Source organism: Dendropsophus ebraccatus, chromosome 13, assembly GCF_027789765.1.
Source record: "Dendropsophus ebraccatus isolate aDenEbr1 chromosome 13, aDenEbr1.pat, whole genome shotgun sequence".
Classification (NCBI taxonomy): Eukaryota; Metazoa; Chordata; class Amphibia; order Anura; family Hylidae; genus Dendropsophus; species Dendropsophus ebraccatus.
The window spans coordinates 78,419,037-78,491,125 of record NC_091466.1 but is presented as its reverse complement, the minus strand read 5'-3'; the positions used below and the strand labels follow the sequence as shown (position 1 = coordinate 78,491,125).

At 47.4% G+C, this 72,089-nt stretch overlaps 3 protein-coding genes across 4 annotated transcripts; 2 read left to right on the top strand and 1 right to left on the bottom strand.

Moving 5' to 3' along the window:
• Nucleotides 1–15,335: 15,335 nt before the first annotated feature.
• NRDE2 (NRDE-2, necessary for RNA interference, domain containing) lies at nt 15,336–34,920 on the top strand. The gene is made up of 14 exons (XM_069949302.1): nt 15,336–15,564; nt 18,724–18,832; nt 20,218–20,388; nt 20,754–20,900; nt 22,668–23,115; nt 23,271–23,676; nt 26,475–26,608; nt 28,206–28,329; nt 29,131–29,306; nt 29,501–29,887; nt 30,092–30,972; nt 31,408–31,546; nt 34,221–34,292; nt 34,476–34,920. Exons 1-14 carry the CDS (start codon nt 15,504–15,506, stop codon nt 34,599–34,601), a joined length of 3,381 nt encoding a protein of 1,126 aa, XP_069805403.1. The 5' UTR covers nt 15,336–15,503; the 3' UTR covers nt 34,602–34,920.
• A 720-nt stretch (nt 34,921–35,640) lies between these two features.
• On the top strand, nt 35,641–50,271 carry LOC138771025 (epithelial cell adhesion molecule-like). 2 transcript variants are annotated; one of them, XM_069950443.1, is made up of 9 exons: nt 35,641–36,655; nt 38,791–38,961; nt 40,303–40,549; nt 41,368–41,439; nt 42,308–42,362; nt 43,745–43,846; nt 44,261–44,443; nt 44,759–44,812; nt 50,186–50,271. In XM_069950443.1, exons 1-9 carry the CDS (start codon nt 36,319–36,321, stop codon nt 50,246–50,248), a joined length of 1,284 nt encoding a protein of 427 aa, XP_069806544.1. In that variant the 5' UTR covers nt 35,641–36,318; the 3' UTR covers nt 50,249–50,271. The 2 variants fall into 2 exon arrangements, with proteins under 2 accessions (XP_069806544.1, XP_069806542.1); XM_069950441.1 differs by having other exon boundaries at nt 42,308–42,368.
• A 228-nt stretch (nt 50,272–50,499) lies between these two features.
• PSMC1 (proteasome 26S subunit, ATPase 1) lies at nt 50,500–58,101 on the bottom strand. Its single transcript, XM_069949864.1, has 11 exons — nt 58,048–58,101; nt 55,957–56,010; nt 55,552–55,648; nt 54,655–54,779; nt 54,387–54,572; nt 53,409–53,537; nt 53,159–53,255; nt 52,887–53,076; nt 52,263–52,414; nt 51,820–51,974; nt 50,500–50,909 (listed from the first exon to the last, which is right to left on the bottom strand). Exons 1-11 carry the CDS (start codon nt 58,048–58,050, stop codon nt 50,775–50,777), a joined length of 1,323 nt encoding a protein of 440 aa, XP_069805965.1. The 5' UTR covers nt 58,051–58,101; the 3' UTR covers nt 50,500–50,774.
• Nucleotides 58,102–72,089: the final 13,988 nt, after the last annotated feature.

The window sequence follows — 72,089 nt, the reverse complement described above, 5'->3', positions numbered from 1 at the left end:
GACATCACTGTGTGTATTATCCCCCCTGTACTGTGAGATCACTGTGTATTATCCCCCCTGTACTGTGACATCACTGTGTATATTATCCTTGTACTGTGACATCACTGTGTGTATTATCCCTGTACTGTGACATCACTGTGTGTATTATCCCTGTACTGTGACATCACTGTGTATTACCCCTGTACTGTGACATCACTGTGTATTATCCCCCCTGTACTGTGACATCACTGTGTATATTATCCCTGTACTGTGACATCACTGTGTATTATCCCTGTACTGTGACATCACTGTGTATATTATCCCTGTACTGTGACATCACTGTGTATATTATCCCTGTACTGTGACATCACTGTGTATTACCCCTGTACTGTGACATCACTGTGTATTATCCCCCCTGTACTGTGACATCACTGTGTGTATTATCCCTGTACTGTGACATCACTGTGTGTATTTTCCCTGTACTGTGACATCACTGTGTGTATTATCCCTGTACTGTGACATCACTGTGTATTATCCCCCTGTACTGTGACATCACTGTGTGTATTATCCCCCGTGTACTGTGACAACACTGTGTGTATTATCCCCCCTGTACTGTAACATCACTGTGTGTATTATCCCCCCTGTACTGTGACATCACTGTGTGTATTATCCCCCCCTGTACTGTGACATCACTGTGTGTATTATCCCTGTACTGTGACATCACTGTGTATTATCCCTGTACTGTGACATCACTGTGTGTATTTTCCCTGTACTGTGACATCACTGTGTGTATTATCCCTGTACTGTGACATCACGGTGTATTATCCCCCTGTACTGTGACATCACTGTGTGTATTATCCCCCGTGTACTGTGACAACACTGTGTGTATTATCCCCCCTGTACTGTGACATCACTGTGTATTATCCTTGTACTGTGACATCACTGTGTATTATCCCCCTGTACTGTGACATCACTGTGTGTATTATCCCCCCTGTACTGTGACATCACTGTGTATTATCCTTGTACTGTGACATCACTGTGTATTATCCCCCCTGTACTGTGACATCACTGTGTGTATTATCCCTGTACTGTGACATCACTGTGTGTATTATCCCTGTACTGTGACATCACTGTGTATTATCCCTGTACTGTGACATCACTGTGTATATTATCCCTGTACTGTGACATCACTGTGTGTATTATCCCCCCTGTACTGTGACATCACTGTGTGTATTATCCCTGTACTTTGACATCACTGTTTATTATCCCTGTAGTGTGACATCACTGTGTGTATTATCCTTGTACTGTGACATCACTGTGTGTATTATCCCTGTACTGTGACATCACTGTGTGTATTTTATTCCTGTACTGTGTGTAACACCTGGAGTAGTGGATCCACTGGACCGTCACCAGCGATGGCACTAACCTCACCAGGGAGCGGAGTCTAAGGGGCCGCTTGTTTTCACTAGAGCCCGCCGCAAGGCGGGATGGACTTGCTGCGGCAGGCGACCCCCAGGTCGCTACCCCTGGCTTGGTTGCTAGTGACAGCAGGCGAGGCGTGGCAGGAGCAGTAGGCAGGAGATAGTGCAGGCAGAGGATAGTATACGTGCTCGCAGGTGGCGGACAGGACTCAGGAACAAAGGGAAGGCAGCGGGCAAGGACTAGGGACTAGGACTGAAGACAGGAACAAGGGACAAGGACTAAGGTCAAGGACAACAGGGAGCTGGGCCAAACGCTATGGGAAGCATATAGAGGCTCCAACACGAGGGGCAGGGCACGCTGGGATTTATAGGGAGTGATTGGGTGCAACTACCAATTAGGGACGGACTGGCCCTTTAAATCTGAGACAGCCGGCGCGCGCACGCCCTAGGAGGCACAGACGGAGACCGGAGCGTGACGAGGTGAGGCGCCCCCCGGGGCCGAACAGACCGCAGCGCCGGGTCCCTGCACAAGGACCCCGGCAGCTGCGTGGGACAGAGGGAGGTCGCGGCGGTGGCCCGGAGCACGGGACGCCGCCGCGGCCATGACACTGTGACATCACTGTGTGTATTATTCCCCCCCTGTACTGTGACATCACTGTGTGTATTTCCCCCCCTGTACTGTGACATCACTGTGTGTATTATCCCTGTACTGTGACATCACTGTGTGTATTATCCCTGTACTGTGACATCACTGTGTATTATCCCCCTGTACTGTGACATCACTGTGTGTATTATTCCTGTACTGTGACATCACTGTGTGTATTATCCCTGTACTGTGACATCACTGTGTATTATCCCTGTACTGTGACATCACTGTGTGTATTATCCCTGTACTGTGACATCACTGTGTATTATTCCTGTACTGTGACATCACTGTGTCTATTATCCCTGTACTGTGACATCACTGTGTGTATTATCCCCCTGTACTGTGACATCACTGTGTGTACTATCCCTGTACTGTGACATCACTGTGTGTACTATCCCTGTACTGTGACATCACTGTGTGTATTATCCCCCCTGTACTGTGACATCACTGTGTGTACTATCCCTGTACTGTGACATCACTGTGTGTACTATCCCTGTACTGTGACATCACTGTGTGTATTATCCCCCCTGTACTGTGACATCACTGTGTGTATTATCCCTGTACTGTGACATCACTGTGTGTATTATCCCTGTACTGTGACATCACTGTATGTATTATCCCCCCTGTACTGTGACATCACTGTGTGTATTATCCCCTCTGTACTGTGACATCACTGTGTGTATTATCCCTGTACTGTGACATCACAGTGTGTATTATCCCTGTACTGTGACATCACTGTGTGTATTATCCCTGTACTGTGACATCACTGTGTGTATTATCCCCCCTGTACTGTGACATCACTGTGTGTATTATCCCTGTACTGTGACATCACTGTGTGTATTATCCCTGTACTGTGCAGAATACTATACAGGTTACTATAGGAGATATGGAGTAGGGAGATAGTTAAAGGGCAGCATGATAACTGCTTTGGCTCCCAGCTCCATCCTACAGATCTACTGGGTTCACACTACATATATTTCAGTCAGTATTGTGGTCCTCATATAGCAACCAAAACCAGGAGTGGATTAAAAACACAGAAAGGCTCTGTCCACACACTGATGAAATTGAGTGGATGGCCGCCATATAACAGTAAATAACGGCCATTATTTCAATATAACAGCCGTTGTTTAAAGATAACAGCAAATATTTGCCATTATATGGCGGCCATCCACTCAATTACACCATTATGTGGACAGAGCCTTTCTGTGTTTTTAATCCACTCCTGGTTTTGGTTGCAATATGAGGACCACAATAATGACTTAAATATACGTAGTGTGAACCCAGCCTAGGCTAGGGTGTAAAGTGTTATACTGTGGGGCCGGGAAAGAGGCGACAACTGGTGATCTGGGCAGGCATGATTGACAGGCAGAGAGTGCTGATTGATTCCCTGTAAGGGTGCGTGCACACTACGGAATCCACACGGAAAAACCATTGCGGATTCTGCCGTTCATCACCGCTCGTGTCGCCGCACATTTCTGTCTGTGCCATAGACTCCATTCTATGGCCTGGATGATTCCGCGCACTGCCGCGAGCAGTGATGAGCGACGGAATCCGCAATGGGTTTTCCGTATGGATTCCGTAGTGTGCACGCACCCTTAGTCCCAAATGGAAGCCTCTCTTTTCAAGGGGAAACGCAGTATAAGCACAAGGTGCTGCCCCCCATAGGCAGGCAGTGGATGGCACATGGGTCATGCCATGGATGATGGAGCGCTTAGATGTTTGCTATGGATCTGCTTTGTCCCTGCATCTTGGAGAGTCCATTGTCTGTTACCTATGGCAACCAGAATACACATGTATCAGACTCACCCGTCTATGATATGTATGTATATAGCATATAATGTGCGATGCTCTGCAGGCATGTCGTGGGGCGGATTCCTTCACCATGAGAGCCGAACATGTGGTCACTGTGCAGACACCATCGCAGCCCTCTATTTGTTTCTGTGCTACTTGGCAACAGGTCACATTAGAGATAGTGCGGCTGTGTGTATGTTAGGGTAAGGATTAACCCCCGGTATGCCGGACACCAAACCAAAGAAATACAGTACTGGAGAATCATGAACCTGTATATACACATGTGATGGGGGGCAGGGTAGTGATGCTCTTCTCGCTCTGTTAGGCTATGTTCACACTACGTATATTTCAGTCAGTATTGCAACCAAAACCAGGAGTGGATTAAAAACACAGAAAGGCTCTGTTCACACAATGATGAAATTGAGTGGATGGCCGCCATATAGTAGTAAATAACGGCCATTATTTCAATATAACAGCCGTTGTCTAAAATAACAGCACATATTTACCGTTATATGACGGCCATCCACTCAATTACAACATTGTGTGAACAGAGCCTTTCTGTGGTTTTAATCCACTCCTGGTTTTGGCTGCAATATGAGGACCACAATACTGACTGAAATATACAAATACTGACTGAAATATACGTAGTGTGAACGCAGCCCTACAGTGTATTTGGACCCTGTATAGCATCCTAGACATTACTAGTCCATCGCTCTGGACATCCGAATATTATTTTATTTTATAGGTGCCAGATGCCAACACATGGTATCCATCACTGTGAGAGTCCATGCACTCCTCAGGGTCCGCTGCACAATAGACACCAATGACTTGAATGGGTTCTCTCCAGTTCCGTCTGCAGTCGGGCGGCCACAGGTTGGGGAACACCAATCACTATTATCACTGCGTTTTACCGCACAAAGTCTTCAGATGTAAGATGTATTCATCAGGTGTCAGTCTTTACAGGAGTCTTGCCATTTTATTCCTGAAACAGGAAGCTCTGGATGAAGTCCTAACTGAATTTATGTTAATATGTTCTCCAAATAGTCAGATCAAGATCCGCCCCGCAGGAATAACCCCGTGCTCTATGATTTAAAGGGCTAGTTCACCAAATATTTTTTTTTTTCTTTCAAATTAACTGATTTGTAATTTACAAATGTCCTGCAGGAAGTGGTATATTCTCTCCAGTCTGACACAGTGCTCTCTGCTGCCACCTCTGTCCATGTCAGGAACTGTCCAGAGCAGCAGCAAATCCCCATAGAAAACCTCTCCTGCTCTCCTGACTGGATAGTCTACCACATCCTGCAGGACATACAGCAGCTGATAAGTACTGAAAAACTGAAGATTTTTAAATAGAAGTCATTTACAAATCACTGGCACTTTCTGGCACCAGTTGATTTCAAAGATTTTTTGTTGTTGTCAACTACCCCTTTAAGGAACCGTCATTCTGTGACTGCGGCCACAATCCCGGCCGTCAGCTGGCCGCTGCTCACAATGTCACATTTACCCCTGAGAAGCCTATAAGAGACTCCAGGCTTCACCGGCACACAGCGATCAATAGAGAAGCTGCAGAGCGGCAGGATGAGGCGACTGGGCTGATCCACGGCCATTAACCTTTTCCTGCGGGAATTCTGATTGATCACGTTCTGATATAAAAACCCAATCAGTCCTAGGGTGACGACCAATACAATATATACAATATATGGCTGCCAATACAGCTGTCACGTGGCTTGTCATCCAGCTTTCCCAGGATACTGAATGTAACATGTTCCCTGTTTGTATCCTTCTGAATATCTGTATAGATTTGTATTTTGGGGGTCTAGGAAAGCTGGGTGACAAGCTCCTGTGGGAGCTGAAATAGTGGCCTTGGTGGTCTGGTTGTCACCCAGCTATACTGGACTAGACATATCTGTAAGAAGCAAGGTATTAATGCACGGTTAGGTATCTATACCATTCAGGGGTCTGGAAAAGCTGGATGAATACCAGTTTAGATATTGGCTGTCATCCAGCTCTACTGGACTATGCATTTCTGTAAGGATCAGGATATCACTCCGTGGTTAGCTAGCCGTACCATCCAGGGGTCCGGGAGAGCTGGATGACAGACTACAGCTACAATGCTGTAATGTTATAGCAGTGGGGGACATATTATTATGATACTTTGGCAGATTTGCATTCAGGGGTCTTGGAGAGCTGAGAGCTCATGACAGTGACAGGGGATGTGCTGCACCTTTAAATGAGCGGCCTCCCTGCAGAGTGGTCTCCCCCTCCTGACCGCCCTGGCACGGGCAACAACAGCCATAAAGGAGAGAGTAGGAGGACATAAATAATTCACCGCATGATTTACACTGCAGCGACCTGAATTATTTATCTCCTAGCATTTGCCCTTTTTTATAGATATATTGACACCTTAATACTTTGATCTGCAGCGTGAACCTGCAGCGTTAACAGCCGCCATAAACCACCGTGCCCCCACCTGTAGCTGTTAGGAAACGACGGCAGCTGGAATGCCCCAGGCTGTCAGGGCATGATGGGAGTTGTAGTTTTCCAACAGCTAACGACTTGAAGAGAACTACCATGGCATGATGGGAGTTGTAGTTTTTCAGAAGCTGGGGAGCCCCATGCTGGAGATCACCAGTCTATGAGATTGCTGCCGCTCTCCAGCAATAAAACAGTATGACAAATAATGGAGGACAAGGACACTCAACAGCATTTCATTAAAAAATAAAATCTTCATTTTCAATATACAGTGGTACCTCGGTTTAACAGTAACTTGGATTGAGAGCGCTTTGCAAGAAGAGGTCACAGTTTTTTAAAACTGTAACTTGGTGTAAGAGCATTGCTTTGGTTTAAGAGCTCCCTGTACTGGGTGGGAGGGGGGGGGGTAAGGGATGGGCATGGTCTGCATAGCGGGGTCTACAGCACTGTACTTTCACCCCCTATAATGTGTCTGAAATTAACACTCAGCTATAAACACTGCTGCTATAATGTGCCTGCACTCACACTCAGCTACACACACTGCTGCTATAATGTGCCTGCACTCACTCAGCTATACACACTGCTGCTATATGTGCCTGCACTCACTCAGCTATACACACTGCTGCTATATGTGCCTGCACTCACTCAGCTATACACACTGCTGCTATATGTGCCTGCACTTACACTCAGCTATACACACTGCTGCTATACTGTACAGTAACTTATATATCACATACCCAGCTGCTGTGTTATCAGGGTTATACAGTTACTATACATTATACACCACATGCTGCTATACTGTACAGTAACTTATATATCACATATCCAGCTGCTGTGTTATCAGGGTTATACAGTTACTATACATTATATACCACATGCTGCTATACTGTACAGTAACTTATATATCACATATCCAGCTGCTGTGTTATCAGGGTTATACAGTTACTATACATTATACACCACATGCTGCTATACTGTACAGTAACTTATGTATCACATATCCAGCTGCTGTGTTATCAGGGTTATACAGTTACTATACATTATACACCACATGCTGCTATACTGTACAGTAACTTATACATCACATATCCAGCTGCTGTGTTATCAGGGTTATACAGTTACTATACATTATACACCACATGCTGCTATACTGTACAGTAACTTATACATCACATATCCAGCTGCTGTGTTATCAGGGTTATACAGTTACTATACATTATATACCACATGCTGCTATACTGTACAGTAACTTATATATCACATATCCAGCTGCTGTGTTATCAGGGTTATACAGTTACTATACATTATATACCACATGCTGCTATACTGTACAGTAACTTATATATCACATATCCAGCTGCTGTGTTATCAGGGTTATACAGTTACTATACATTATATACCACATGCTGCTATACTGTACAGTAACTTATGTATCACATATCCAGCTGCTGTGTTATCAGGGTTATACAGTTACTATACATTATACACCACATGCTGCTATACTGTACAGTAACTTATATATCACATATCCAGCTGCTGTGTTATCAGGGTTATACAGTTACTATACATTATATACCACATGCTGCTATACTGTACAGTAACTTATATATCACATATCCAGCTGCTGTGTTATCAGGGTTATACAGTTACTATACATTATACACCACATGCTGCTATACTGTACAGTAACTTATGTATCACATATCCAGCTGCTGTGTTATCAGGGTTATACAGTTACTATACATTATACACCACATGCTGCTATACTGTACAGTAACTTATACATCACATATCCAGCTGCTGTGTTATCAGGGTTATACAGTTACTATACATTATACACCACATGCTGATATACTGTACAGTAACTTATATATCACATATCCAGCTGCTGTGTTATCAGGGTTATACAGTTACTATACATTATATACCACATGCTGCTATACTGTACAGTAACTTATATATCACATATCCAGCTGCTGTGTTATCAGGGTTATACAGTTACTATACATTATATACCACATGCTGCTATACTGTACAGTAACTTATATATCACATATCCAGCTGCTGTGTTATCAGGGTTATACAGTTACTATACATTATATACCACATGCTGCTATACTGTACAGTAACTTATGTATCACATATCCAGCTGCTGTGTTATCAGGGTTATACAGTTACTATACATTATACACCACATGCTGCTATACTGTACAGTAACTTATATATCACATATCCAGCTGCTGTGTTATCAGGGTTATACAGTTACTATACATTATATACCACATGCTGCTATACTGTACAGCAGGGGTGGGGAACCTCCGGCCCGCGGGCCGCATCCGGCCCCTGAGACCTCCCGATGCGGCCCGCGGCCCGCAGCTCCCCTGTGATGCTCGCCGCTCTGCTGGGGAAGAAGCCGGCATACACCGCATCCTCCGGTGTCTGTGACAGCTGGCGGACACCGGAGGATGCTGTCTGTGCCGGCTCCTTCCCCAGCAGAGCGGCGCGTGTCTTTAGTCTCCTGCGGGCCGCGCGCGATGACGTCATTTCATCACGCGCCGCCTGCAGGAGAAGACCGGCACAGAGGACCTGGGAGAGAAGAGGACCTGGACTGCGTGGGAGCGGAGGTAAGGTGAGTGGGATGTTTATTTTTTTATTTGGGGGTTAACTAGGATCCCAGGGACATGACTGATGGGGGGGGGGACAACTAGGCTACCAGGGACATGACTGATGGGGGGACAACTAGGCTACCAGGGACATGACTGATGGGGGGACAACTAGGCTACCAGGGACATGACTGATGGGGGGACAACTAGGCTACCAGGGACATGACTGATGGGGGGGGCAACTAGGCTACCAGTGACATGACTGATGGGGGGGGGGACAACTAGGCTACCAGGGACATGACTGATGGGGGGGGACAACTAGGCTACCAGGGACATGACTGATGGGGGGGGACAACTAGGCTACCAGGGACATGACTGATGGGGGGGGGACAACTAGGCTACCAGGGACATGACTGATGGGGGGGACAACTAGGCTACCAGGGACATGCCTGATGGGGGGGGGGGGGAATAACTAGGCTACCAGAGACATGACTGATGGGGGGGGGGGAATAACTAGGCTACCAGAGACATGACTGATGGGGGGGGGAATAACTAGGCTACCAGGGACATAACTGATGGGGGGGGGGGGACAACTAGGCTACCAGGGACATGCCTGATGGGGGTTAACTAGGCTACCAGGGACATGCCTGATGGGGGGGGGGGGGGGGAATAACTAGGCTACCAGGGACATGCCTGATGGGGGGGGGGGGGACAACTAGGCCACCAGGGACATGACTGATGGGGGGGACAACTAGGCTACCAGGGACATGACTGATGGGGGGGACAACTAGGCTACCAGAGACATGACTGATGGGGGGGGGGACAACTAGGCTACCAGGGACATGACTGATGGGGGGGACAACTAGGCTACCAGGGACATGACTGATGGGGGAGACAACTAGGCTACCAGAGACATGAGTGATGGGGGGGGGGAATAACTAGGCTACCAGGGACATGACTGATGGGGGGGGAATAACTAGGCTACCAGGGACATGACTGATGGGGGGGAATAACTAGGCTACCAGGGACATGACTGATGGGGGGGGAATAACTAGGCTACCAGGGACATGACTGATGGGGGGGGGGGACAACTAGGCTACCAGGGACATGACTGATGGGGGGGGACAACTAGGCTACCAGAGACATGACTGATGGGGGGGGAATAACTAGGCTACCAGGGACATGCCTGGTGGGGGTTAACTAGGCTACCAGGGACATGACTTGGGGGTTAACTAGACTACAAGGGGCATCACTGTGGGTTAACTACAATAGCAGGGGCACTAGGGGAACAATACTATGCCTTGTCCTGGGTGCTGCAAACCCCCGCTACTAACTGCCGCGCACGGTATGCGGCCCTCGAATGATTTTATTAATGCCCGACCGGCCCTCGACATGGAAAAGGTTCCCCACCCCTGCTGTACAGTAACTTATATATCACATATCCAGCTGCTCTGTTATCAGGGTTATACAGTTACTATACATTATATACCACATGCTGCTATACTGTACAGTAACTTATATATTACATATCCAGCTGCTGTGTTATCAGGGTTATACAGTTACTATACATTATATACCACATGCTGCTATACTGTACAGTAACTTGTATATCACATATCCAGCTGCTGTGTTATCAAGGTTATACAGTTACTATACATTATACACCACATGCTGCTATACTGTACAGTAACTTATATATCACATATCCAGCTGCTGTGTTATCAGGGTTATACAGTTACTATACATTATACACCACATGCTGCTATACTGTACAGTAACTTATATATCACATATCCAGCTGCTGTGTTATCAGGGTTATACAGTTACTATATATTATACACCACATGCTGCTATACTGTACAGTAACTTATATATCACATATCCAGCTGCTGTGTTATCAGGGTTATACAGTTACTATACATTATACATCACATGCTGCTATACTGTACAGTAACTTATATATCACATATCCAGCTGCTGTGTTATCAGGGTTATAGAGTTACTATACGTTATACACCACATGCTGCTATACTGTACAGTAACTTATATATCACATATCCAGCTGCTGCTGTGTTATCAGGGTTTTACAGTTACTATACATTATATACCACATGCTGCTATACTGTACAGTAACTTATATATCACATATCCAGCTGCTGCTGTGTTATCAGGGTTTTACAGTTACTATACATTATACACCACATGCTGCTATACTGTACAGTAACTTATATATCACATATCCAGCTGCTGTGTTATCAGGGTTATACAGTTACTATACATTATACATCACATGCTGCTATACTGTACAGTAACTTATATATCACATATCCAGCTGCTGTGTTATCAGGGTTATACAGTTACTGTACTATACATTATACACCACCTGCTGCTATACTGTACAGTAACTTATATATCACATATCCAGCTGCTGTGTTATCAGGGTTATACAGTTACTATACATTATATACCACATGCTGCTATACTGTACAGTAACTTATATATAACATATCCAGCTGCTGCTGTGTTATCAGGGTTATACAGTTACTATACATTATATACCACATGCTGCTATACTGTACAGTAACTTGTATATCACATATCCAGCTGCTGTGTTATCAAGGTTATACAGTTACTATACATTATACACCACATGCTGCTATACTGTACAGTAACTTATATATCACATATCCAGCTGCTGTGTTATCAGGGTTATACAGTTACTATACATTATACACCACATGCTGCTATACTGTACAGTAACTTATATATCACATATCCAGCTGCTGTGTTATCAGGGTTATACAGTTACTATATATTATACACCACATGCTGCTATACTGTACAGTAACTTATATATCACATATCCAGCTGCTGTGTTATCAGGGTTATACAGTTACTATACAATATACATCACATGCTGCTATACTGTACAGTAACTTATATATCACATATCCAGCTGCTGTGTTATCAGGGTTATAGAGTTACTATACGTTATACACCACATGCTGCTATACTGTACAGTAACTTATATATCACATATCCAGCTGCTGCTGTGTTATCAGGGTTTTACAGTTACTATACATTATATACCACATGCTGCTATACTGTACAGTAACTTATATATCACATATCCAGCTGCTGCTGTGTTATCAGGGTTTTACAGTTACTATACATTATACACCACATGCTGCTATACTGTACAGTAACTTATATATCACATATCCAGCTGCTGTGTTATCAGGGTTATACAGTTACTATACATTATACATCACATGCTGCTATACTGTACAGTAACTTATATATCACATATCCAGCTGCTGTGTTATCAGGGTTATACAGTTACTGTACTATACATTATACACCACCTGCTGCTATACTGTACAGTAACTTATATATCACATATCCAGCTGCTGTGTTATCAGGGTTATACAGTTACTATACATTATATACCACATGCTGCTATACTGTACAGTAACTTATATATAACATATCCAGCTGCTGCTGTGTTATCAGGGTTATACAGTTACTATACATTATATACCACATGCTGCTATACTGTACAGTAACTTGTATATCACATATCCAGCTGCTGTGTTATCAAGGTTATACAGTTACTATACATTATACACCACATGCTGCTATACTGTACAGTAACTTATATATCACATATCCAGCTGCTGTGTTATCAGGGTTATACAGTTACTATACATTATACACCACATGCTGCTATACTGTACAGTAACTTATATATCACATATCCAGCTGCTGTGTTATCAGGGTTATACAGTTACTATACATTATATACCACATGCTGCTATACTGTACAGTAACTTGTATATCACATATCCAGCTGCTGTGTTATCAAGGTTATACAGTTACTATACATTATACACCACATGCTGCTATACTGTACAGTAACTTATATATCACATATCCAGCTGCTGTGTTATCAGGGTTATACAGTTACTATACATTATACACCACATGCTGCTATACTGTACAGTAACTTATATATCACATATCCAGCTGCTGTGTTATCAGGGTTATACAGTTACTATACATTATACACCACATGCTGCTATACTGTACAGTAACTTATATATCACATATCCAGCTGTTTTCAAATGTTTGTTTCCTTTGTTTTACCTGTTATTCAGAATACAAAATCATTATATTTGGGGCAGTGGAACAATTTGTCTGCATTTCAATGATTTCTTTTGGGAAAATTTTCTTTGGTTTAAGATTGATTTGGATTAAAAACTCGTTCCGGAAACGAATTATGCTCGTAATGTAATTTTACTGTAATTTTATAGGGGTCAGAGCCTCCTTACAGGATGATAGCCCCAGTAACTTCCACTAGGAGTAGCTCTGAATCCAATACTAAATCTGTAGACAGTGAGCTCCCCCTAGTGGTGGCAGCAGGCAGTGTTTAGATTCCGTATAGGAATGAATGTTTGCATTTACTGACGGCCAGCAGAGATCTGGAGGATCCTGACACACACCATCTATTAGAAAAAGGAAAAACTTATTATTCTATAATTAAGTTTAAGTAAATAAGAATTGTGAAAGTTAAAAACCCTGATGTATAACAAGCCCCCGACACTCTGTGTGCACATGGTGTCGTTTTCTGTACTAAAGATATACCATAAACTACATGGAAGATACCTGAGGCCTGGGCCTTCTGCGCATGCGTCACACACAGTCAGCCTATGGAGTGCCATCAGTGAGCCACCTGACATCCCAGACCGTGAGACCAATAGAAGTCTAGGAGCCTGATCACACAGTCCCAACGTGTTATCATTATATGGTCCATGGAATTCACAGCCGTGTGTAATGGCCCATAGAATACAATGCATAAATGACTGATGTGTGCAGGGGCTTCTCCTTTGATTTCGGACACATCCCTGTCTATTGCTGCACATTCTGCACTGGGGATAATCTGCATCCTGGTCACCTCACACGTCATGTCACTTATCATGTGTAGTGCAGTGGGACGAGCGTTACTACCAGAATACATGGGATACTGCATTGTGATCACAGGCTTATGTGCAAGTGTAAGGGAAAAGGAGCTTGCTGGTTGTCCATAGCGGCTGTGCTGTATTTGTTGCTGGCAGTGACTATGCTGCACACTACATTACCAACATACATAGCATACATCATATATGTGCCAGGTAGATACCAATACATGGAGGGTATATAATGCACTGGGTGGGCCCTGAGCTATGATTCCCCTATAACTCCATAGTCCTGTATGGTGCACAGGTGAGCCCTGACCTATGTATCCCCTATAACTCCATAGTCCTGTAAGGTGCACAGGTGAGCCCTGACCTATGTATCACCTATAACTCCATAGTCCTGTATGGTGCACAGGTGAGCCCTGACCTATGTATCTCTAATAACTCCATAGTCCTGTAAGGTGCACAGGTGAGCCCTGACCTATGTATCACCTATAACTCCATAGTCCTGTATGGTGCACAGGTGAGCCCTGACCTATGTATCCCCTATAACTCCATAGTCCTGTATGGTGCACAGGTGAGCCCTGACCTATGTATCACCTATAACTCCATAGTCCTGTATGGTGCACAGGTGAGCCCTGACCTATGTATCCCCTATAACTCCATAGTCCTGTATGGTGCACAGGTGAGCCCTGACCTATGTATCACCTATAACTCCATAGTCCTGTATGGTGCACAGGTGAGCCCTGACCTATGTATCACCTATAACTCCATAGTCCTGTATGGTGCACAGGTGAGCCCTGACCTATGTATCACCTATAACTCCATAGTCCTGTATGGTGCACAGGTGAGCCCTGACCTATGTATCCCCTATAACTCCATAGTCCTGTAAGGTGCACAGGTGAGCCCTGAGCTATGTATCCCCTATAACTCCATAGTCCTGTATGGTGCACAGGTGAGCCCTGACCTATGTATCTCTAATAACTCCATAGTCCTGTATGGTGCACAGGTGAGCCCTGACCTATGTATCCCCTATAACTCCATAGTCCTGTATGGTGCACAGGTGAGCCCTGACCTATGTATCTCTAATAACTCCATAGTCCTGTATGGTGCACAGGTGAGCCCTGACCTATGTATCCCCTATAACTCCATAGTCCTGTATGGTGCACAGGTGAGCCCTGACCTATGTATCCCCTATAACTCCATAGTCCTGTAAGGTGCACAGGTGGGCCCTGACCTATGTATCTCTAATAACTCCATAGTCCTGTATGGTGCACAGGTGAGCCCTGACCTATGTATCCCCTATAACTCCATAGTCCTGTAAGGTGCACAGGTGAGCCCTGACCTATGTATCCCCTATAACTCCATAGTCCTGTATATGACAGGGGTGGAGGCTGCCTTCTATGATCACGTGACTCTGTGTATCTCACGGTCCATAACTTTTCCTATCGGAGGTTACAGATGATCAGCACTTGTTGCCTCAGATCCTCGGACTACGAGTCCCGTCGTTCAGTGCGGCGCATCAGCCATAGCGACTCGCAGCATCCAGCCGCAGTGCATTCTGGGAGCGGTAGTCCGGAGGGAGACGTGCGTGACGCGAATTGTGCGCGACTGGAATATTGACGGAGACCCCGGCATGGCGTTATTCCCTGCGTTTTCCGGGTGTTCGAGTGCGGGTGGAGCCCCCAAACAAACAGGTGACCCCCAAAGAGAGCCCGGAGGTGTCCGCTACTGCATGTGGCCCCTGGAGACCCTCTGTACTGCTAACAGTGACCCCCCCACCCCTGTCATATAGACCCCCTGTACCCCCCACCCCTGTCATATAGACCCCCTGTACCCCCCACCCCTGTCATATAGACCCCCCGTCCCCCCCACCCCTGTCATATAGACCCCCTGTACCCTCCACCCCTGTCATATAGACCCCCTGTACCCCCCACCCCTGTCATATAGACCCCCCACCCCTGTCATATAGACCCCCTGTACCCCCCACCCCTGTCATATAGACCCCCCGTCCCCCCCACCCCTGTCATATAGACCCCCTGTACCCCCACCCCTGTCATATAGACCCCCTATACCCCCCCACCCCTGTCATATAGACCCCCTGTACCCCCACCCCTGTCATATAGACCCCCTGTACCCTCCACCCCTGTCATATAGACCCCCTGTACCCTCCACCCCTGTCATATAGACCCCCCCGTCCCCCCCACCCCTGTCATATAGACCCCCTGTACCCCCCACCCCTGTCATATAGACCCCCCCGTCCCCCCCACCCCTGTCATATAGACCCCCTGTCCCCTCCACCCCTGTCATATAGACCCCCGTCCCCTCCATCCCTGTCATATAGACCCCCTGTACCCTCCACCCCTGTCATATAGACCCCCTGTACCCCCCACCCCTGTCATATAGACCCCCTGTACCCCCACCCCTGTCATATAGACCCCCCGTCCCCTCCACCCCTGTCATAGACCCCCTGTACCCCCCACCCCTGTCATATAGACCCCCCTGTCCCCCCCACCCCTGTCATATAGACCCCCTGTACCCCCCACCCCTGTCATATAGACCCCCCTGTACCCCCCACCCCTGTCATATAGACCCCCTGTACCCTCCACCCCTGTCATAGACCCCCTGTACCCCCCACCCCTGTCATATAGACCCCCCCGTCCCCCCCACCCCTGTCATATAGACCCCCTGTACCCTCCACCCCTGTCATATAGACCCCCCCGTCCCCCCCACCCCTGTCATATAGACCCCCCCGTCCCCCCCACCCCTGTCATATAGACCCCCTGTCCCCTCCACCCGTCATAGACCCCCTGTACCCCCCACCCCTGTCATATAGACCCCCTGTACCCTCCACCCCTGTCATAGACCCCCTGTACCCCCCACCCCTGTCATATAGACCCCCTGTATCCTCTACCCCTGTCATATAGACCCCCTGTGCCCTCCACCCCTGTCATATAGACTCCCTGTACCCCCCACCCCTGTCATATAGACCCCCCGTCCCCTCCACCCCTGTCATAGACCCCCTGTACCCCCCACCCCTGTCATATAGACCCCCCTGTCCCCCCCACCCCTGTCATATAGACCCCCTGTACCCCCACCCCTGTCATATAGACCCCCGTCCCCCCCACCCCTGTCATATAGACCCCCTGTACCCCCCACCCCTGTCATATAGACCCCCTGTACCCCCCACCCCTGTCATATAGACCCCCTGTACCCCCACCCCTGTCATATAGACCCCCCGTCCCCTCCACCCCTGTCATAGACCCCCTGTACCCCCCACCCCTGTCATATAGACCCCCCTGTCCCCCCCACCCCTGTCATATAGACCCCTGTACCCCCCACCCCTGTCATATAGACCCCCCCTGTACCCCCCACCCCTGTCATATAGACCCCCCCGTCCCCCCCACCCCTGTCATATAGACCCCCTGTACCCTCCACCCCTGTCATATAGACCCCCCCGTCCCCCCCACCCCTGTCATATAGACCCCCCCGTCCCCCCCACCCCTGTCATATAGACCCCCTGTCCCCTCCACCCCTGTCATAGACCCCCTGTACCCCCCACCCCTGTCATATAGACCCCCTGTACCCTCCACCCCTGTCATAGACCCCCTGTACCCCCCACCCCTGTCATATAGACCCCCTGTATCCTCTACCCCTGTCATATAGACCCCCTGTACCCCCCCACCCCTGTCATATAGACCCCCTGTACCCTCCACCCCTGTCATATAGACCCCCTGTGCCCTCCACCCCTGTCATATAGACCCCCCGTCCCCCCCACCCCTGTCATATAGACCCCCTGTACCCCCCACCCCTGTCATATAGACCCCCTGTACCCCCCACCCCTGTCATATAGACCCCCTGTACCCCCCACCCCTGTCATATAGACCCCCTGTACCCCCCACCCCTGTCATATAGACCCCCTGTACCCCCCACCCCTGTCATATAGACCCCCCGTCCCCCCCACCCCTGTCATATAGACCCCCTGTACCCCCCACCCCTGTCATATAGACCCCCTGTACCCCCCACCCCTGTCATATAGACCCCCTGTACCCTCCACCCCTGTCATATAGACCCCCTGTACCCCCCCACCCCTGTCATATAGACCCCCTGTACCCTCCACCCCTGTCATATAGACCCCCTGTACCCTCCACCCCTGTCATATAGACCCCCTGTACCCTCCACCCCTGTCATATAGACCCCCTGTACCCTCCACCCCTGTCATATAGACCCCCTGTACCCTCCACCCCTGTCATATAGACCCCCTGTACCCTCCACCCCTGTCATATAGACCCCCTGTACCCTCCACCCCTGTCATATAGACCCCCTGTACCCCCCACCCCTGTCATATAGACCCCCTGTACCCTCCACCCCTGTCATATAGACCCCCTGTACCCCCACCCCTGTCATATAGACCCCTGTACCCCCACCCCTGTCATATAGACCCCTCGTCCCCTCCAACCCTGTCATATAGACCCCCCGTCCCCTCCACCCCTGTCATATAGACCCCCCGTCCCCTCCACCCCTGTCATATAGACCCCCTGTACCCCCCCACCCCTGTCATATAGACCCCCCTGTACCCTCCACCCCTGTCATATAGACCCCCCTGTACCCTCCACCCCGTCATATAGACCCCCCGTCCCCCCCACCCCTGTCATATAGACCCCCCCCCCGTCCCCCCCCACCCCTGTCATATAGATCCCCCCTCCCCACCGCCCCTGTCATATAGACCCCCCGTCCCCCCCCACCCCTGTCATATAGATCCCCCCTCCCCCCCACCCCTGTCATATAGACCCCCTGTCATATAGACCCCCAGGGTGGAGGGGACAGAGTTTGATGCCTTGCTTTTTCCTCCGCAGGGTCGGACTGGCTGAACAATCGAAGTTTCTGTACGGAGGACGCCCTGTCCCTGCACCAGCGCTCACAGCCCCCTGCACCTTCCTCCCACCAGGAATCTCCACAGTCCAGGTATTCTGGTCCTATACATCACAGCCCTGTCTGATGGGAGTTATACTTCTCCAACAACCCAGCCCTTCCCTGTGTGATCTGTACTATCCAATCCATAGAAAGTTGTGTGGCATCTAGTATGAGTGGCTGTCATCTCATCCAGCCGTCACCCAGCTTTCCCTCTCTCCGGATCGCCCCTAGTATTATCCTCAGGGTTGCTGCATTGTGTTCAGGGGCGTCTCTCAGAGCTGAGGGTTTGTTACAGTTGTGTCCGGAGTGCAGAGCACGCAGCATCCGCAGATCATCTCCTTTAGAGTGCCTTCACACCTACCGGATCCACAGCGGATCTCACTTCTGTGGATTCGAAGCGAGAACCGCTGCAGATCCGGTACCATTCACCCCTATGATAGCACATATTCGCAGCGGGATTAACATCCCGCTGTGAATATGTGCTTTAACCCCTCGCTGTCCGCAGCCCCGCCGGCTCCGGTCCCGCTCACTGCAGCCGCGCCGCCGAGCAGGTACTTTATGCTCTCGGCGGCGGGCTGCAGGATGCGGCCGGGGATAGGGGATGCGGGCTGCTTGATGCGGCCCGAGATGGGGGATGCGGCCGAGGATGGGCTAATGCAGCGGCGGGGCTGCGGACAGCGAAGGGTTAAAGCACATATTCACAGCGGGATGTTAATCCCGCTGCGAATATGTGCTATCATAGGGGTGAATGGTACCGGATCCGCAGCGGTTCCCGCTGCGAATCTGCAGAAGTGAGATCCGCTGTGGATCCGGTAGGTGTGAAGGCATCCTTACATTGTTTTACACTGGGATTGTTCACACTGGATACAACTGCACCAAACCCTCAGCTCTGGTGGAGAATCGCCCCGCATGGTATTACACATGGGATAGTGTTTTTCTGTATTGGTTGTGATGCTGCTCTTATCCAAACACTGTGCGGGGGAACCAGTTTGTAACGCCAGGGGCCGCGTCCGGTCTGGACTTTCTTTAGTACATTATTTGTTGTCCTGGTAACTTTGGGCACTGAGATGTTTATATCCTGTATACTTGTTATAAACCACGTTTAACCCCTGAAGGCCCAGCAGTGGAGTGTGAAGCTGTGTACCTCCTCCACCATGATAGCCCAAACCTATACTGTAATATATGGAGCCGGGCCTCACATGTCCTGCTGGTTTGTGTCACTGTTTTGCACTTCGTTCTAGAATTTATCAGTTCTGCTTCAGGATCTCTGCTTGCTGTCAGTATATAAGTTCTATAGGGGCTGTATAGATCTGTGTGCAGTGAGCGCCCCCTAGGCAGCATTTTATTATACAACTCAAAGTCTATTAAATAGTTGAAAAAGTGAAACTTTACATGGGAATAAGTTGTGACCGAGTGATATGATGTGTGATTCACAGCAATGACCCCCAACGTCAGACCTCCGGCAGTGAGGCGTCAGATTCCGAGGCCGATAGAAGAAGGAAAAAGAGGAAAAAGAAGAAAAAGAAGCAGAAGAAGCAGAAGAGGAGCAGCGAGGAGGAGGAGGACTGCGGAAAGATAAAGAACTCTCAGCCGGTGGGTGCTATGAGGTGGGTAACACCTTGTCCTGGATGTGATCATAGATATCAAGTGACTGGGGCCCCCAAGATTGTTTAGCAGCTAATATATATGGGCCCACTCATCCACACATCCAATAACAAGCACTGCATCTGCTTTATCCAGACACAGCACCACTTTCCTTCTTGTGGCTGAATCTGGTACTGCAGCTTTGATCCAACCATGTGAAAGAGCCTGATCTGCAGTACCAGACCTAGCTTCAGCAGCCTTTTTAGCCCCCCCCCCCCAAATGGCTTAATATTATGTTGTCATAGGCTTGGGAGTGTTATTGTGCCCCCATTATTCTCTTCTGTAATGGGCTAACCTGTGCTAACGCTGCTGGCTTTGTGCTCTGCAGGGAGGACACCTGTGGATCTGCCGTCGCAGGCCGCGCTCTCTGGCTGGAAGAAGCCCAGTCTGCACCACAGGAGACATTCAGAATTGATAAGAAATCCGATCCAGCCAACTGGGAGTATAAGTCGCTGTACCGCGGAGACATTGCACGGTGAGAAGCATGCACACATCCAGTGTGAAGCCCACCCATAGATTATAGCTAGAACATCTACAATGTAATGCAGCCTGCCACAATAATTGCAATGTTAGATTAGTGTAAAGCATTGTGTCCCAACGTGTGCTTGTGAAACAGCTGAATGGCCACAACGCTCACCAAACCTTGGCTGTTTGTGCATGATGAGAGTTGTAGTTGTTCAACATCTGGAGAGCCACAGGTTAAAGGGAACACTCTAAGCCAGGGATAGGGAACCTTCGGCCCTCCAGCTGTTGCAAAACTACAATTCCCATCCTGCCTGGGCAACCAAAGCTAAAGCTTCGGCTGTCCAGGCATGATGGGTATTGTAGTTTTGTAACAGCTGTAGGGCTGACGTTTCCCCATCACTGCTCTAAATTGATGTCACCTTCTCATAGATCATTTCCCTACCTTTATCCTTTAGTTTATTAGGTGCCCTGGGGTGGCGCCTCAGCTCTCTCTCGCCCCTCAGGCCTTCTGGACGCACCGGGGAGTTGGGTTTACTTGTCACTTTGCTCTTTATTATCGTGGTACATCCAGGCTGCAGCTGAATATTATAAACTCTTAACAGTTTTAATAAGCGGTGCAGGCGGTGGTGGCAGATGGCGTTTTAATCATCATAGACTCTAATTAACACTCAGATCTCCTCCGGGTTTATTATCACCGCCCGGCCGCCTCCTCTTTGTCGCTGTTTTGACAGTCATTTAATAGAAAGCCTCTACGACCATATCACCATGGTGGACAGGTTAATCTGCCTAAGTTGTGTGGACACACTTGAAATCCTTGATTTATGCTCCAATCACATCCAGAGCTGCGCTCGCAGTTCTGCTGAACCTGCAGAGCAGTGCATTAATGGAGGAGAAGTGACAGGACATCGTATGAAACCTGCTGACACTCGGAGCTTCTCATCACTGTGCGGACAGACAAATCCATAGTGACTTGGCTGAGATTCCATAGGGCTGTTCTATGGGTGAACGATGCTTCTCATCAGAGCATACCCTGTACAGACCAGTCATCTTCCGCTCTTGCAGAACTACAACCCACAGCATGCCCTTACAGCCTGGAGTTTTAGTATTGCTACAAAGCCACAGGTTGGGCCTTTCTATGCCCTGCCGATAAACTACAGACGCTGTAGGAGGAGACAGGAGAACTGGACACAGATGCATGATTAAACTACACAATGTTTGTTTGTAGTCTGTAACCATGGAAACACATGTGGCTCCATAGAAGCTGTGTACTCAGAATGGTAGAAGACCCATAATCCATGCAACCAGCCTTGATCACAATAAAGTTTGGCTGTGACCCGGTTTTCTGGGTATCTCCACTCATATAACCATTTCTTTTGTTGTTCCAGGGCATGTAAAAAACCCAGAGAATTATATTATTCTATTATAAGCCTCTTGCCGTTTTTTTTGTATACAGCTCCTATGCAGGTTTTTGTGTTTCCATGGTTACAGACAAATCCTGGGAAGTAAAATCTTGCAATTATGTGTTACACCTCCCTATGTTCCCCGACCTGCACCCTCCTGCAGTATGATGCCGTGATGATCATATTACTTTTATATACTTGGCTGTGATCGCAGTGCAGTGGGTCACAATGGGGAACCGTCAGGAGGCGATGGAGAAATGTAAGCAGTAATTAGCAAAAAAGAAGCTACATGTTGAATGCCCTGGAGCGCCACCACCTGCCCAAATCCCACGTCCTCATTGCATAATGTAAGGGGATATATCTGTCTTTACTTCCAGATATAGGAGGAGAGGTCACTCCTGCCTGGGGATTAATCCCAAGAAGCAGCAGATTGTCTGGGAAGATGCAAACAACAAGAAGACATCTCAGAAGAGGGCAGAACGCTATTACAACAAGACGGCAGTGCAGACATTACGGGCCAAGGCAGAGGCAGTGTCCTGCAGTAAAGATGGCGCGGCAATCGCCTCCGGCGGCTTCATTCCTGTTAAGGAGTGTGAACCGGACTCTGCCACTGCCTCTTCTGGTCCAGTCAGCTGGGTAAATCCACTGGGAGTATACGATAGATCCACCGCCATGTGGCTGCAAGGTAAAGGGGGCCCAGAGAGCAAGACCCCAGCCCCAGAGCCCAGAGACACCAGCCTCCTGGAGAAGGTGGAGGATTACAACAGGAGAGTCCGAGAAAATCCCACAGACATCAAGACCTGGATGGAGTTTGTCTCATTTCAGGTACCCTGTTCATAATGCAGCAATCATATTTTGTACAATATTAAGTTATTGTCTGGATCTGGGTGATGATGTAATAACGATGATTACAGGGGTAGTCACCCAGCTTTCCTGGGGTCCAGAATAACAGATCTGACTACTCCTTTGTTTGTCTGCAGGATGGTTTGATCCATCAGCCAAGCATGTACTCCACCAGCGAGAGCGAGATGGACAGCCACCGCATGTCTCTAAAGATGGTGCTGGAGAAGAAGCTGTCTATCCTGGAGAGAGCTATCGAGAGCAACCCGGCCAGCACTGAGCTGAAGTTGGCGCGGCTGCATCTGTGTGCAGAGTTCTGGGAGAGCGCGGCTCTGCTGAAGGAGTGGCAAAAGTTGATCTTTCTTCACCCCAATGATCCGCAGCTCTGGCAGAAGTATCTGCAGTTTTCTCAGGGACAGTTCAGCACATTCTCTGTGTCCAAAGTGAACGCCATCTACGGGAAGTGTCTCAGCACCCTGTCTGCAGTCCATGATGGGACTATGGTGTCGCATCCGGCTGTGCCGGGCACTGAACGCAGCATGTATAGTGAGTGGAGTCCTTACTACCTTTATGTGTGTAAAAACACAAACTTTGCTACTTAGTGTTTAACATCAATATTATTATCTATTACTGTATAGTGATGAAGAAATACTGCCACCTGCAGTCAGAGTGGTGGTACTGCACCCTAACATTGTGCATACATTGTGCATTAAAAGAGAAACCTGCAGGGGAAGGGGGGAAATTGATTTCAAGTAACAACTTACCTTTCCCTGTGCCCCTGGTGAGCGTCTGGAGTGTCTGCGGGATCCCTGCTGGGGAGTTGCACCCAGATCTGTAGGATGGAGCTGGGAGCCACAGCAGCACCATCATGCTGATTGCTTCCCTTTAAGTCTGCAGGGTTTCTGCAATGTAAGTTGACATTCTGCGAGTTTCAGATGTGCACCAAAAGTCGATTTCTGTGCAGAAGTCATGCAGATCTTATCTGTAGTGTGTAAATAAGAGTTGAACAATTGTATATGGATGCTCATTGAGACTGGCTAAAATATGATATCGTTGGTAGTCAGATAACCAGAATCTGTGTGATTGCTACAGCTAAATGGCTATGCTGTGTCCATGCGGTTACATATAGGTGGCAGGGGTCTCAGCGCTGTGACCTAAAAGTCCTAAAGTGAATATAAGTTCAAAAGTGCCGACCCCTTTGTGATATGACCTCTGTCTGCACACGGCTGAGGTTAGATGTGAGTGCAAGAAAAAAAAGAAGAAATGACTATTGTGGTAGACCTAATTGATGCAAAAAAGCAACTTTATTAATATGAGCATAAAGTGCAGTGAAGTGATATATATAATTAGTCCAAATTTGTGCAGTAGAAGTACAAAAAGATTTTAGTAGGCAAGGGTACTGTCGGGGAGGTAGCCCTGTTATACCCTACCTAACGTATATCGAGGACCGCTTGGGTCAGGCGTCCCTTAGCCAGGCTGTGTCCGGCCCTATAATAGACAGTCGTGGAGTCAAGGTGCAGACTGTCCGAAGGTGTGTGGTGTAGGTGTGATCAGAAGATCAGAATGGTTTCGTCTGGTAAGTATACGGCATACAGCCACATATGAGGTGTGTGAGTACTTTTATTTCTACAATGTAAGATAACTGAGATCCTTCACAGGTTTCCACTTCCGACACGTTTCCGCTTTGTGGTGTGCATAGGTTCATCAGGGAATGATGTGGAGATGCTGTCAATATTGTCCTCAGTAAGGAGATCTCTAGACAGATGCCATGTTCATATAGGTGGGGGAATGATGATAACTATATTAGCAGGTCCTGATATGAGCTAGTAGTGATATTGCTTGTAGCCCCTCAGTCAGGTGCAGGATAGGTACAACAGATATCTTAGTTTGTAGTAGAGATTAGTAGTTCTGCAGATAGTGGTTAGGCACAAGATGTGGATTGCACGTGCTTGGACAAGGGGAAAATCACACGACATCTAACTCTGCCGAGCTCCCTACCATCTGCCTGACCGGGAGACATCTCTCCCCTGGTCTCTTCTTATGCATGTCTATCAGTGACATCTATCAGTGGTATACACCAGCAAGTTCCAGGCATCCAATACATGCATCATGTATATTGATTATATGGCAGATACCTGGACCATTTGTGCCTAACCACTATCTGCAGAACTACTAATCTCTACTACAAACTACTAACTAAGATATCTGTTGTACCTATCCTGGACCTGACTAACGGGCTACAAGCAATATCACTACTAGCTCATATCAGGACCTTCAAATATAGTTATCATCATTCCCCCACCTATATGAACATGGCATCTGTCTAGAGATCTCCTTACTGAGGACAATATTGATAGCATCTCCACATCATTCCCTGATGAACCTATGCACACCACATAGGGGAAACATGTCGGAAGTGGAAACCTGTGAAGGATCTCAGTTATTTTACATTGCAGAAATAAAAGTACTCACTTGAGCCACATCACCTCATATGGGACTCTATGCCGTATACTTATCAGACAAAACCATTCTGATCTTCTGATCACACCTACATCACACATCTTCGGACAGTCTGCACCTTGACTCCACGACTGTCTATTATAGGGCCAGATACCGCCCTATAATACTTCTGTACTTCTACTGCACAAATTTGGACTAATTTATGTATATCACTTCACTGCAGTTTATGCTCATACTAATAAAGTCGCTTTTTTGCATCAATTAGGTCTACCACAATAGTCGTTTCTCCTGTTTTTTCTTGTTTGTATACTTGACTTGTGGAGACCACCGCCATATCCATACAGCTAGGTACTCTAATTCTATTCATTTACATAGATGTGAGTGCAGACAGAACTGGCAGAACACGGCCTGCTCACTTTACTCTCCTGTGCCAGGCTCCATCTATCTGCCAGTGTATTGAGAGTCCTGGATTGTCACAGCGATGGAGATTCAAAGATTTATCCTGCGGGAAAGGGAAACAATCCAGGACAGGTATTCACCATCCGTAGGTCTGCAGAATATAGGGATGTGTGAACTCAGCCTTAGTCTTAATATACTTTGTGTTTTATGTCCTCCCTGTTCTTTGCTTGCTGCTATAGAATAGATAGATCTTATTGACCTTCATGATACTTCTGTGAGCTCAGCAGCGTTGCCTTCGGCTGGTAGACTGATACATTGCAGCAAACTATCAGCATTGGAGTGAGACGTGTGTTTAGACCGGATACGGTTACAGCCGGGGGAGACTGACTAGCTCAGGCAGGCTTTCAGCATATTGTGAATGTATATAGATTGTGTGTGTGTACAGTGAAACCCTTATGATATGATTCTCCTTCTTTCCTTGGCAGATATCTTCCTCCAGCAGTGCCACTTCCTGCGCCAGGCTGGCCACTGTGAGAAAGCAGTGTCCTTGTTCCAGGCACTTATGGACTTCACTTTCTATAAGCCGGACAGTGTGAAGAACATGACCACAAAAGAGCAGGTAAACCCGCATCAACACGATACGCTCATTATCGAGTTATTGTATATTGGAATATAGAAGTTCCATCGTAGAGAAGAAGATTGGTAATTCATATGCAGACCCCATAAATCCTTTTCTTATCCTGAGTTACATCCTGTAGTTTAATACAGTCACCTTCAGAGCTGCATTCGAAAATCACATATGGCATAGTGTTCTTGATCACTCTGTGTTATACAAATTCTGCTGAAGACACGTTTAGTGCTTGGTGCCTGTGTGTTTAGTGCCCTCCTATGTAGTGGCTGTGCCCCTTAAAGCTCAGCCACTGCCCCCTCCCTATCCTACGGCCTGTACATTGAAGAAGCAGCGTGGGTGTATCACAGTGTATCCCCATCCTGATTGCTGCCTAGTGTAATTGAAGTGCCCTTGTCATTGATGGGTAAGTGAACCGTAGAGATCCATTACGCAGACAATTTCGGGACCAGTGGTGCAGTGCAGGGTCGCTATTACACGGACCTGAATACAGCGACAGATTATATGGAGACATCCGCGTCTGCAGCAAGAGACACCTTCAAGAAATGTAATTAGACCTGGTGCAGAGAGATCCTGCTCTGCCAGGAGAAACTCCACCAGGACTGTGACTCCATCTGCTCCCGGGATGGAGCGTTCTGTAGCCTCAGTGTATGTAGTATATACTGCAGTGTATGTAGTATATACAGAGTTAAAGAGTTTTTTTTTAAATGTTCTTTGCACAAGACTATATGTCTCATATATAGTATTGGATGTAAAGCCTGTATTATACTCCAGAGCTGCACTCACTATTCTGCTGGTGGGGTCTCTGTGTACAAACATTACTGCTCCTGAGTTACATCCTGTATTATACTCCAGAGCTGCACTCACTATCCTGCTGGTGGGGTCTCTGTGTACATACATTACATTACTGATCCTGAGTTACATCCTGTATTATACTGAGGAGCTGCACTCACTATTCTGCTGGTGGGGTCTCTGTGTACATACATTACTGATCCTGAGTTACATCCTGTATTATACCCCAGAGCTGCACTCACTATTCTGCTGGTGGGGTCACTGTGTACATACATTACTGATCCAGAGTTACATCCTGTATTATACCCCAGAGCTGCACTCACTATTCTGCTGGTGGGGTCACTGTGTACATACATTACTGATCCAGAGTTACATCCTGTATTATACCCCAGAGCTGCACTCACTATTCTGCTGGTGGGGTCTCTGTGTACATACATTACTGATCCTGAGTTACATCCTGTATTATGCTGAGGAGCTGCACTCACTATTCTGCTGGTGAGGTCACTGTGTACATACATTACTGATCCTGAGTTACATCCTTTGTTGTACTTCAAAACTGTACTCACTATTCTGCAGCTTCAGAGCTGAAATCTTCCAGCATTCCCTGCTTGTTCTGGTGATCAGAATTCTGGGAAGTGTTGCTGATTGTGTTATTGATTTTTCCCCTGTCAGTAAGTTCAGCTCTGCTGTTGGGGGATAGGAGGTGTTTATACAGACTCGCTGACTGTTTCCAGTAACAACCAACTGAATAGTGATTGCAGCTCTGACTCACTACTGATTTATTTTTTTTTATTAGGTGGAATTTTTTGAGCCTTTTTGGGACAGCGGGGAACCTCGATTTGGAGAAAAAGGAGCAAAAGGCTGGAGCTCGTGGATGAGGCAGCAGGAGAGGGGCGGCTGGGTGGTCATCAATAACTTGGGTAATGCTCCTAGATCTGGATCGGGAGAGATCAGAACAGTTATATCATCCCTGTTGTAAAGCACAGGTTTATTCTTGCTTATGTCTCCATTACTGCTTATTTTTCAATGTGCAGTATACAGTAAAACTTGGCTGTTTTATAATCGCCGTACTTCACGTCTTTATCGTATCAAATTCTCTTGTTAGTAAATACTGTAGAAACTTTTATGATAATCTGGACAAAAACTAAGAAGTGATGCAATTGTATCCAGTGTAGACAATGCTCTGTGAGCTCCAGACTGATACATTGTACATAGCTAGCCCTGCTCTGTATCCAGTGTAGACAATGCTCTGTGAGCTCCAGACTGATACATTGTACATAGCTAGTCCTGCTCTCAGCTGTATCCAGTGTAGACAATGCTCTGTGAGCTCCAGACTAATACATTGTACATAGCTAGTCCTGCTCTCAGCTGTATCCAGTGTAGACAATGCTCTGTGAGCTCCAGACTGATGCATTGTACATAGCTAGTCCTGCTCTGTATCCAGTGTAGACAATGCTCTGTGAGCTCTACAGCCTGGACCCAGACTGATCTATTACACCAACACTGAATCATTGTAGCAAACTATGTGTAGAGTTGATCCTGCAGAAGATTATCTGGACTGGATACAGTTGTAACACTCACTCTCATCTGGATATAAAGGAGAATTCCCCGTCTTGGTGACGGTAATCGGAGATTCTGATATGACATGCAGTTATCTGGTTATTACAGGGAATTCTATTAGAAGTTTAATTGAATACATTTTACCATCATGTGTAACTTAGGTGAAGAGGAAGAAGATGAAGCTGAGGAGGAGATTGATATCAAGGATAAGAGCCGCCCCAGGTCTGATATCTGGCTGGACATGGAGTGCGCCCGGGAGGCCAGACAATGGATACCCTGGAGACCGGACCCAACCAAAAAACAGACCGAAGAGGATTGTGAGGACCCTGAGCGACAGGTGAGACCTTCCCCTCCAGAGCAGTATTCACACATCTGCTACCACTGACATATTACTGGTCTGGCATGAGAAGAGAGTAGAAAGTAATAGCATCTTAAGAGTTAATAATCCGGGACATGTAGGTCACATTAAAGGTTAAAGGGACGTTGCTGTGATGTCAGTTTATGATTTTCGGCCGCTTCTTCATTTTTCAGGTCTTGTTTGATGACATTGGTCCTTCCATGTTCAAGATCTCCAGTGCGGAGTTGAGGTTCCAGCTAGTCCTGTCCTTCCTTCAGTTCTTAGGAGTTCCTTGTGACTCTAGGCCGCCCCCTACCTCCCTGTACCTCTTCCTGGATGAGGCCTCCATCTTTGACCACACCTCTTTTTACGAGCGGCTGTTGACGACCTATGAACTCCCCCTCTCTGGAGTTGGCGTCGTCGGCCATCTGGATACTGTGAGCAAGAAGAGAGCACAGATTGGTCAGTGTAAGGAAGGCGAGCGCTTCATCCAGGACGTCTTCCAGGCCACCATGTCCTGCTTCCCGGTGGAGGAGAAGATGAAGCTGTCAGTCTGCTGGCTTCAGTACGAAATAGCCAAGGTATTGGAGCGCATCGGCCTAAGGTCTCATTCACACCACTTGTATCATAATACGGGTCTTGGTGCAGACTTCTCTACAGGTCCGGACTCTCATACACTGTAACAAGCCCTGCAGCTCTGTAACAGGATATGGTCAGGATGGGTGGATGATGTAAGCATTCACCACTGATGTAAATAATTGTCTGCCATTTGGTTTCTCCTCCAGGTGGTTCGGTGTCTGCAGGGGAAAAATAAGAAGAAGCTGAAATTTCAGGGAAAAAGGAGCAAGAGGCTGGCGAAAGGTCTGCTGAAAGAAACGGCAAACCGGAACAGCCTGGCGCTGTGGAAGGAGTACGCTCTGCTGGAGTGGCTGCTGGGGAACACAGAGGAGGCCAGGAAGGTGTTCGATGCCGCCATTGGACTTGCAGGAGGTCGAGGGTTAAAGGACCAGCATTTACGAAGTCTCTGTTTATTGTATGCAGAGCTGGAGGCAGAAATGGGGACACAACCAGAGCACGAGGCCAACTCCCGGGCGGTGCACATCCTCACCAGCCTGGCTGAGACTGTCCCCTATGGGCCATATAAAGAGACGGTCCCTGCACTTAGCATATTGAAGGCAAGGAAAGCGTATGAGCGAGCGCTGGAGGACTCCCTGAAGTCCCCTGAAGACCCCGCGCTGGTCACCATAGCCGGCTGCCTCGCTCTATTTCAGTATCTCACTGCAGGAATAGACTCAGCTGTCACTGTGTTTCGTCAGGTTTCAGGCTCGCTTGCACCCCCTGCAGGAGCATGCATTGAGGCATCGGGCTGGCAGAGCCCCCTGCAGGCAGTCACTGTGATGCACAGTAACTTACTGAAGTACCACACCAGGGTGAGTGTCTACCCACAGGCACCTCTCAGGGAAGCCCTGACCAACGCTTTGGAATTGTACCCCCATAATGTTACCCTGTGGAAATCCTACATCCAGTCTGAGAGCAAATCTCACAACAGCAACAAAGCCCGGAGGTTCATAGACAGTGTCCGGAGAGCGACGGACGCCCTGGAGCCGTATCTGTTCGCGATCCAAGCGGAAGAAGGGCGGAAAAAGCTGGTGGACTCTGTGCAGAGGTGAGGTGGTCATGTTCTGGGCTAAAGCACGTTGTATAATGGGAAAGGTCTTCGGCTTATAATAGACTTTATGGTTCAGTTCCTCATTTTCAAGATCACTGTTTGCTGTCAGGGAACACTTGGTTATGTTGACTTGTTTCAGCTGAGGTTTTGTTACAGTTGTTTGCAGTGTAGACGAGCCTTATATAGAGAGCCTGGGCTCCCATTATCCACTGAATCCATCAGGGCAGGAGGTGCTGCTGTATTCAGCTCACCCAGGATGTGGACATGGATACACTGTAACACAAGTCACATTTTCAGGCAATGTTCTCCTGCGCTGACAGCAAGCAGAGATCTTATTACAGATGTTATTTTCTTTAACTGAAAGCTAAAACGTTGCGCATAACCCTGTATTACCTATACCCCCTTTCTGTGTTTTCTTCTGGTGTTTTACAGGGGGGACACAGGAGACATACACAGTGTCATACCAGAAACAGGCCTGTCCAATCGTATCAAGGCTCTTTTTGAGCGTGGACTGGGCACAGAGCAGGGGTCCCGATGTCTTCTCCTATGGAGGATATATATACGCTTTATGGTGAGCAAAGTATACTGCAAATTTACTGTGTACATTACTTATCCTGAATTATACCCTCCAGAGCTGCATTTACTATTCTGCTGGTGAGGTCACTGTGTACATATATTATACTCCAGAGCTGCAGTCACTATTCTGCTGGTGGGGTCACTGTGTACATATATTATACTCCAGAGCTGCAGTCACTATTCTGCTGGTGGGGTCACTGTGTACATATATTATACTCCAGAGCTGCAGTCACTATTCTGCTGGTGGGGTCACTGTGTACATATATTATACTCCAGAGCTGCAGTCACTATTCTACTGGTGGGGTCACTGTGTACATATATTATACTCCAGGGCTGCAGTCACTATTCTGCTGGTGGGGTCACTGTGTACATACATTACACTACTGATCCTGAGTTACATCCTGTATTTCTTTTATTAAAATTTTAAACATAACAATAAATAAATACAGAAATAACACCCCATATACCGTATCTGACCAGAACAAAACAATAAATAGAAAAATGAAACCATAACATAAACCACCGGTCCATCCCCACACTCATTCCTCCACACAGACAACCCATATACCTATATACACCCATATACCTATATACAATATATACACCCATATACCTATATACAATATATACATAATATAAACTATATACACTACTATATACAAACCTATATATACTACTATATACTATACACCTATAAACACACCTATATACACTGCTATATACAATACACCACTATATACTATACACCTATATAAATAACTAAATGTGAACCCCCTGGCCCAGTTGCATTGTGCACAACCTAATACCACAGACATAATTCTACCCAACACCAACTAAACAAGACATAATTACACAAATAAACTAAAACTAAACAAGTCACGATACAAAATAGGGGCAAAAAACCCTGAAACAGCTGTCTGTGGATGGATACCTTGCTGAGGTGGTTTCCTTGACTGGAGAACGCCTTTGGCTTGGTTGTTCCTTCCCGGAGGGAAGGTCTGGCTAGTTCACTGACGTCGAGACACGTGATGGTGTCTCTGCAGTGTTCTTTTGCATATACGATACAAAATAATAACCTACAACTAAACATTACATATAATATTTTTAATAATTTTTTGGGGGCTTTCCTGAGCTAATCCGGCATCCCATGCCCCCAGTACATGATCACGGACGTCCATGAACCAGACCAGGATTTTATATATATAAAAGTCCCAACAAAGTCCCACAGAAGCCCCCTCCCCCCTTTTACCCACCACCCAACCTATCACTAAACCTGAACCCCAGGTGCAAACAAAACATATATAATATATACAGTATATACAATTTATACAAACATACAAAGACAATCACAATACAAAAATATATAACATACTAAACCCAACAATAATGAGACTTCTCAGCCCCACACACAACCCGAAAGCCCAAGTTCAGCGCCTGCAAGCCCCATACTCCAGTATCTCTACAGCACAAAACAAAAGACTAATGTGCCAGCATCAGCCGCCACCAGGAGAGGAGACGCAGGCTAAGGAACTTTATAGGCAAAGCCCCTCCAAAGACAAGAGGCCCTACCAGCCCCCAGCCTCTCGTACTCCAGAGAGCGCACCTTCACCAGGTCACCGAGTGTGCCCCTAACCACCTCATCCACAGGGGGCGCTGTGCCCCTAACCACCTCATCCACAGGGGGGCGCTGTGCCCCTAACCACCTCATCCACAGGGGGCGCTGTGCCCCTAACCACCTCATCCACAGGGGGCGCTGTGCCCCTAACCACCTCATCCACAGGGGGGCGCTGTGCCCCTAACCACCTCATCCACAGGGGGGCGCTGTGCCCCTAACCACCTCATCGACAGGGGGCACTGTGCCCCTAACCACCTCATCCACAGGGAGCGCTGTGCCCCTAACCACCTCATCCACAGGGGGCGCTGTGCCCCTAACCACCTCATCCACAGGGGGCGCTGTGCCCCTAACCACCTCATCCACAGGGGGGCGCTGTGCCCCTAACCACCTCATCCACAGGGAGCGCTGTGCCCCTAACCACCTCATCCACAGGGAGCGCTGTGCCCCTAACCACCTCATCCACAGGGAGCGCTGTGCCCCTAACCACCTCATCCACAGGGGGCGCTGTGCCCCTAACCACCTCATCCACAGGGGGCGCTGTGCCCCTAACCACCTCATCCACAGGGGGCGCTGTGCCCCTAACCACCTCATCCACAGGGGGCGCTGTGCCCCTAACCACCTCATCCACAGGGGGCGCTGTGCCCCTAACCACCTCATCCACAGGGGGCGCTTTGCCCCTAACCACCTCATCCACAGGGGGGCGCTGTGCCCCTAACCACCTCATCCACAGGGGGGCGCTGTGCCCCTAACCACCTCATCCACAGGGATGATTTTACGCTGCATCGATACTAAACACCGTGCACTCCACGTTTCGTACCTGACCATTATGCTGACTAAGAATAAAGTGCTCCGATCCCAATAAGAATAAAGTGCTCCTCTGTATTATACTCCAGAGCTGCACTCACTACTCTGCTGGTGGGGTCACTGTGTGCATATATTATACTCCAGAGCTGCAGTCACTATTCTGCTGGTGGGGTCACTGTGTACATATATTATACTCCAGAGCTGCAGTCACTATTCTGCTGGTGGGGTCACGTTGTACTCTGTGTTGCAGGTCTCTCAGGGTCACCGGGACAGAAGTCGGGGGCTCTTCTATAAGGCCATACAGAGGTGTCCCTGGGCTAAGGTGAGTAAATGTTGGTTGCTGTTGGCAGATGATGTCCTCATATTCTCTGTACATAGAAGCCTGGGCAGCAGTCAGTGCGGTATAGACACCCGCTGTATATGTGCCCACCTCCTCTCTCATGTTGTGCACTTGTGGGGGGCCACACTGGGGTATTTCTCTGGTGATTCTCTTCTCCTCTCCTAGGTTTTGTATTTGGACGCGGTTGAGTATTTCCCGGATCAGCTACAAGAAATCGTTGATTTAATGACTGAGAAGGAGCTGAGAGTGCGGCTGCCCCTGGAGGAGCTGGACCTGCTGCTCGAGGACTAGTCGCTGACCCCTGTCCTGCCCCTCTGTAGTCGCTGACCCCTGTGCCGCCCCTCTGTAGTCGCTGACCCCTGTGCCGCCCCTCTGTAGTCGCTGACCCCATGTGCCGCCCCTCTGTAGTCGCTGACCCCTGTGCCGCCCCTCTGTAGTCGCTGACCGCTGTGCCGCCCCTCTGTAGTCGCTGACCGCTGTGCCGCCCCTCTGTAGTCGCTGACCGCTGTGCCGCCCCTCTGTAGTCGCTGACCGCTGTGCCGCCCCTCTGTAGTCGCTGACCGCTGTGCCGCCCCTCTGTAGTCGCTGACCGCTGTGCCGCCCCTCTGTAGTCGCTGACCGCTGTGCCGCCCCTCTGTAGTCGCTGACCGCTGTGCCGCCCCTCTGTAGTCGCTGACCGCTGTGCCGCCCCTCTGTAGTCGCTGACCGCTGTGCCGCCCCTCTGTAGTCGCTGACCGCTGTGCCGCCCCTCTGTAGTCGCTGACCGCTGTGCCGCCCCTCTGTAGTCGCTGACCGCTGTGCCGCCCCTCTGTAGTCGCTGACCGCTGTGCCGCCCCTCTGTAGTCGCTGACCGCTGTGCCGCCCCTCTGTAGTCGCTGACCGCTGTGCCGCCCCTCTGTAGTCGCTGACCGCTGTGCCGCCCCTCTGTAGTCGCTGACCGCTGTGCCGCCCCTCTGTAGTCGCTGACCGCTGTGCCGCCCCTCTGTAGTCGCTGACCGCTGTGCCGCCCCTCTGTAGTCGCTGACAGCTGTGCCGCCCCTCTGTAGTCGCTGACCGCTGTGCCGCCCCTCTGTAGTCGCTGACCGCTGTGCCGCCCCTCTGTAGTCGCTGACCGCTGTGCCGCCCCTCTGTAGTCGCTGACCGCTGTGCCGCCCCTCTGTAGTCGCTGACCGCTGTGCCGCCCCTCTGTAGTCGCTGACCGCTGTGCCGCCCCTCTGTAGTCGCTGACCGCTGTGCCGCCCCTCTGTAGTCGCTGACCGCTGTGCCGCCCCTCTGTAGTCGCTGACCGCTGTGCCGCCCCTCTGTAGTCGCTGACCGCTGTGCCGCCCCTCTGCAGTCGCTGACCGCTGTGCCGCCCCTCTGTAGTCGCTGACCGCTGTGCCGCCCCTCTGTAGTCGCTGACCGCTGTGCCGCCCCTCTGTACACTCATCTCTCTGTATATAATAAATCACCTGGGAGTCGCTGCAGGTTTGCAGTCCTCCTGTTTTGTAAAAAAAAACAAAAAACAACAACAATTCTCAGTTTTGCTGTTATTTTGACTTTTCAGCGCTGCAAGGTCAGAGGTCACTGGAGACAAACCCCTCCTGTCCTAAGCAGTTCTATTCACACTGCTGAGGGTTTGTTACAGTGCCTCAGTGTAGTGATAGAGCCAAACTACTGCCCTGACACATTGTAACAACCCATCAGATATGGTGAGGGGGAAGCTCTCCTCTATTGTTTGTTTGTGTGTGTGTATATATACCCTTCATAGATGTCTGATAACTGCAGGGAAGTGCCTGAGGGTCCTGTGTATATAGGAGAGGTATTAGATTGCAGGTATCACTGGACAGGAGAGCATGTGTCTGCATAATGTCCTATATACAGCGCAGAGATCACTGCCTGTGTCTGTGTGTTCAGCTGTATTACCACCAGCAGAATAGTGAGTGCAGCTCTGGAGTATAATACAGGATGTAACTCAGGATCAGTAATGTAATGTATGTACACAGTGATCTCACCAGCAGAATAGTGAATGCAGCTCTGGAGTATAATAAATCTGAACACAGACATGCACAGTGATCCCTTTGCTGTTATGTGTGAGTTGATCGGATGGTTCCTGCATTGTGATGATTCTTGCAGCTCCAGTGATTTCAATGTCACCGTCTGCCGTTATTTCCACCCTGTAATGTATGTGCCCTCACATGCGCTCCCTGAGGAGGAGGTAATACATAAACCAGCCAGGTGGAACCGTCTGTATGTGAGCCGCTCCCAGCACCGCTCACCAATTCACATGGACACAAGAAGATCCTGCTGCTTTGGATTTTGTCTGCTGCTTCTGGGGTCTCTGTCGGGGGTCTCCCCAGTACCAGGTATGTAGAGTTATACACTGGGTCCTGTTTTCAGAAACTGTACTGTATACTGCCCCCTGGCAGATATTGTGCACTCTTATTGGATAACATATATACTAGCTATCTCTATGCTGCCTGACACCTGATGTCACAGGAATACCATGTCTTCTTTTCTCTGTTCCTGTCAGTCTTGTATGTTATCTAATATGGGATAACATCCTCAGACTTATAATGTGTAATGTATAATGTGTTTGCAGTCATAGAGGTCGGACGTTTCCTGGAGGTCTGGAGGACGTTTCCTGACCAGGTTTGCAGACCCTGCAACAGGATTGTGTCCCCCTCCTCCATACACATCTTCTCCGCAGCTTCCAGGTTCCGGGGCTGTTGGGTCTCCTCCTTAGTTGTCCCGGCTGTGTGTCTCCTCCTTAGTTGTCCCTGCTGTGTGTTTCCTCCTTAGTTGTCCCGGCTGTGTGTCTCCTCCTTAATTGTCCCGGCTGTGTGTCTCCTCCTTAGTTGTCCCGGCTGTGTGTCTCCTCCTTAGTTGTCCCGGCTGTGTGTCTCCTCCTTAGTTGTCCCGGCTGGGGGTCTCCTCCTTAGTTGTCCCGGCTGTGTGTCTCCTTAATTGTCCCGGCTGTGTGTCTCCTCCTTAGTTGTCCCGGCTGTGTGTCTCCTCCTTAGTTGTCCCGGCTGTGTGTCTCCTCCTTAGTTGTCCCGGCTGTGTGTCTCCTCCTTAGTTGTCCCGGCTGTGTGTCTCCTTAATTGTCCCGGCTGTGTGTCTCCTCCTTAGTTGTCCCGGCTGTGTGTCTCCTCCTTAGTTGTCCCGGCTGTGTGTCTCCTCCTTAGTTGTCCCGGCTGTGTGTCTCCTCCTTAGTTGTCCCGGCTGTGGGTCTCCTCCTTAGTTGTCCCGGCTGTGTGTTTCCTCCGTAGTTGTCCCGGCTGTGGGTCTCCTCCTTAGTTGTCCCGGCTGGGGGTCTCCTCCTTAGATGTCCCGGCTGTGGGTTCCCTCCTTAGTTGTCCCGGCTGGGGGTCTCCTCCTTAGTTGTCCCGGCTGGGGGTCTCCTCCTTAGTTGTCCCGGCTGGGGGTCTCCTCCTTAGTTGTCCCGGCTGGGGGTCTCCTCCTTAGATGTCCCGGCTGTGTGTCTCCTCCTTAGTTGTCCCGGCTGGGGGTCTCCTCCTTAGTTGTCCCGGCTGGGGGTCTCCTCCTTAGTTGTCCCGGCTGGGGGTCTCCTCCTTAGTTGTCCCGGCTGTGGGTCTCCTCGTTAGTTGTCACGGCTGTGTGTTTCCTCCTTAGTTGTCCCGGCTGTGGGTCTCCTCCTTAGTTTTCCCGGCTGGGGGTCTCCTCCTTAGTTGTCCCGGCTGGGGGTCTCCTCCTTAGTTGTCCCGGCTGGGGGTCTCCTCCTTAGTTGTCCCGGCTGGGGGTCTCCTCCTTAGTTGTCCCGGCTGGGGGTCTCCTCCTTAGTTGTCCTGGCTGTGGGTCTCCTCGTTAGTTGTCCCGGCTGTGGGTTTCCTCCTTAGTTGTCCCGGCTGTGGGTTTCCTCCTTAGATGTCCCGGCTGTGTGTTTCCTCCTTAGTTGTCCCGGCTGTGTGTTTCCTCCTTAGTTGTCCCGGCTGTGGGTTTCCTCCTTAGTTGTCCCGGCTGGGGGTCTCCTCCTTAGTTGTCCTGGCTGTGGGTCTTCTCCTTAGTTGTCCATTGTCCTGTAGCCCATCCCAGCCTTGTGCATGTCTACAATGTTGTCCTGGTGTCCTTAGACAGTTCTTTGGTCTTGGCCGTGGTGGAGAGGCTGGAGTGTGATGAGTGTGAGGACAGGTGATTATTATACAGGTGCAGGTAATCCAGAGGAGGAGGAGCTTCTTATAGAGACACTGACAGCTCTGTGAGCGGCAGAATTCCTGCTGGTCGGTCAGTGACTAAATCCTTATTTGCTGGTATAAAATGATGAATAATTCTTTATAAATCCTACAATGTGATTCTATAGAACATACCAGATATTCTGTCTCTCACAGGTGACGTTACCGACCAGAAACATCACCCCCCCCTCTCTCCCTTGGGGTGTCATTGTCTCAAGTACTTATTGTCCCCACTGTATATACTGTTATATAAATATAAACATATATACACACACACACATCACATGCTCTCATGTTCCTGTACGCAGATGATGAATGCCCGGATGCTCTTCCTGCCCGTGAGAACTGCGACTATGATGAGGTCTGTGAGGATTCTTCATGTCAGTACAACCAGTATGTCACCTGTCACCTAAACCGCTGTGGAACGTGTGAGGCCGTGTTCAGCGGATATGACAACCTGACAGTCAACTGCAACCAGTGTAAGATATACTGTATATACACTACTGTGCTCCATCCAGCCGTGATGTAACTGTTGATCTCTAGTGATGGATAGGCTGTATTCTCAGTGATGTCACCGCTGATCTCTAGTGATGGATAGGCTGTATTCTCAGTGATGTCACCGCTGATCTCTAGTGATGGATAGGCTGTATTCTCAGTGATGTCACTGCTGATCTCTAGTCATGGATAGGCTGTATTCTCAGTGATGTCACTGATCTCTAGTGATGGATAGGCTGTATTCTCAGTGATGTCACCGCTGATCTCTAGTGATGGATAGGCTGTATTCTCAGTGATGTCACTGCTGATCTCTAGTCATGGATAGGCTGTATTCTCAGTAATGTCACTGATCTCTAGTGATGGATAGGCTGTATTCTCAGTGATGTCACCGCTGATCTCTAGTGATGGATAGGCTGTATTCTCAGTGATGTCACCGCTGATCTCTAGTGATGGATAGGCTGTATTCTCAGTGATGTCACTGATCTCTAGTGATGGATAGGCTGTATTCTCAGTGATGTCTCCACTGATCTCTAGTGATGGATAGGCTGTATTCTCAGTGATGTCACCGCTGATCTCTAGGGATGGATAGGCTGTATTCTCAGTGATGTCACTGCTGATCTCTAGTGATGGATAGGCTGTATTCTCAGTGATGTCACTGATCTCTAGTGATGGATAGGATGTATTCTCAGTGATGTCACTGATCCCTAGTGATGGATAGGCTGTATTCTCAGTGATGTCTCTGATCTCTAGTGATGGATAGGCTGTATTCTCAGTGATGTCACTGCTGATCTCTAGTGATGGATAGGCTGTATTCTCAGTGATGTCACCGCTGATCTCTAGTGATGGATAGGCTGTATTCTCAGTGATGTCACCACTGATCTCTAGTGATGGATAGGCTGTATTCTCAGTGATGTCACCGCTGATCTCTAGGGATGGATAGGCTGTATTCTCAGTGATGTCACCGCTGATCTCTAGTGATGGATAGGCTGTATTCTCAGTGATGTCACTGATCTCTAGTGATGGATAGGCTGTATTCTCAGTGATGTCTCCACTGATCTCTAGTGATGGATAGGCTGTATTCTCAGTGATGTCACCGCTGATCTCTAGGGATGGATAGGCTGTATTCTCAGTGATGTCACTGCTGATCTCTAGTGATGGATAGGCTGTATTCTCAGTGATGTCACTGATCTCTAGTGATGGATAGGATGTATTCTCAGTGATGTCACTGATCCCTAGTGATGGATAGGCTGTATTCTCAGTGATGTCTCTGATCTCTAGTGATGGATAGTTACCCTGTAATAACGTACATTTAATCCCCCTTTAAGTGACTCCTAAGTGCCGTCTGATGCACCTTGAGATGCTGCACAAGAGCCGCAGTGGGCGGAGCCATCCAGGACGGGGCAAGGTGGAGATTGACAACATATATGACCCAGAGTGTGAGGAGAGCGGAGCCTTCAAAGCAAAACAATGTGATGAAGACTCCAACTTGTGCTGGTGTGTGGACAGTGCAGGGGTCCGGGTGACGGACAAGACCAGCGATGACCCCAAGTGCGATAAGCTTGTCAGTGTGCAGTAAGTAATAGCATGTTGGAGCATCTCTTATGTGTCTGATAGCCGTGTGTTCTGTAGGAAATGCAGGCTCTGTGGTGACGCCGTTCCGTCCCGGCTCTGTGGTGACGCCGTTCCGTCCCGGCTCTGTGGTGACGCCGTTCCGTCCCGGCTCTGTGGTGACGCCGTTCCGTCCCGGCTCTGTGGTGACGCCGTTCCGTCCCGGCTCTGTGGTGACGCCGTTCCGTCCCGGCTCTGTGGTGACGCCGTTCCGTCCCGGCTCTGTGGTGACGCCGTTCCGTCCCGGCTCTGTGGTGACGCCGTTCCGTCCCGGCTCTGTGGTGACGCCGTCCCGTTCCGTCCCGGCTCTGTGGTGACGCCGTTCCGTCCCGGCTCTGTGGTGACGCCGTTCCGTCCCGGCTCTGTGGTGACGCCGTTCCGTCCCGGCTCTGTGGTGACGCCGTTCCGTCCCGGCTCTGTGGTGACGCCGTTCCGTCCCGGCTCTGTGGTGACGCCGTTCCGTCCCGGCTCTGTGGTCCCAGCTCCCACAGGACTTGTCACTCTATCTCCTTGATTCCGGAACCTCTAGTATTCTTCCTTGGCTACCATATTGCCAGCTAGCCATTCAGGTTATTGGGAAATCTGAGTGACAGATCATTGGTAATGACATTATTGGGGATCCGTGATGGCGCTGTGATTATTGGAGGTATGACTTCAAATGAGAGCAGTGCCTGATATTATTTCCACTTTCTACAGAAATCTCCACCTCCACTTCCTTTTTTCCCCCCAACATGTTTCACATAACCCTATTCTGCTGCAGCTTTCTTCTTCTTGTCTTTCAGCCTCATTCAGATTCATTTCACCTTCAATGCGGATGTGGCGCTGCTGAAGGGGAAAGAAGAGGAGCTCCGCAGGTCAGTGCCGCGCCCCCCTCCATAAGCAAAGCGGGGTCTATGTGCCTCACGTGCTACAGAAATACTATAGAGGACCTCCATTCTTTACACTGCACCCACAGAGCTGCAGCTGTCATTGTATTCTGAGTCCTCTCTAATGTATCAGCAGGACTTTTTAAAGGGAATCCGTCACTAGTTGTATGTGGCCTTACATGAAGGCATAAACTAATGACAGAAATGCTGAACAGATTGGTGTATTACTTACATTATTCTGTTCAGCCGTTCTCCTAATATGTGGGAGAATAGGATTCTTGCTGCACCCCTCCCCCCTGTCTCCAGCTGCTGATTGACAGGTGACTGCCTATACACAGCATGGAGAGATAACTGCCAATCAGCAGCTGGTGGGCGGAGTTTTCTGCTTCTCATGAATATCCAGGACTACTAAGCTCATGCACATAATGTAGAGGACTACTTACATGTTATTCAGGAGGAGATCTCTGGATCAGCTGCACAGAACTATGTAAGTGATCCATCATCCTGTTCAGCATCTCTGTCACTGGCTTATAGGACGCCATAACCCTGCTGAGTCTCTTTAATGTTGAGCAGCTCCGGGCCGGTGGGGTGGTGACTGCAGACCCCATCCTTTATTCCTCTATGTGCACAGTAACCTCTGGGACAGGAGTTGTGTATATTACGGCTCAGCCGCTGATTTACCTGCAGCTTGGCGCCCAGCAGCGTTTCCGTAATTCAGTAGTAAATATTTCTGCGCCAGCTGCTGCCGCTTTCTCCGGACGTTCTCGGCTTGCAGTGTAATTTAATTATTCTTTATTGCGTCTTGTGATAAACGTCTGGGGCTCGGACCCTTTCACCGTCTCTTCTGTGTCTACAGGAAGCTGATTGCTAAAGTGTCGCGGTTCGTGCTGAGAGCGCCGCAGATCCTGCAGGTGACGGTGAGGACAGGACTGGCGAGAATGTGAACAAAATGCGCGTCGTCCCTCGTCTGTTCAGAGACTCCTCCATTATATCTGCTTCTGGGAAAGCTGGGTGACATCCAGTATGGCGACCACTACTGCTCCCGCAGGGGTGGTCATCCATGTATCTAGCTGTATACAGTCTGTAAGGGGCTGTTACTCAGCTTTCCTGGATTCCTGAACCATTGATGTATATAGCTGTGTACAGTCTGTAAGGGGCTGTTACTCAGCTTTCCTGGATTCCTGAACCATTGATGTATATAGCTGTATACAGTCTGTAAGGGATTGTAACTCAGCTTTCCTGGACCATTGATGTATATAGCTGTATGCAGTCTGTAAAGGGTTGTTACTCGGCTTTCCCTGATTCCGGGACCATTGATGTATATAGCTGTATGCAGTCTGTAAGGGGTTGTTACTCAGCTTTCCTGGATTCCTGGACCATTGATGTATCTAGCTGTATACAGTCTGTAAGGGATTGTTACTCGGCTTTCCCTGATTCCTGGACTATTGATGTATATAGCTGTATACAGTCAGTAAGGGGTTGTTACTCAGCTTTCCTGGATTCCTGGACCATTGATGTATATAGCTGTATACAGTCTGTAAAGGGTTGTTACTCGGCTTTCCCTGATTCCAGGACCATTGTTATATCTAGCTGTATACAGTCAGTAAGGGGCTGTTACTCAGCTTTCCTGGATTCCTGGACCATTGATGTATATAGCTGTATACAGTCTGTAAGGGGTTGTTACTCGGCTTTCCCTGATTCCGTGACAATTGATGTATATAGCTGTATACAGTCTGTAAGGAGTTGTTACTCGGCTTTCCCTGATTCCGTGACAATTGATGTATATAGCTGTATACAGTCTGTAAGGAGTTGTTACTCGGCTTTCCCTGATTCCGGGACCATTGTTATATCTAGCTGTATACAGTCTGTAAGGGGCTGTTACTCAGCTTTCCTGGATTCCGGGACCATTGTTATATCTAGCTGTATACAGTCTGTAAGGGGCTGTTACTCAGCTTTCCTGGATTCCTGAGCTGCAGATCTAGCAATATATTATACTACAATGCATCTTCTGTTTCCATATTGATAGGTAGCCATTTAGGTCACTAGGAAAGCTGGGTGACAACCATTATAGCCCTGACAGTCATTGTTACCCAGCTTTCCTTGATTCCTGAAGTGTTCTGAACTATTTACTTATATTACCTCTGCTCATATATAAGTAACTAGCCATTCAGGCATTGAGAAAAGCTGGGTGACCACCAATAAGGCACCCAGAAGGCAGATATTGCCATTCAGTTTACTAGGAAAGCTGCCATTCAGGTGCCCAGGTATCATCTTACTTCTCGTCCTGTCTCAGGTTCACGAGCTCAGTCACGAGGTCACCATGAAGTTGTTTTCTACCAATGGCACGAAGGATCCTGTGGACATCGCGACGTCGGCGTATTACATTGAGCGGGATGTAAGTAATGGGGCTCGTCCATCTCCTTACTGTCTGACTGTGGAGACACAATCTATGTGCGATATATCCTGGGACTTGTTCTTACACGACCGGGCAGCTATGATATGGCTGTGAAAAAAGTCACATGCAGGTCGTGAAAGGTCAAGTGTGATTTGCTCCTAACAATCTGGATGTTGGGCAACGTTTGTGTTGTGGGGTTATGTTGCTTCGTGACCACATTGACCGCCACCTAGTATATGAGCACAGCGCCTGCACCCTCGCTCTGTCAGGTGGTGTAATCTGGTCCTGATGACTTTTTGCAAAATCTAAAACAAGTGCGCCACCTGCAGGCCACTACCAGGTACTGCTGAATATAGGAGACTAACAGAAGCCTCCCCTTGTACAAGTGTAACCGGATGATCCATTGTTCCTCAGTTAAAGCAGAGGACGTTTGTGCTTCCCCTGGATGGATGGAGCCTGGAGGTCGACACGGACTCTATCCGAGTTTTATTTTTTGACAATGAACCTCCACGAATCAACATGAAAAGCATCTCCCCCGGGTTTGCTGCCATCATTATCATCATCGCCCTGGCAATTCTCACTGGGATCGCAGTGTTTGTAAGTATATTGTGTATATGTGATTAGGATCTAGGGAAGTTCTTACAATGCGCCCATCATTACACCCCCGTCCCAGACGAGCGAGGACTGGGTACGGTGTTCTCTGTCTCCCAGGGCTCTTTGACTTCCATGTGGACATGTCAATTTATAGAGTGGTTCCCTGTGGAAGTTTACATTAAAATAAATGGGATCATGGGAAAAAAAAACCCTCCTAAAAATTATATGAAGAACCTCATTAGAATCCATGCGGATTTTAAAGTGATTTTTTATTTTTTTCTGTATGAGCATACCTTCAATCCTGGCGTTCTTTTCTAGGCGGTGTTACAGAGGAGAGCCGAGCAGGAGCGCATTCAGTTTGAAGTCATTGAGGTATGAGCTGTGACTGATCTGTCCAATAGGAGGCGCCACCATTTTCTATTTCATTGCAGCAGCCATATGTTCAAGAAGGGCCGCCATATTGGTTATCGTGTTTCTATAGGTTAGATAGCAGCCGGTGTTATTATCAGTAAGTGACAGCCGATAGTCACAGGTCCAGTTTTTACTGTTAGAAAGAATGGCTGCTGCAATAGATTAGAAAATGTCTATCTCCTTGAAGGAGTTTTCCAAGCTTAGAAAAACATGGCCACTTTCTTCCAGAAACAGCACCTTTGTAATACCATACACAACCTGAGGACAAGGATCGCGCTATTTTGTTCAAGATAGTAGCTGCGCTTTTTCTAATTCTGGATAACCTAATCTGGACATCTGGAAAATATCCGGGGTGCCGTCCTGGCTGATGGACAGCCCGCTCAGCCTGTCAGTGACTGCAGCATTGTCCTGCCCCAGTAACTGACTGCCAGATGGGTCATTAGCGCCTCAGATGTAATGTTTGATATAGTGTTGTCCTTATGTAAGACATAATGAACATCATCTCCTTACCTCTGCCCACTTCCTGGTGTCCACCTGCTGTGTCTCCAGGTCTTCCATTGCCCCTAGTCTTAGCAGTGTCATTGCCGAGACAAGTTCATCTGCAGACACCGGGAAACATGGAGAGGTAAGGATAAGATGTTTATTATGTTTTACATAAGGACGGCATTATAGCAGAAGTTTTTAAGTAGTGGTCGTCCCCATTAAAGGGGGGTTTAGAATCTTGTAGATCTGATGGTCTATCCTCAGTATAAGATTAGCAGGAGTCTGACTTTACTTGCCCCCACTAACCCAGCAGCTCCTTCTACCACCATTACTATTTCAAGTGTGGTGAATGCGGGGAAGAGAGCTGGGGAGCTTATAAGAGGCTGCAGCACTTGCACAAGCGATGTTCGATGTTGCCTCTTCAGACAGCAGATTAACAGGGGTGTCAGAGCAGCGCTCTTCTAATATTAATGACCTATCCTGAGGGGCTGGTGGCCACTGCTATATAACCAGTCTATGTCTAACCTGACCTGAAGTGATACAGTGAGCAGCTGAGGCTCTGTCCCTTTTATTCTAGTAATCAGCAGGAGGGTCATCATCTGGACCACCATCACATCACAGCATAATGTAAAAAAAAAAAAAAAAAAAAAAAAAAAAAGGGGATGGAGGACTGTATGAGCTGGGTCAGGCTCACTCCATGTATATATGTATACTGGTGTGATGTCCACCACAGGTGTTACTAGTTTGAACACTCGTCGCAAAAGCCTGTACTACAAGTAAACATGGTAATGAAGTTGTACCTAAGTTTTACCACTAGATGTCGCTATTATTGGTATATTGCACAGCTGTAGTGAACAAAGGGTTATTGGTTGTTTGTCATCTGCTTCTTTTCTTTTCTTCACCTATCTCTATTCTCTTTGCATCTTCGTCTCCACCACTCACAGGAGGTATTACACATCCTGTAAGAAGTAGTCACAGGGGGGGAGAAAGTACACATCCACACTTAATGAACTTTATCCAATTCTTGGTATAGAGAGAACGCACGCCAAGACAGCTCCTTTTGTGGTTTAGCTGGGCCTTGGCTCTGTTAGGTCCCCCACCAGTCCACTGTAGTCTAGTGCAGTGCTTCTCAATTCCAGTCCTCAGGTCTCACCAACAGGTCATGTTTTGAGGATTTCCCATACAAAGGACAGCTGTGATAATACCTGATGCACTGAGTATAATTATATCACCTGTGAAATACTAAGGAAATACTCAAAACATGACCTGTTGGTGAGGCCTGGAATTGAGAAGCACTGGTCTAGTGTGTGGTAATGGACAGACGTATGGGAAACACAGAAACGCTTTTCTTCTCCAAAGCAACACTTATTTGTATTATGCAGTGCTAAACCACTCAGGAGAGGTTAAGTCAGAGATCATCCTAACCCACACCGTAAACATCTCTAACGGTGCAGGACAGTATCCTGAAATAAGAGGAACTGATCCGGATAGAACAAAGTTGCTACAAGCCTATGTACTCTATATCGCAGCTCGTGTGTAGTCAGGTAATTTGGACACCCTTCTCAACTCGGGTAACAAGGTCTGGGGCTTGTGTCACTCTAGGAGGACGAGTCTCCTAACACTGTAGGGCAACAGGTGGTACAGCGACAAGAAAGGTCGAAACATGGGCACAAGATGTCTTTTGTTTCAAGTATTCTTCTTCCACATTTCCAGCAGAGCACACTTCTACCCTGGTTTGGGATTCTCAGCACAAACTCTTCTCTCAACTCTCAGCACATAACCTCAGCTCCAAAAGTTCTTAACGCAGATAGTCTAGTCAAGTCAGAAGTCTATTATCTACTCCTTTACAAAGTATTCCATTGATTTCTGGCACCTATAGTTGTTACATCATCCTTAAGTCATCTCCCCTTTCTGTGGGTGGTGGTGCCAATAAAGCAGGTGGATCACAACTCCACACCACCTTGATAAGTACCCAAGAGACTCCCTCACAGCCTGGCAGGTAACGTAACCCACCAGAGGGGAAAGGGTATAGTCACTGTAAACTAAAAGGTGTGTTTGACCTGGCACCGTAGACTATAGGGGGGCACCACACTGGAAGCTTCATCTCATTCTCTCTCTACTGATCCATAAGATTCTACAGATCATCTCCTCATCTCCTCATCTCCTCATCTCCTCATCTCCTCATCTCCTCATCTCCTCATCTCCTCATCTCCTCATCTCCTCATCTCCTCATCTCCTCATCTCCTCATCTCCTCATCTCCTCATCTCCTCATCTCCTCATCTCCTCATCTCCTCATCTCCTCATCTCCTCATCTCCTCATCTCCTCATCTCCTCATCTCCTCATCTCCTCATCTCCTCATCTCCTCATCTCCTCATCTCCTCATCTCCTCATCTCCTCATCTCCTCATCTCCTCATCTCCTCATCTCCTCATCTCCTCATCTCCTCATCTCCTCATCTCCTCATCTCCTCATCTCCTCATCGACCTGGTATCAATCTACATCTACATCTACATCTACATCTACATCTACATCTACATCTACATCTACATCTACATCTACATCTACATCTACATCTACATCTACATCTACATCTACATCTACATCTACATCTACATCTACATCTACATCTACATCCATAGAAAGAGTCATTATTATAGAGGACAAGGTTCTCTGCAGGAAAGGATTGTTCCTTTTATCAGCTTATGAAGCAAGAGCCACCCAGTAGAGGGCAGCTCCCTATATAGAGTACATGGAGTCCCTAACAAACAGGGACCTGGCACTGCTATTAGCAAGGAGCCAGTCAGGATTGCACCCTCCTAGCACAGGGTACTGCCCCCGGGTTACTCACACCAGCACAGAGCATTGCACCTTCATCACCAGCACATGAAGCATCGGGTCCTGGACCTGGGTCTCTAAGCCAAGCCAGCAGGGGGTGCTGTTCCTGGGAGTCACTGCTCCCCAACACCTAGCCAGCATTGGGTATTAACCTGGGTCACTCACACCAAGCCAGCACTGGGTCTGGTAGCACAACAGCAGACAGCACTGGGTTCTGAACCTGGGACTGCAGCACCACATCTGGGAACTCACGGTTTTTACCCCCTGAGCCACAGCTCCTGCTCCCAGAGTCAGCGGAATAAGGGAAAGATGGAGGTCCTGGTCAGAATAAAGGAAGGTTCTAGAAAATGGGCAACCCAGGCCACAGGAACAATCCTATAAGGAGATGTCACAGGATTAGAACCCTGGTCTCCAACATACAGCACAGGCAGGAGACTCAGACCACCGAGCCACAGCTCCTGCTCCCAGAATCAGCGGAATAAGGGAAAGATGGAGGTCCTGGTCAGAATAAGGGAAAGATGGAGGTCCTGGCCAGAATAAAGGAAGGTTCTAGAAAATGGACCACCTAGGCCACAATCCTATAAGGAGATGTCACAGAATTAGAACCCTGGTCTCCAACATACAGCACAGGCAGGAGACTCAGACCACCGAGCCACAGCTCCTGCTCCCAGAATCAGCGGAATAAGGGAAAGATGGAGGTCCTGGTCAGAATAAAGGAAGGTTCTAGAAAATAGACAACCCAGGCCACAGGATCAGTCCTATAAGGAGATGTCACAGGATTAGAACCCTGGTCTCCAACATACAGCACAGGCAGGAGACTCAGACCACTGAGCCACAGCTCCTGCTCCCAGAGTCAGTGGGAATAAGGGAAAGATGGAGGTCCTAGTCAAAAGAAAGGTTTCAGAAAAGAGGCAGCTCAGGATTAGATCCCAGAGCCCCCAGTATATGGTCTGACACCGAACCCTCCAGACCACGCAATGAAGAGGAGGATTTGTCAGATTATAAAGATAATTTACAATTTTCCTGTAAGATGTATAGAGCTGGAAGGCCGCAGTTTGGAGACCCATGCCCTGGGGGATAGAGGAGTCAGAAGGATCAGATTACTCTGTAACATAATGGGAAGCAGGATTTGAACCCTGGTCCCTCACATATAATGCAGAGCACATATACCACTCAGCTATAGGCGGAAGGGTAGAGGGTCAGTGATACTTCAGTCTCATCAGTTTCAGAAGGTTCACACAACAGTGCCTATCAGAGTCCTAGGTGTATAATGGAGGAACGCCAAGAGAAAGAGGAGAAATAGTAGACATAGCGGCACTACTGAGATCCAGCAAGTGTCTAGAAACACCTTTCCTTCCCCAACACTACAAGTCATTCCTGTAGCCGGAGCTGCCTCTTCACTGGGGACAATATGGAGTCCTGAACGTGTTACAAGCAACGACTGAGGGCAGGACTAGAACCCAAGGACTGGACACTACACCGGCCCTTACACCTAACCCTCCGGACACTACACCGGCCCTTACACCTAACCCTCCGGACACTACACCGGCCCTTACACCTAACCCTCCGGACACTACACCGGCCCTTACACCTAACCCTCCGGACACTACACCGGCCCTTACACCTAACCCTCCGGACACTACACCGGCCCTTACACCTAACCCTCCGGACACTACACCGGCCCTTACACCTAACCCTCCGGACACTACACCGGCCCTTACACCTAACCCTCCGGACGCCATACCGGCCCTTACACCTAACCCTCCGGACGCCATACCGGCCCTTACACCTAACCCTCCGGACACTACACCGGCCCTTACACCTGCCACATCGGCTCTTATACTCAAGGCTTATGTAGCCCTGCAATTGCCAATGCAACTGCTGCCCCTCCATGTATAATAGTATATCAATTTTAAAAAAAGTAATAATCTTATTAAAGCACTGTGTTGATTGTTATTATGGTTACAATGGATCTTCCATTGATAGAATCTGATGCTTTTGTGTTGCTTCTGCAGGGCCATGAGCTGGATGATTACCAGATGACGCAGAGGGACGGTCTCAGATATTATTACTCATAAATAAAGAGGAAGATTTCCGTATACTCTGGAGTGAGGTTGTCTTTATATACCGGTTGTAGCCTCAGAGAGCGTTGCCCTATAGTCTCCCCAGACCGTAAGCGCTCAAGCCATCGTGGGTGCCAACCACCATTACATATCCACAGGGCTGTCACCCAGCTTTCCCAGAGATTGATATAACCAAGTAATTACTGAAGCGAATATCTTGACAGATGACAAAAATTTCTAGTTTTTCATAAAGCAAATACTACAAATGTGCTTTCATATTTTTTTTTAATTATATTTCATACAACCTCCAGCAGCCGCTATGGGCGCCGGTCTGTATACATGGGGAGCAGACGCTGTTGCAGTCTGCTATACACTCCTAATGACTTGCAGCAAGGATGCCCATCATATTCCAATGTAACACTCTCTGAATATGATGGGAGTCATAGTCCAATTTTGCAGCAGACACCCCTCCAAACATATAGCGATCCCCCCTTCCCCAGCCAGTGAGTGAGAACATTAGAAAATAGGAAATCTACAGCTGTTACAGGTAGAGCCCCTCCGGCGTGCCTTCTTGTTTCTTGTACAGGACGTTCTCTTTAGATTTCTTAAAATCTTCATTGGTGACTTTCATCCTCCGCTCCCGGAGCGCCATCAGCCCGGCCTCTGTACATATAGCCTGCAGGGGAGACAGACCAGAATTATAGTGATGATCACATCTGTACACAATATGGAGGAACTTTACTGACCGCCATACAACAAGCACATCCACCGCTCACACACCTGATAAGACTATAACAGGCACAAGGTAACGGCGTCCTGCAGGATATAGTCTAGGTTATTAGAGGCATGTAGGTTACCACCCAGCAGAATTGTGAATACAGCTCTAGCTGTAAGGTCAACGCTGGTGGGGTGAACCGATTCTTCTATGGATTTTACACTGGGGACAACACTGATACTGGTTTAAAAAACTCTTCAGACATACTGGAGAGGCAGTTTGGATTGGCCAGGTTCTGGGTGTTGGGACCCTCACTAATCACTATATAAAGCCCGGAGAAGCACTCAGCTTAGTGAGTCTCCCTGTGGACAGTCGTCTGCAGCATGACGGAAAAAGCAGCGAGCGGGTGAATTGCTAAGCGTGCATTTAAAGAGAATTTATCGGCTCTTTGTTGTGCTTTGAGCCTCAGTGATCAGAGGATTGCTCATAGGGTTGTATCATCTATAATAATGTCCCTTTCTGAACTTGATTAGAAGAAAATTAGATTTGTAAAAGTCCAGGACATTCCGGTGTTTACTGCAGCACTTGTGTGACCACCTTGGCCTTCAGAGTGTTTACCTGCGCTCATACCAGAGTCACCACTTTCAGTGGCGGCAGTGCTAGGTACCGCAGCTATGTCCTATACATCTGAACAGTTACGGGATAAACAGTAAAGAGGCTGAAGTGCTCACACAAGCACTGCAGCCTTATATACAGAGGACTGGTGGGCGATGGACCCCCACAATCTCATGAATTTCATGGTCTGTCCTTCTCGCACAGATCAAAGCTCCATCCATGTAATAGTCACAGTATCCCCAGAGCAGGGACTGACCTTTATATCCGCTCCAGACAGGTCGTCTTTTGCCATGATTAAGTCATCCAGCGTGACATCATCCGCCAGCGTCATGCGGCTCGTGTGGATCTGGAAGATTCTCTTCTTGGTCTTTTCATCTGGTAGAGGGAATTCAATCTTTCTGTCGATACGACCTGAGTTCATAAGAAGAAGGAACGTCATACAATTACCTTTCATGTATATGAAATATTATATGCAAATCTCAAGTACTTAACTGCTAAATCACTTAGAATACACGGTACTCCTCTCAGTCAGCGTGTGTGTGTGTATGTATGTATATATATATATATATATATATATATTTTTTTTTTTTCTTCTTCCTCCATCAGACAGTATATCGTAGGAGCCTGTCACTGGTGTTGGGGGAGGAAGCTATGACTTTGTATCCCTATATATACAGGAAGGAACGAGACAATTCATACCTGGTCTTATTAACGCCGGATCCAGAGTTTCTATTCTGTTTGTGGCCATAATGACTTTCACGTCCCCCCGAGAATCAAACCCGTCCAGCTGGTTGAGCAGCTCCAACATGGTCCTCTGAATCTCCCGCTCACCACCAGAGTTGGAGTCATATCTGTATGAATGAAGCATTAGATATGTGTCAGCTGACATACGCTATAATGACCTGTGTTCTGATATAGGGCTGTCCATTAGATAAGCTATTGATATAGTGGGGCATGGTTCCTGCCAAGCCCACTTACTGGCTGATGAAGAAGCTGCTCCGTTCTCAGATATAGCGCCATACTATGTAATACCAGACACAGTCACTACTAAATGTGAAGAGCGATGCCTGCTAAACAATGGGATGCAATGACTGAGTACTGAGGACCTTTCAAACGCCTGTGGGAATGCTGAAAGACAGACACCCCCCCCCCCCCTCTTAATCTAACACAGACGGTATATTCTACATATCCTTCCAGTTATCAATCTTCTAGTCTCGATTATTGGAGTCAATCAGAGTTTAATAGACAAACACCACAACTCCCTCCCAGCTTAACCAGGAGCAATACACCAAATCCAGTGACATGGGCAACATCTGTTCTGACCTCTTTGTGCCGATGGCGTCAATCTCATCGATAAACACTATGGATGGTGCGTGTTCTTCAGCCACCCTGAACAGCTCCCGGACCAGCTTGGGACCATCCCCCAGGTATTTCTGGATTAGCTCTGAGCCCACCACCCTCAGGAAGGTGGCAGATGTCTGGTTGGCTACGGCTTTGGCCAGAAGGGTTTTACCTGTAAAGATCAGTCAGTCAGATGATAGATGGACTTACACACAGTGCATCAGTAAGTCAGAATAGGGACCATGATACGGTACCTGTGCCAGGCGGGCCATAGAGGATGACACCTTTGGGTGGTTTAATGCCCATCTCTTCATAGTACTCTGGATGGGTAAGGGGAAGCTCCACAGACTCCTATAGGACACAGATCATACAGACACTCAGTATCCTATACAGCTCTTCTGATGGGGCCCTACTGACCGTACATGGGTCCCTGGCCACATAATCTATGGGGGAGGGTTAGGGGCACCAACAGCTAAATGCAGCATATTGTAAGTCATGGCGCACCTTGATTTCCTGGATCTGGTTGTCCAGTCCTCCGATATCGGCGTACGTCTCCTGAGGAGCTTTCTCCACTTTCATCACAGTCACCAGAGGGTCTGTGTCATCCATGAGGACCCCGATAACAGCGTGAACCTGAGCAAAGAATAAACCGAGAGGATGAGTGACAGAGAACACTGACAGCACAGGGCATAGTGCGCAAAACTGTGTAGAAGGAAGCCACAGGGGACACTGATACACTGTAACAAACCCTCTGCATTCACAGCTTTTTATCATGTATGAATAATAAAGCTGTATGACCAGTATACAGTGCTGCTTGAAGTCTGTGAATCCCTGAGAATGTTTTTCTATATATCTGTAATACATTTGCCCTAACAATACATCAGATTAGCAGACACGTCCTAAAAACAGAAAGAAGTAAATCACAAAAATGAGTCAAAAATATCAATTCTAGCCAATGTTACATTCTTTCCCCAAAAAAACAGACAATACTTCAAACTATTTTTTGCAGATTATGGACTCAAAATACGGTCTGCAAAAATATCCTGAGGTGTGAGTGAGGCCTTAGGGTGGGTTTGTTTGGTGGGATGTTATTACAGTCTCCCACATTTTTACTTTTCAAAATGAATCGGTCATCACTTTCATGCTGCCCGAACCAAAAATCATTGCAGCGTTCCCCAATAGCTTCACCCCCACCAGCCTTCATTGATAGATCGCTGCCCATATGTAGACAGGAAGATGTCGATTAATAAAGACCAGTGGGGCGGGGAGATGTGACTGGAGACCGCCTCCTTGACTCATGGTTCAGGCAGCATGAAAGCCATGACACACTCCCTCTAAGAGGAATAAAATAAAGATGCCTGAATGTTGTACCATAAGGAGACATGTTGGATTTACATGTGCCATGTCTATTGAACCAAAGCCCCAGGTGGCTACAGATAGCAGATGAGCGGACTGCTTACTCCCCCACTCCCATCTACCCACCTTGTGGTTTAGTAAGACAGAACATCCAGGCTCCAGCAGATCTTTATCCACAAAGGAGAGGATGCTGACATAATGCTCGGATCCCACCGACGTGGAGACAATGGCGTGGTTATCATCAATGATTTCCTCCAAGGTTCCCACCGACATGGGCGTCCCTCGCAGGTCGTCTACCTTAGATCTCTCCTCCTGCAGTCAGGAAACCACATATTGTCACCCCAGGCGCCTCATGTCACATGAGCGGTGTATCGGTCCTTGGTGCGGCACATACCTCCTGCTTCTCCTCCAGGGGTTTCATCTGCTCCTGGTTTCTGATGAACTCTTCCTCCATGAGGAGATAGTCCTTTATTCTCTCCAGCTTCAGCAGCTTCAGCCTGCACTGTGTGTGAGGGGTGACTGCAGAAGAATGAAGGGGAGCGAAGGCATGACAAAGACTTCCCCAGCAATCATACCTGGAGAATAACTAATACCCTCACACGACACAGCACAGAGCCACCAGCTTTACCATGGTACCCAATGTATTCCACAGGATAGGGGATAACATACTGAATGATGGGGTCCGACCACTGGGATGAGAATAGAAGAAAACGGCATCCTAATCGTATGGAGTGCAGCACATGTACGCGGTCAGTCCCTATAGGGCTTCAGAACAGGAGCGCTGGTGGTGCACTACACCCCATGCATTCATTCATTCAAGGACAGGTCACCTTCCTTCTCATGATTAATGGGGTCTCGTGGTCAGACCCCTGGGATCAGCTTGTTATCCTGTTGAGAGAGGAGTTGGAGAAGCACCTTTAATCCTCCTGAGATATGAGGGGGAGGGTTATTAATCAGAAGGCCGGGGATGCCAGGTGACAACCACTCTAGGGGCTGTACTGGAGCTCAGGTAGTCACACAGCTTTCCCAGGAACTGGTTATAGGTGTTTTTTAACCCTCTCCTACCAAGTTATCCCCCCCCACTGCCATTACTGATATGTAAGATGCATAAACTATACGTCTTATAGAGAAGGTGAATTTCCTGCATTATATCTGTGACTATGGACCATGCCTCATTGTGGGGGTCTGCCACTGGTTCTGATAAAGGGGGAACCTGCTGCCCAGTCTCTGGCTGACATGGTAGGCTATACACTAGAAGCCTCAGGGACGGTATCAGAATAGCAGAGCTCACCCAGCGGGAGTTTACTGGCAGCATCGGGACCCTTGGTCTTCTTTTTCTTCTTTCCTACCCTTGTGGGGACGGGCGGCTCATACTTCTTCTTCTTGTCCTTAAAGATGAGAAAAGGGGTGACTGCGCAGTAAGAACAGAGGGAGATGCAGACGTCTCTGGCATCATTCACACTGCTGGATGATCTGACATGCTGCACACATCTGCTCTGTGTCTCCAGCGGATGCCGAGGGATGCCTGACATGTAGCATCACCTTCTATCCAACCATCATAAGACCATTCATATGACAGAGGCGGCCAGCACAGCCCTGTGTCCTCTATAGCTGGCAATGGCCGCATGGCAGAGATCACAGAGTGAATGTATAGAGAACAGAGATGACGGGGGTGATGCTCTGCAGGGCGGCTTACCTTGTCATCCTTCTTCCCTCCTCCAGGTCCATGTCCTCCGCTCTGACTCTGACCCTGAAAAACCACAGAGGAGATGAGTCTGACTGAGAGACAGAGATAGAGGATTCAGAAGAGATTGTGTCCTGTGCATCCCTGAGGCTGACCCTGCCCCCCCCCCCCTGTGTCCTGTGCATCCCTGAGGCTGACCCTGCCTGCCCCCCCCCCCTGTGTCCTGTGCATCCCTGAGGCTGACCCTGCCTGCGCCCCCCCAAGACCAGACATTGCCCCTCATTGGGATCAGGTACAGGTTAGGCCTAGTTACTATGTCGTACACTCTGATAAATCGGAATCATTTTATTTCTGGAGTATTTTGTATAGTGGACACCTGAGGTCCATGTACCGCTACACATCTGTCTCCTCTCTCTATAGATATATCTCTAGAATAGCCACACTACTGCCAGCACATTTACCATGCAGGACAACAGTGCACCCTGCGGCTACATATACAGCCAATGACTGGACAGTATCTCAGTATCACTTGGACAGTACGTGGTGGTATATGTCGGTATCTAATAGACAGTACGTGGCGGTATATGTCGGTATCTAATAGACAGTAGGTGGCGGTATATGTTGTGTCTCTTAGAGAGTATGTAGCGGTATATGTCGGACAGTAGGTGGCGGTATATGTTGTGTCTCTTAGAGAGTATGTAGCGGTATATGTCGGACAGTAGGTGGCGGTATATGTTGTGTCTCTTAGAGAGTATGTAGCGGTATATGTCGGACAGTAGGTGGCGGTATATGTTGTGTCTCTTAGAGAGTATGTAGCGGTATATGTCGGACAGTAGGTGGCGGTATATGTTGTGTCTCTTAGAGAGTATGTAGCGGTATATGTCGGACAGTAGGTGGCGGTATATGTTGTGTCTCTTAGAGAGTATGTAGCGGTATATGTTGGTATCGAATAGACAACATATGACGGTATATGTTGGTGTCTCTCGGACAGCGCGCGGCGGTATACGTCGGACAGCGCGCGGCGGTATACGTCGGACAGCGCGCGGCGGTATACGTCGGACAGCGCGCGGCGGTATACGTCGGACAGCGCGCGGCGGTATACGTCGGACAGCGCGCGGCGGTATACGTCGGACAGCGCGCGGCGGTATACGTCGGACAGCGCGCGGCGGTATACGTCGGACAGCGCGCGGCGGTATACGTCGGACAGCGCGCGGCGGTATACGTCGGACAGCGCGCGGCGGTATACGTCGGACAGCGCGCGGCGGTATACGTCGGACAGCGCGCGGCGGTATACGTCGGACAGCGCGCGGCGGTATACGTCGGACAGCGCGCGGCGGTATACGTCGGACAGCGCGCGGCGGTATACGTCGGACAGCGCGCGGCGGTATACGTCGGACAGCGCGCGGCGGTATACGTCGGACAGCGCGCGGCGGTATACGTCGGACAGCGCGCGGCGGTATACGTCGGACAGCGCGCGGCGGTATACGTCGGACAGCGCGCGGCGGTATACGTCGGACAGCGCGCGGCGGTATACGTCGGACAGCGCGCGGCGGTATACGTCGGACAGCGCGCGGCGGTATACGTCGGACAGCGCGCGGCGGTATACGTCGGACAGCGCGCGGCGGTATACGTCGGACAGCGCGCGGCGGTATACGTCGGACAGCGCGCGGCGGTATACGTCGGACAGCGCGCGGCGGTATACGTCGGACAGCGCGCGGCGGTATACGTCGGACAGCGCGCGGCGGTATACGTCGGACAGCGCGCGGCGGTATACGTCAGACAGTGCGCGGCGGTATATATTGGGAAGTGGGATAAATCAGGGAGCGAGGGCGATGTATGTGATCCTGGTCTCAGGTCGCGGTCACATCTGTCGCTATATAGGGGGCACATGGACTATAATGGGGACATCACTGTGTATTATCAGCATGTACGGGAGGGTATGTGCCGTGTAGATATACTGTGTATATAGAGGGGTCCCACACACGCTGCGCCCCCTCCTCTGCCTCATATATCGGGCTCCCCCTCATGTATTACACCCCGCTATACAGCCGCGCTAAACGCCGGTAAATGACCCGGTTCCCGGAGGAAAAGATGCTCACTCACCATGTCCGCCGCCGCTGCTGCTGTGTAACCGGAAATACGTCACTGTACGGAGGCCGCGCCGGATCATACTCCCCAGCACAAAGGAACGCGAAGCAGAAAATGGCCGCCGTCACCATAGAAACCGGGAGGAGCCACCGGCCGCAGCTGTCACAGTCTCCTCCCTCTGCCGGGTCATAGAATATCAACAACCACAACTACATAAAGTGACCCGGAGTGCGGTGTATTTAATGAAGGTTACAGAAAACATTAGGGGCTGGTTCACAAAGGGGGAATCCTGCTATGATGCGTTTTTTTTTTTTAATAAGGATTTTACAATGGGAGCAACTTATATTGATCCATGTCAGAGCTGTGGTCTATATACTTGTATCTCTGACTGTGGAAGACTATAACTCCCAGCATGCACCTACATCACAGGTGTCAAACATGGGGCCCTCCAGCCATTGCAGAACTACAATTCCCATCATGCCTGGACAGCCAGAGGCTAATGGTACTTTTACACAAAGCGATAATTCACCCGATCGCACGATAAACGATTTTGAATGAACAATGTTTTTTTTATAACGATCAGCGTTTAGACGGAACGATACATCGTACGGAAAATTCGCTATGCGATGGTTTAAGCCCATCTCACACATAGGTGAAATCGCTGAAAGACTGTTTACACGGAACGATCTGCGAATTTTTTGCGAACGATCAACGATGATTTGAGAACTTGTTGAAAGATCAAAATGAACGATTTTTTGCTGGTCGTTTGATCGTTCGCTGCGTTTACACGTACGATTATCGTTCGAATTCGACCGTTATCGTGCAAAAACGAACGATCAATCATCCCGTGTAAAAGGACCATAAGGGCCCTATTCCACCAGACGATTATCGTTCAGATTATCGTTAAATCGTTCGAATCTAAACGATAATTGTTCGGTTGCAATGCAGTTAACGATTAACGACCGAACGAGAAATCGTTGATTGCTTTATAAGACCTGGACCTATTTTTATCGTTGCTCGTTCGCAACATGTTCGCAAATCATTCGCATTGAATAAGACATCGTTCGGTCGTTCGCAGTAGATACGAACGCAATAGCGAAGAAAAAACGATCGCAAATACGATCATAAGTAACGATTATCGTTCCATGGAAATGAGTGAACGTTTTCAGGTCTTTCGCAATAGCGGTCGTTTGAGATCGTTAATAGTTAACGATTATGCGAACGATAATCGTCCGGTGGAATAGGGCGCTAAGCTTTGGCTAAAGCACAGGCCAGAAACCGAACAAGTACAGGAGAGTACAGTGCAGCAGTGCAGAGTATTTCAGGAGAGGAGTGGGCAGATCATATGGGTGATCATAGACGGACATATAGAGTGGCTGGGGCAGGGTCCTCAGCAGTGCAGAGTATTTCAGGAGTGTAACAATCTTAGGAAAGAGAACAGAGATCATTGAAAGGCTGGAGGTTGTTACTAGTTCTTCCAGCAGCACAGAGCATTTCAGCACACAGAGGTTGCACATGGCACCAAGGGCAGGGGCTGGGTGGTCTTCTATACATAGATTAGTGTGTATCTTCTTCATTAGATGGAGACAGTTGTTCCGTCCAGTGAACGTCTAAGCCAATTACACAGAGCGGCTTATTATATAATATAACGCTGCATCCTGCCCGCATCCCGCAGCTTCATCTCATCTCTATCGTCTGATTGTTAACTTCATTATATCAATAGGACGCTTCAGCTTCCCGTCAGTGAGTGACAACACACATAGCAGAGGAGGCCACAGCCAGCAGAACAGTGAGTGCAGCTCTGGGGTATAATACAGGATGGAACTCAGGATCAGTAATGTAATGTATGTACACAGTGACCCCACCAGCAGCATAGTGACTGCAGCTCTGGAGTATAATACAGGATGGAACTCAGGATCAGTAATGTATGTACACATTGACCTCACCAGCAGAATAGTGAGTGCAGCTCTGGAGTATAATACAGGATGTAACTCAGGATCAGTAATGTATGTACACATTGACCTCACCAGCAGAATAGTGAGTGCAGCTCTGGAGTATAATACAGGATGTAACTCAGGATCAGTAATGTAATGTATGTACACAGTGACCCCACCAGCAGAATAGTGAGTGCAGCTCTGGAGTATAAGACAGGATGTAGCTCAGGATCAGTACAGGATCAGTAATGTAATGTATGTGCACAGTGACCCCACCAGCAGAATAGTGAGTGCAGCTCTGGAGTATAAGACAGGATGGAACTCAGGATCAGTAATGTATGTACACATTGACCCCACCAGCAGAATAGTGAGTGCAGCTCTGGAGTATAATACAGGATGTAACTCAGGATCAGTAATGTAATGTATGTACACAGTGACCCCACCAGCAGAATAGTGAGTGCAGCTCTGGAGTATAAGACAGGATGTAGCTCAGGATCAGTAATGTAGTGAGTGTACACAGTGACCCCACCAGCAGAATAGTGAGTGCAGCTCTGGAGTATAAGACAGGATGTAACTCAGGATCAGTAATGTAGTGAGTGTACACACTTGTCAGGGGTCACATGGAGCTGCACCAGGTGGGGTATTTTACATCTCCATCCTCTGAGATATCTGGGAATCCCTGCTTTGCATTGTCTGGAGATCTGCGGATGGCGTTCCCCATAGGACAGTTTGGTTTTGCTGCTGGATGGATGGGGGGGGGGGGGGGGGATCTGTTCCTGATGCTTCTTGGGAGAAGCTGATGAATATGTATCAGGCGTTGTGGCGGCTCTTCCTATACTGACAGATATGTTCCAGTACTGGGAGGAGACGTCACACTTCTTAGTATCTGGAGGGAACATCACGCTACCTAACACTCTGGGAGGATGCGGTGTAATGGCTACAGGGGTGACTATGGGGGGGGGCGGTGACTATGGGGGCGGGTGACTATGGAGGGGGTGATTATGAGGGCGGGTGACTATGGAGGGGGTTGACTATGGAGGGGTTGACTATGGGGGGGAGGGAGTGGCTATGGGGAGGGGGTGACTATGGGGGGGCTTTACTTTGAATTTTGTTTACTGATCTTTAGTGACATCATGTTTTATACTCCAGTCACAACCAAAGCTGCATGAGAGGCTGCAGTGAGCCCTGGTAACAGACACATGATTGCAGCTCTGGCTGTGACTAGAGCAGAAGACGTTAAGGATCTTCACATTCAGCTGAATTGTTGCTGTGACATTTGCTCTCAGGTTGAAGTGGTCATTACCGCCTGTAAATCTCCAGCAGCGGCCATGCTGTCTGTAGCTGAAGCGGACTAGGCTCTGATGGGTCTGGGTGAGGGCCCTCTCATCTCTTCACCCTCCATCTTCTATGGCTTCTTGTAAATACAGTTTTGTACATTGAAGACTGTAGAGTATTGAATCATCTGGAGAGGGGCCCCATAGCGCCCCCTCCTGGTGTTGCCTATAATACCCCTCCTTCCTTCCTTCCTTCCTTCCTTCCTTCCTTCCTTCCTTCCCTGCTCTGACAAATCAGTGCAGCAATATTATATTCAGGAGACACAATATGCAGCAGTGTTATACACAGAAGGCACAGTGTGTGTCAGTATTATATCCAGGAGGCACAGGGCATATCATATTATATTCTGGAGATACAGCGAGTAACAATATATTGAAGAGGTGCAGTGTGTGACAGTATTATATTCAGGAGGCACAGTGTGTAGCAGTATTATATTCAGAAGGTATAGTGAGTAATAGTATTACATTCAGGAAGTACAGTAACAGTATTATATTTCAGAGGCGCAGTGTGTAGCAGTATTATACTCAGGATGCACAGTGTGTAGCAGTACTATCGTCAGGATGCACAGTGTCTGGCAGTATTTTAGTCAGGAGGCACAGTGTGTAGCAGTATAACATTCAGGATGCACAGTGTGTGACAGTATTATATTCAGGAGGCACAGTGTGTAACAGTTATATATTTGGTAGGCACAGTGTGTGACAGTATTATATTCAAGGGTACAGTGTGTGGCAGTATTATATTTAGGAAGCACAGTGTGTAGCAGTATTATATGCAGGAAGCACAGTGTGTAGCAGTATTATATCCAGGATGCACAGTGTATTGCAGTATTTTAGTCAGGAGGCACAGTGTGTAGCAATATTATATTCAGGAGGCATAGTTAGTAACAGTATTATATTCTGGAGGTACAGCGAGTAACAATATATTGAAGAGACACAGTGTGTTACAGTATTATATTCAGAAGGTATAGTGAGTAATAGTATTACATTCAAGAAGTACAGTAACAGTATTATATTCCAGAGGCACAGTGTGTGACAGTATTATATTCCAGAGGCACAGTGTGAGACAGCATTATATTCAGGAGGCACAGTGTGGGACAGTATTATATTCAGGAGGCACAGTGTGAGACAGCATTATATTCAGGAGGCACAGTGTGGGACAGTATTATATTTAGGAGGCAGTGTGTGACAGTATTATATTCAGGAGGTACAGTGTGTGACAATATTATATTCAGGAGGTACAGTGTGTAACAGTATTATATTTAGGAGGCACAGTGTGTGACAGTATTATATTTAGGAGGTACAGTGTGTGACAGTATTATATTTAGGAGGCAGTGTGTGACTATTATATTCAGGAGGCACAGTGTGAGACAGCATTATATTCAGGAGGCACAGTGTGTGACAGTATTATATTTAGGAGGCAGTGTGTGACTATTATATTCAGGAGGCACAGTGTGTGACAGTATTATATTCAGGAGGCACAGTGTGTGACAGTATTATATTCAGGGGTACAGTGTGTAGCAGTATTATATTCAGGAGGTACAGTGTGTGACAGTATTATATTCAGGAGGTACAGTGTGTGACAGTATTATATTCAGGAGGCACAGTGTGTGACAGTATTATATTCAGGGGTACAGTGTGTAGCAGTATTATATTCAGGAGGCATACTGTGTGAAAGTATTATATTCAGGAGGTACAATGTGTGACAGTATTATATTCAGGAGGCAGTGTGTGACTATTATATTCAGGAGGCACAGTGTGAGTCAGCATTATATTCAGGAGGCAGAGTGTGTGACAGTATTATATTTAGGAGGCAGTGTGTGACTATTATATTCAGGAGGCACAGTGTGTGACAGTATTATATTCAGGAGGCACAGTGTGTGACAGTATTATATTTAGGAGGCAGTGTGTAGCAGTATTATATTCAGGAGGCATACTGTGTGACAGTATTATATTCAGGAGGCATACTGTGTGACAGTATTATATTCAGGGGACACAGTGTGTGACAGTATTATATTCAGGAGGCACAGTGTGGGACAGTATTATATTTAGGAGGCAGTGTGTGACAGTATTATATTCAGGAGGCATACTGTGTGACAGTATTATATTCAGGAGGTACAGTGTGTGACAGTATTATATTCAGGAGGCACAGTGTGTGACAGTATTATATTTAGGAGGCAGTGTGTGACTATTATATTCAGGAGGCACAGTGTGAGACAGCATTATATTCAGGAGGCACAGTGTGTGACAGTATTATATTTAGGAGGCAGTGTGTAGCAGTATTATATTCAGGAGGCATACTGTGTGACAGTATTATATTCAGGAGGTACAGTGTGTGACAGTATTATATTCAGGAGGCATATATATGTTTTCACTCTCTTCCCCATAGGAGTGTTGTGGATAAAGACAACGTGAGACAGGTGTTCCAAATATTATTCTTATTAAATAAGTATAAAGTGACAGACGTGCACTTCATGCAATGCAATGGAAGTATGTCAAAAAAACATCTTTCTTTTTAGCATAAGATATAGTACATAAGCAAAAATGTAGTATGTCATACCACTCTAAGCATCAAATTGATAATAAACAGGGCAAGATGGCTGAATTGCTTTTTTTTCTATAACAGGAGGAAGATAGAACTCTGAGTGAAGTATTATAGTTAAGGGGCTGTGTGGCAGACTTTGCACTGGGGTCCAATGGCTGCATGTTACGCCTCCGAGTATGACCTCTCTTACTGCAGGGGGCGACACCTGGGGGAATGTGACCCTCTTATATACTGAACCCTGAGTCATGTCTGAGAGCTCAGCAGCTCGGTCCACCCACACTTTACATGGATTGGATGTGCTTTTCTCTTTATATGCATTTTGGATGTATCATAGAGCACAATGCCAGATACAGATGGAGATGATGACAATTGATTTGGAAAGTTTTGGCCGTGGATAGAATGAAACACCCTGTGAGATTTTCTGTTCACTGCAGAAGCCTCTCCATGCTCATATTCCATCTGTCTACAGCGTGAAACAATTCTTATGTGAAAATGATGGATAATAAGTTCTTCACAGCTAGAAGGAGAACCGCACGTCACAGCCCTGCCACGTAATCACCAAAGAGTCACCCTGGGAACCCTCTAAGTACCACATGACACGCAAATAACGCAAGATACAAATAACTGAACCATCACATCAACCAGTAAGAGCATAATGCCTTATAATACTTGTAGATATTACTGTGACTAATGCAATGGTCACCCTCAAGTCACATGGTAAAACACTCAACAACATTTTAACTTTTGGACACCCACAACCCCCCCCCCCCCCCCCCCCCCAAAAAAAAAAGAAAAAAAGAAAAAAAAAAGAAATATGAAATAAGAATTATAGTAAATTAATAAATAATCTTTATCTTGAAACATGATTAAAAACACCCCTAAAAACAAAAACATAAAAGTGGAGTCCCTTCTATTCCCACATCATAATAATGGTTATGTTAGCAGCAGCAATTTCATCAATATAAGGTGCAATAATAAGATATGGTGGATAAGCAGCAATGAATTCACAAAAAAATATATAGCAGCTATTATAGAGAAACTTGTTGTAAACATACAGATATATAGTGGCAACAAACACATATTACATGTAATCTATCATCAGTATATCTATCTATATATAACATTTTCACTTTTATTACATGTACCATCAGGATGGAGATCAGAATTACTATGTGTAATAATAAAACTACCACAATACTGCCCCTATATACAGGAATATAACTACTATAATACTGCTCCTTATATACAGGGATATAACTACTATAAATACTGCCCCCTATATACAGGAATATAACTACTATAATACTACTCCTATATACAGGGATATAACTACTATAATACTGCTCCTATATCCAATAATATAACTACTATAATACTGCTCCTTATATACAGGGATATAACTACTATAATACTGCTCCTATATACAGGGATATAACTACTATAATACTGCTCCTATATACAGGGATATAACTACTATAATACTGCTCCTATATACAAGAATATAACTACTATAATACTGCTCCTATATACAAGAATATAACTACTATAATACAGCTACTATATACAGGGATATACTACTATAATACTGCTCCTATATACAGGAAAATAACTACTATAATACTGCTCCTATATACAGGAATATACTACTATAATACTGCTCCTATATACAGGAATATAACTACTATAATACTGCTCCTATATACAGGGATATAACTACTATAATACTGCTCCTATATACAGGAATATACTACTATAATACTGCTCCTATATACAGGGATATAACTACTCTAATACTGCCCCCTATATACTGGAATAGAACTACTATAATACAGCTCCTATATACAGGGATATACTACTATAATACTGCTCCCTATATACAGGGATATAACTACTATAATACTGCTCCTATATACAGGAATATAACTACTATAATACTGCCCCCTATATACAGGAAAATAACTACTATAATACTGCTCCTATATACAGGAATATACTACTATAATACTGCTCCTATATACAGGAATATAACTACTATAATGCTGCTCCTATATACAGGGATATAACTACTACCGTATAATACTGCTCCTATATACAGGAATATACTACTATAATACTGCTCCTATATACAGGGATATAACTACTCTAATACTGCTCCCTATATACAGGAATATAACTACTATAATACTGCTCCTATATACAGGAATATAACTACTATAATACTGCTCCTATATACAGGAATATAACTACTATAATACTGCTCCTATATACAGGAATATAACTACTATAATACTGCTCCTATACACAGGGATATACTACTATAATACTGCCCCTATATACAGGAATATAACTACTATAATACTGCTCCTATATACAGGAATATAACTACTATAATACTGCCCCTATATACAGGGATATAACTACTCTAATACTGCTCCTATACACAGGGATATACTACTATAATACTGCCCCTATATACAGGAATATAACTACTATAATACTGCTCCTATATACAGGAATATAACTACTATAATACTGCCCCTATATACAGGAATATAACTACTATAATACTGCTCCTATATACAGGAATATACTACTATAATACTGCCCCTATATACAGGAATATAACTACTATAATACTGCTCCTATATACAGGAATATAACTACTATAATACTGCCCCTATATACAGGGATATAACTACTCTAATACTGCCCCCTATATACAGGGATATACTACTATAATACTGCTATATACAGGAATATAACTACTATAATACTGCTCCTATACAGGAATATAACTACTCTAATACTGCTCCTATATACAGGGATATAACTACTATAATACTGCTCCTATATACAGGAATATAACTACTATAATACTGCTCCTATATACAGGAATATAACTACTATAATACTGCTCCTATATACAGGGATATAACTACTATAATACTGCCCCCTATATACAGGAATATAACTACTCTAATACTGCTCCTATATACAGGGATATAACTACTATAATACTGCTCCTATATACAGGGATATAACTACTATAATACTGCCCCTATATACAGGGATATAACTACTATAATACTGCTCCTATATACAGGAATATAACTACTATAATACGGCCCCCTATATACAGGGATATAACTACTATAATACTGCTCCTATATACAGAAATATAACTACTATAATACTGCTCCTATATACAGGAATATAACTACTATAATACTGCTCCTATATACAGGGATATAACTACTATAATACTGCTCCCTATATACAGGAATATAACTACTATAATACGGCCCCCTATATACAGGGATATAACTACTATAATACTGCTCCCTATATACTGGAATAGAACTACTATAATACAGCTCCTATATACAGGAATATAACTATTATAATACTGCTCCTATATACAGAAATATAACTACTATAATACTGCTCCTATATACAGGAATATAACTACTATAATACTGCTCCTATATACAGGGATATAACTACTATAATACTGCTCCCTATATACAGGAATATAACTACTATAATACGGCCCCCTATATACAGGGATATAACTACTATAATACTGCTCCCTATATACTGGAATAGAACTACTATAATACAGCTCCTATATACAGGAATATAACTACTCTAATACTGCCCCCTATATACTGGAATAGAACTACTATAATACAGCGTGTCATGTATACGCATGCTGGATAAGTCTCTTTGATGTCTCAGGTGAATGTTATTACTACTTCTGTGTATTTGATAGTTTCCTCCTCTTGCTCGGGGAGCCTCATTGTCCTTAGATCCTCTATGATTATGAGTAATAATCCGCTGTCCTGCCGATCTCGGGGTCACTCGTAATCACCATCATTTTCAGCTCCCAGGAACCCAGGGACTCACAGCTCAGCTCCATTCTTACATGATATCCCAGACATGGCAGCTTTGCTGCATGGAATATGGCCGTCTCTGCTATCTGGCTATGCTGGGGGTTGTAATATTGCAACAGCTGAAGAGCGCCAGGTTAAAGACCACTGATCTAGTTCCATTTAGAGCTGTATTTTGAATTTCGCTCTGGAGGTGGTGGAGGGGTCACATGAAATTTTGTCCCTAAGGAAAAACTTAACTAAAATTTACAAATATGCAAAGTGCAATAGACACAAAACCTGCTGAGCGGCCATAATGTTCTGTATGAAAAGGCTGCGGGGGATGTGCCCAAGGTGATGGGTGCTATGGGGGCACCAACAACCCACTCCGTAAGGGTGAACATATAGATCAGAGCAACACACTTCATCTTTCCCTTGGTGACTGTGTGGTGTCCCGCTACTGTTTCTATTTCACCCACGCCCAGGTAAACTAGATTGTTTCGGTGCCACAATTAGTGCAGTGTCTTGCTGTACCTGACTCCAGCCACTAGATGTCGCCCTAGCTGCTCTGACATGGCTGCAGTACTTCAGGTTAGCTTCTATAGTGTTGACTTTTCCTCACTTTGTCTATCCCACACTTCTTGTCTCTCACAAGGACTTCCTGTGACACCCTGTGAGGAGACTTTGTGTTAGTACCCTACCTAACCGTTTCACTATAGTGGGAGACAGACAGCGTTCCCACTGCAACCTTTGAGCAGGCCTTGCTTATGCCCGTGCCTCTGCAGAAATGATGCATGCAATGCTAGACCCAGACTTGGGGTAAGCAGACAGCCCTTGACCTTAACCTCTGGACAGTCACCCCTGAAAACGCAGGAAGAGGGACTGATTCACAGTAGAGCTCAATGTAGTCAGCCGCTCTCTACTGACAATGCTCGACTACATGAGGGAACCTTGACTAGTCAGCTCCCCCCAGAGAGCGGGGACTCGTACTACCTCACAAGGCGGTCTCTGTGTAGGCAGAAGGTGGTCAGATATAGAAGTGTGTATTTAAATGTGAGTACAAGTATATAGAAAACCCACCCGGGCAGAGGACTGTACTGACTGGGTGAGGGCTCCTCTCCGGCCCCCGTCTACTCTAACTCTTTACCTCTCTTCTTGGATTGATCGATTGAAGTTCCCATTTTGCAGAGTTATTACGTGAATTGCACCTCCGCAGTTATCGTGTGCCGTGTGACCAGGGTGGGTAGTACCTCACATCACCAGCTGCACACGACACCTGCACCTAAAGCCCCCGGGACACGGCAGGATGTATAATGCAGAGAGTACCGCCAGATGACAGCCGCTCCATCCCTGGGCCCTGAATCATGAGAACCTAGTGAGCGGCAGTGATAAATTACGTCTGTCAGCTCCATCTCCGTCCTACTATGTACATAGAGCATGTAATCCCATCATCATCTACTCGGCTGAATACATGTAAATACAGTAAATGAAGCAGCTAACGGAGAGTCTCCAGGGAAAACATCACACTGCACCCCCCAGTCTGCACATCACTCATTACCTATCCTTATTATAGCCCAGAGCTGCACTCACTATTCTGCTGGTGGGGTCACTGTGTACATACATTACAATACTGATCCTGAGTTACATCCTGTATTATACCCCAGAGCTGCACTCACTATTCTGCTGGTGGGGTCACTGTGTACATACATTACTGATCCTGAGTTCCATCCTGTATTATACCCCAGAGCTGCACTCACTAATCTGATGGTGGGGTCACTGTGTACATACATTACATTACTGATCCTGAGTTACATCCTGTATTATACCCCAGAGCTGCACTCACTATTCTCCTGGTAGGGCCACTGTGTACATACATTACTGATCCTAAGTTACATCCTGTATTATACCCCAGAGCTGCACTCACTATTCTGCTGGTGGGGTCACTGTGTACATACATTACTGATCCTGAGTTACATCCTGTATTATACCCCAGAGCTGCACTCACTATTCTGCTGGTGAGGTCACTGTGTACATACATTACTGATCCTGAGTTACATCCTGTATTATACAGCTGCACTCACTATTCTACAGATTATGGCTATGTTCACATTATGTAAGAGACCGGCCGTTCCGTAACCTGGCCGGGTCACGGAACAGCCAGGACTGTAGTACCGGCCAGATGATCTTTAGGGCCGCAGAGTTCTGATGGCGGTGAGCACAAAACTGGGATAAGCACATTCATACTCTCATCCGTTAACATAACCAAGAGACTGGGGAGCTGTCCGGCCATGATGGGAGTTGTAGTTTTGAAGAGTCACAGGTTGGGAATTGCTAATGTAGACTGATATGCTGTATTATTTCTGACGGGCGGAGCTGCAGAGAGAATGTGTCATGCCCCACCCCCTCAGGCCCAGTCATGTATTAGTTCTCCATGGAGTATCCCTTTAAGTATCTCTCCGGTTTGGCGTCTCCGCTCTGACAGATGATTTTCGCGTCTCCCATATAAATATGGATTTCAGCCTGAAGCAGCAGCAGTGATGGAGACCGTGTCAGATTAGCGCAGCGCGGCCGCACTCTCCTTCCACCTCATGTTAGATCCATCTGCTTTCCTGTAGAAGGTCAGAGACCCTCGTAGTCTCACCAGTAAGGAGTCCAGAAGAGCAGAAGAGATGATTCATTATAGCAATAACAGCAAGCGGAGATACTGGAAACTAGGTGGAATAAATATGTACGTATGTGGCGTCCCGCTAGAGGTGTTACTATTGTATGCACCTTTCACAAAAGTCTGTACTTTTTGTGCTCTTATTATGGTAAAAGTAGTATTGGGGTCTGACCACTAGATGTCACTGTATTATGTATGTATATGTGGAAGCTGCACAGCTGAAGGATCACAAAGAGTTATTGTGTTTATGTGTACCAGAGTCTGTGGACCAGTAGGATTGCTGCTTTCTTCTTTCCTATAACCTCTCCTCTCTGTTCTTCTATTGCACTCTGTTCACCCAATCACAGTGCACTATACGCGCTGTAAAGGAAGTTAGTCCCATGGGTGGGGAAGGAGCAAGAGCTTTCCATTCGGGACAGTGTGGAGAGAGGACGCAAGCTAGATAGCTCCCCACAGCAGTCTTGTCCGGGCCCTGGCCCTCTGCCAGGTCCCCAGAGTAGTTCAGTCTTAGCCAGTACCCCGCATGGGTAGGACGCAAGACAGCACACGGATACCAACCTTCCTACAAGTACCCACATAAAGAACTATGCAGTGTTAAACCTCTCAGGAGAGAACTAGCCAACAGATAACCTCAACCCACACCGTGGACAAAGAGAAGTCACAGTGCGGGACAGTATCCACTATAAAGCCATAGAGCCAGGAACTGACCCGGGTGGAGCAAAGTTGCAGTAAGCCTATGAACACCCTCAGCACTCTGCTCATCCCAGGTAATAAGGTCTGGGGCCTGTGTCACCTATTAGTACGGTTCGGCCAACGCTAGTGGGCGTAAGCAAGAAAAAATCAGCTCACCCAAAAGTCCTTAGCCTGTATGTGGCAACCAACTAGTGGGCATAAGGTGGTGTGAAGACTTAAACAGAGGTCGATACACAGGCACAGGTGTTCTTCTTCTTCTACTATTCTTCTGTATCCTTCAACATCCCGGCAGAGCACATTACTTCATGGGTTGAGACTCTCACGGCATCCTCCTCTCTGCTACTCTACCTCAACACAACTCTACCAACACGACTTTATCCTACCCTGCACTTATCTCACAGATCTGGTTATCTTATGTTCAAGTGTTTATTGGAACTTTGTCCAGTGTATATCAGAGACCTTCTGTATTCCCTGCTGCACATTTACAAGTAGTAACCAACTCAACGTTATCTCAGAGTCTGTGACTATTCATCACCACCTGCACAGCATATACACCGCAACCTTGGGGCATCTCCCCTTTCTGTGGGTGGGGGGTCCTACTATCCGGGAGGGTCATTACACCGCTCTGACCACCTGTGACTACACTATCCCAAGGGACCCGACAGGACACCGACCACAGGGGAGAAGGATACAACCGGCCTTACACACTAAAAGCAGACGTGTCATCACACCTGTGTGCCCACCAGGCATTGGCGTCACGTGACAACATAACAAGGTCCGACTGTATCTCGGCCATCCACCACCGGAGTGGTGTCACACTACAACACCTAGCGAGTGACCTGCCGTCCCACTGCTATAACCGCTATGTGTGGGGGGGATTCTGTGTTTGTGTGTGTGGGGGGATTGTGTGTGTGTGGTGGTGGTGGGGGTGATGGACGCAGTGGCGTAAGTACCAGGGTCGCAGCGGTCACCGCCGCGACCCGGCCCCCCATCAGTCACTGACTTCCAGTACAGAGAGCGCTT

Coding starts and splice junctions, on each gene's coding strand:
- NRDE2 (XM_069949302.1), top strand. CDS start 15,504: ATGGCGTTATTCCCTGCGTTTTCCGGGTGTTCGAGTGCGGGTGGAGCC. Junction 15,565..18,723: donor TGGAGCCCCCAAACAAACAG/GTGACCCCCAAA, acceptor TTTCCTCCGCAG/GGTCGGACTGGCTGAACAAT. Junction 34,293..34,475: donor AGAGGTGTCCCTGGGCTAAG/GTGAGTAAATGT, acceptor CTCCTCTCCTAG/GTTTTGTATTTGGACGCGGT.
- LOC138771025 (XM_069950441.1), top strand. CDS start 36,319: ATGCAGCTCTGGAGTATAATAAATCTGAACACAGACATGCACAGTGAT. Junction 43,847..44,260: donor CGTATTACATTGAGCGGGAT/GTAAGTAATGGG, acceptor ATTGTTCCTCAG/TTAAAGCAGAGGACGTTTGT. Junction 44,813..50,185: donor TTCAGTTTGAAGTCATTGAG/GTATGAGCTGTG, acceptor TTGCTTCTGCAG/GGCCATGAGCTGGATGATTA.
- PSMC1 (XM_069949864.1), bottom strand. Junction 54,780..55,551: donor TGCCAGTAAACTCCCGCTGG/GTGAGCTCTGCT, acceptor ATTCTTCTGCAG/TCACCCCTCACACACAGTGC. Junction 53,256..53,408: donor ACCAGATCCAGGAAATCAAG/GTGCGCCATGAC, acceptor TGTGTCCTATAG/GAGTCTGTGGAGCTTCCCCT.